Genomic DNA, 66,329 nt, shown 5'->3' with positions numbered 1-66,329 from the left:
AAAGTTGAGCCAGGGACAAATGGCAGTGTGGACATTACTGGTTGGGCTCTGACATCCATTCTGTCTCAGTAGGTTTCAGAGCATGAACAGGAACAGCTATGCTGCTATTTTTTGTCCCATAGCATGAACCCAAGTCAGCTGACCCAGGTCTATACTTGCAGCCCTGGCCTTCTTCAGTCAGCAGTGCAAGTGAGCTGGGCTGGTCCAGTATGCCATCCCTGCGTGACATTTCTAGCTGGTATGGTGCACCTGAAAGACACTGTACTGCTCCCAGCCTCTCCACAGAGCTTGCCTCTTCTCTGTTCTAGCTGTGCAGAGCCCCGCAGGACAACAGGGCTGGGGTGCGAGAGAGCTGGGAGCATATGTCTGCCTGCTTTCTGCTCCTTTCCCCACTGCCCCTCGCCCTCAGGGAAAGGCGCAAAACCCTCAGCCTGACTTCTTCCAGAGCTGCTGCTGTAATATGGAGAGGAGATGTAGATCCATAAAAGGGCCAGGCTGGGGCTTCTATTCCCTTCCTGGCTAGCAGAGGCAGCCAAGAAAACTATTGCCACCCTCCCTCCTCCTGTAACATGGTATGGAGAGGGGAAGAGTGTGAGTCATCTTCTGCAATCCAGCTACCATGAATCTAACACAGGTTCAGCAGTCAAAAGTTCAACTGACCTTAGATTGCGTGACCTGTTCACTCACCTCCCCTAATATGGGGCCCTTCATTAGCACTTTCCATGTCCCTGTACTGGTTCAATTAGTAAAGAATAGCAGCATCAACCACCTTGCAAGGGGCAAAAAACAAAGCAAGTTCTCTGCTTATTCCTGACAATGCTGTACTACCAACCACTGTTTCTAGGCTGTAGATTGTGATTCTCATGGCCTGGTTCTTTTCATCTCACAAATGAAACTACCCAGTGTGATGGAGTGGGGGATACCTGTGTGTATGTGAGTGGCTCACAGAGGGTGTGGGGCTCCTGCTGAGGGTAACCCTGACGACCAGGTAACACCTTTGTACTGGAGACAAAGGAGGAGGTGGAGCCTGAGGGGTTTGAATTGGAACTGGGAGTTGGAAGCAGGTAGTCTGGGCTGAGGGAGAGAGAGACAAAGGAGGGGGCAAAGCCCCAGCTCTGGGGGCCCCTCGGGGCCTCCTCTCCCCAACATGGATTGGACTGGCTGTCTCTGCCTGCTGCACTAACTCCTCTGTACGATGCTGTGTCCTGTCGGCTAATAAACCTGCTGTTTTCCTGCTGAGTGAGAGATTCTCCTGCCTGCGGACAGAGTGCAGAGCTTGGGGGACCCCAGAACCCCATCACACCCAGAAATGGGAATACTTTCACCCAGCGTCCACGCTGGCAAGATTTGCCAGTTCTGTAAAACTCAGTAGTTGCCTTCACTATCCCCCACTGCTAGAGGTCTTCATCTCCTGCAAAGCAGGTCATCTTGGCAGCCCTTGTGTATCTGTTTCTTTCCTCAGTTTTTCACAGACTTTATTCTTTTCTTGGTGCTTAGATCAACAGGTGCAATTGAGTATAGAGACATATTGAACTTGTTAGGCAGGCTGCTTAGCTAAATGAATGGGTGGCCTCCATGTCGTGGTCAAGGTCTTGGAAACCTATGAGCAGCACTCCTTGTAAGCCGTGTGCTTGTGCAGCCGCTCAGGAGCAATTTCAATGCCTCTCAGCTGATTAGCAGACTGCCCACAGCTAAGTTTTTTGTTTCTGTGGGTGGCGCACATTTGTACATGCCTTGGTGCACAAAGCATTTACCCTTCACATGGATGGAAAAGATTAGAGGGAACACTGCAGTAAGCATACCTCAAACACATGCCCACAAATCAGACAAGAGAGCATATGCAGAAAGTGCGTATGCTGCAAGCAAGACTTCCTAAGAATATTCACATAACTATTTTCTTTGAGATTGCATATTTAAGACATATGTAACAATTATTTTAATTCTGAGCTGCTATCATTGTCTGTGGAAATTAATCTATTGTAACTGAGTTACAATAAATCAACTTCCAAAAATAACACTGGTTTTTGCATCCATTACACTCCCAATGATGATGCAAGAGCATGAGAACCAACCTAAGGGCAGACTGTTAAAAACCAGAGCACAAAACCCTAATTGGTTCTGAGTTCTAAACTCACCTTTCACCAATCAACTGAACCAAGTGCAAACTCTTCCAGCACTTTTGCAGACTCAACATGGACTCCCAGACAGTACTCCAGTTCTTCTTGCCTCCCAGGTGAGCATATCCCTATGATAAATGGCCCACTACAACAGGAATCACAGCCACATTCAGCTTACCCCTAATACCGAAGGATTGGTCACTTACTCCAGGTCCATCACAGGTTAGGTGTCACACCAAAGACAATACTTGTAAGCAGTCCTAGAGTAAAATATATGTAGACTTATTATATAGGAAAAGAAATAAATGATTTACAAGATTAAAGCTAGTGGATATAGACACATAAATGAGTTACACTTTTTGATTTCAAAAGAGAGGCTTCAATAATCAGCAATCTCTATCTCTCTTTTAAGGCTAACCCAGACTAAGCAGCTGGGGATCTCTCAAAACACTGCTCCTCCCTCCCAAAGTCCAAGCAGCCTAGGGATGCCTAGTTCCTTTTGTCTCAAGTTTTCATGCCCCCCAGCCCTCAGCTTGTGGTCTGAGCTGCATACGCAATGGGACAGGGCCACCTATGTCATTCATCTTCGCGGAGAGCAGAGCAGAACAATGAGTCATTACTCTTTTGTTGATGAGTCTACAATCCAGATGTAGAGAGTTTCCAGTTGTAACATCTACTCAGAGCCTGTCTGGTGTGGATGGGTTTCCTCATTCAGGAGGGTCAGAAGAGGAGCAGCTCTTCATACTAATGCCTGTCCTCTGTGGTGATTCATGCAATAACAGGCTCACAACACACCTTCTCAATATTGCGTTACAATATTACAGGTAAGATGAATGTGTGCAGCAACTCAGGCATTCAATACAATCCAAACACTACATAATTTGTTATCATTCTAATACCTATTCTACATGGGCAGCCAGTGACCTGGCCACTCACGGAGGCTAGCCCCCAGCCTCTCTCCTTGTTCCCCCTCTTCTACTCTCCTCACCCCTGCAGAAGCCCAAAGCATGCTCACTGTGGCCCTTGGCCACAGCTCTGCTTAGCTGTGGGCCGGGAGGCAAGGTCCCAGCCCCGGTGTGCCACAGTTTCAGCACTCATAGCTCCTGGACAAGCAATGTGGCCAACTCCGAGTCCTTGCAGGAAGCACACTGGCTTTGTGGGAGGGACCAGAATAGGTTGTTTGGGGATACTCAGCCTTCCCCTTCTTGTGATACCCACTGCCCATGCTGTTCTATCAGTACTGTATTAATCCACAAATGAACCAGACAGATTCCGGTTGTGTGTCTGTCAGTATCCTGCTGAGACATGGACCTTGATGTGAGCTGGCGCCTGGTCTGCCAACATTATAGCATCTACATAAGGAGAGATTTTCAGCTTATATAAATAAGGTAAAAGGTTGTATAAGCATACATAGAGTAGGACTGCAGGAGTTTCTGTAATCTATGATCTCATTGTATATGTGCCTTCAAAACAGGCAAGAACAAGAGCCAACACTTGTTCAGGAGGGTCTCTCTCTCTCTCTCTCTCACACACACACACACACACACTCTTTACCTTGTGTTTCATGGTGGAATGATTCTACAATAGCAAACCATAACACATGAAAGTTTGAAACTGTATGGAAAGCGGAATTTTACTTGGTTATCATGGAAAGCTTTAAAACAACTCAGGCTTGCTTGAAAGCTATATGACTCTTTCAGTGTACCTGAGGCGCTTTCATAACAACAGTATGCTTAGCAGCATGGGTCCAGAGCTCTGAATATCCTGCGGCCACTTTTTATGGTTTAATCCAGGTGTTTCAAAGCTCTACAAAGTTATTACTGACCTGGTACAACCAAAACAATCAGGGATGACAACAAGGCTGGTAACTGTTCCTGGCTGGACAAGGTCTTCTCCTGATCGGAAGTCCTGTCTTCAGGGCTCAGTGTGCATTTATCTCTGAGGCAGGCTATCTGATCAGAAAGTTCCAGCTGATGGTGCCCAATGAAGACTTCAATCCTCTTGAGGCCTGTTCTCAATAGTACATCCCCATTACTGATAAAAATCAAGCCACTGAAAAAGATCATTAGTCATACATCACAATGCATATGAAGTGTGTTACCTACCAGCTCTATGTTTTTGGGGAATCACGGCATACAACTAATGGAAGACACCTCCCTCCCCATCCGGGGCCTCAGTTTGAAAAAATAGTCTGGGAATTCAGATGTGAAATTTAAAAGCACACACCTCTGGAGGCTGCTTGCACCAGCAATGACAAATTAGGCTTCAGTACAAAGGCTCAGGAGAAGGTTACACCATTCTTTCTCCACCTATTAATGTCATGCTGCCTGAGTTTGTTGCAGATCTTATTGTGAAATTCACTCATTGTTCTCACTTTTTCACTTTTTCTTAAGGCAAAGTTGCAATAAAGCATCAACATACTGCATAGTATTTTGGCTGCTGAGGAGCAGGACAGTATTCAAAAGACCTGGTTAAAAAAGGATCTGGCTTGCTCGCTGGGTCAGCCCTCCTCCTCAGAAAGGTTTTCCACGAACAGTCCTTATTTTACTATACTACAATTCCATCGGAGGATGGGGGTGTGATGTTACTGGGCTTTTAAACTGAATATGAAAACCATTTCTGCAACCACTGTGTTAAGCTTGCACCAAATCTTGTGCCAAGTGTGCCAAGTGTCTAATGAAAGCTGGTGATTCACTGAATCAGTTTATGATATTTGTATACCTGTACCATCTGTATGTGTAGTTACAGCTCTTGGCTCTACCCCTGTATTAGAAATGTTTTAGTGCTGGGCTTCACAATGGAAAGTGTGATCACCTCCCCAGTCAGGGGACATGGGCTGAACAAAGGAACAGAGACTCAGACTTCAAATCGACACCTTATGAAAATTGCCTGACACATGCTGTCTAACCGTGCAGCCAATGGCAGAATGCCCCAGCTCGTAACCTGATCAGGTGATTCTCCATTGAGTAGGTGCTGAGGAGGACAAAACTTCCCTCCATATGGCAAGACTATAAAGATGACACAGGTAGTGGTCATCTTTGTCTTTCAGTCCTCCTGAACTAAGCCTGCATGGACTGGGGATATGTCCCTCAGACGATATGTTTTTAAAAGGCTTTCAAGCTAGTAGCTTCTACCATTGGCTGTGGCCTACATCAATAGTTTTATTGATGTATGTAATTTAACCGCTTTAACAATTTTTCTCTCACACCCTATTCTTTCTTTCTTTCTTAGTAAACCTTTAGATTCTAAGGGGTGGGCACAGCCTGCTGTTTTGTGTAAGATCTAAGCATATGCCTTGTAATGTGACTGGTCCCTGTGGGGGCTTATAGAATCTGTGTGGATTTGATGAAACAGATTTTCATAACCACTCACCTGAATAGGAGCAGCACTGGCTTGGGCATTGTTACTGCTGGAGACTCTGTGGGATTTATTGGTGTAACTTTTGGCTGGCCAGATGGGCTAGCAGAGAAACTTTTGTGGCTGGCGTGGTTCACCTTACTGTGAAGGGGACTCAGTCTGTGCTGTAAGGCCATGTCTACATATGCCCCCCACTTTCAGAAGGGGCATTTAAATGACACAGATGGAAACTGGTTAATAAGGAGCTGATGTGAATATTCAGTGCCTCATTAGCATAATGGTGACCAGTTGCGCTTTGAAAGTGCTGCTTTTGAAATGCAAACTGGCCATGTAGATGTGGGCGCTTCAAAATAAACCGAGACTTTGAAATTCCCTTATTCCCACTCTGCATGAATTCATTCAAGACAAGAGCTTGGTGATTGTCTGGTTTCAGCCACATAGTTATTGCTGGGGCTTTTGATGCAGTATAGAGTTGGACTCTGTCAAAAGTCTTATTACTTTCAATTTACATGGTGAGGTAGGTAAACAAATATTGATCTATAATTATATGTTTACAAATACATGGAACATCTATCAAGTTATGGAAAAACAGAATAAAAATACAAAATACAAAAGCATTCAGCAGCCTTCGCATTTTAAGCTTAACAGACTGTGTCAAGATCTATTTGTATAATTTTCTGGGAAGGAAAAATAGTGGACGGGATATTGGCAGGATAAAGCTGCTCATGCAATGATCAAGACTATTATATTCTGAATTAAAATATTACAGAGAATGTATTTACCATGTGCGAGCAAATAAAAATAATTGTTAAGTTACTTGACCAGATCTCTTTCCATATCTTCCAACACCAGAACTAGAGCTGCTCAGAGCCTTTGTGAAAATGTACTCTTTTATCGAAGCCGAAACATTTTGGGGGGTGGTGATTTTGAACATGTTTTGTCTGGAAGAATTTTGGGGTTCAGCGCTCTTGGGTGAAAAATCTGAATTTTTTTTTATCCAAAACCAGCTGTTTCCACACCATTCTGTTTTCACTAAAATGTTCAAAAGGTTTCTGTTTCCTTCCAGTGCAGGACAAAACCAAATGTGAAATAGTAAAAGTTGTCATGAAATGGAATTGTCTTCCTCCAGCCAGCTTTAAATTATAAGAGAGGGGGAAAAGCTAATTAGTGGTCATTTTTATAAACTGGCACGTCAAAATGTAAGTAGAAGCAGAAGTATGTTTGGCAGAATCATCTTGCAAAACTCCAGAATTAAAATGGTCAGCACCAGAAGCTAATGTCCCATGGCTTAAAAACAAAGCACGTCTCAAAAGAAGAAATGCTTCATGGATGAATTTTATGCTAGCTATAGCAACATCCTGAAAACCTTGCTTGAGTCTTGGCAGGTTTTTCCTCCTCTTTCGGTAGTTAAAGTGAGATCAGAGTAAGTGCATGCCCTTGTCTCTGTAAATATTTATTCCTTATCTCTGACGTCTGAGATTGCTCCATTCATGGTGTTTTCAGCTGCAATTAGCCCTTTCCTGCACAGGGACCCTGCTGGAGTGTTTTACATGGCTAAGGTCAGCCTGATGCAGTGTTCTACAAAAGCAATTATTTCTTCACAGGAGCCTGTAATGAAGTTTAGTGCATTTGTGAACATAGTTAGGGGTGGATCTCTCAGAACTTGACCCCTCCTTGACCCTTCCTCTAGCTCTGTGAAAACGGAGGCAGTATGTTCTGGGTAGCTATGGGCTAGGCAGGGAGTCACCTCAAATTAACACATATTTCAGTCTCCTGTGTATATGTTTTCTTCTGACAGACTTTACAAGCATGGACACACAAAACTCAGTTTTCAGCCCTTGCCAGGTTTGCAGCAACAACAATCAAATGTTCTCCTGGAGCTTACATAATGAGCTTTCTATGACTGTGGTCACAGTCATTATCTTTGTTTGAAATCCCTCAATGTCGTTCCCCACCGACCCTTTATACTGCAGATTTTGGACTTGCTTCCTTTTCCGGTGGGGAAAAGTGTCTTGCATTTGCTGTCACTGTGCATTTAAGTTTCTGATTGATAAGTCATGTTTCTCCAGCATAGAAGATTCTGATTTGTGACCCATGTTAAAGCTGGGAGGGGCATTTGCGCTCTCTGTGGTATGTGTACACTGCAGCTGTAAGCAAGTCTTCCTGGCCAGGAGACAGACTTGTTCTAGCAAGGCTTGAGATCTCAAAACACACCAGACCCCCTAGGCTTTAGGCATGGACACAAAAGCAGTAGCAAATACAGTACGGTACTGCTCAAGGTAAATAACGAAAAAAATAAAAGGCAAGTTTAAAAAAAATTTGAGAAGGAAGCTGTTTCTGTGCTTGTTTCATTTACATTAACATAGTTAGGGAGCTATTTTCTTCTGCATAGTAAAGTTTCAAAACTGTATTTTTGTCAACATTCAGTTGTAAACTTTAAATATAACAGCAATAATGCTGCATTCAGAGTTACAAACCTGGAAGAGAACACCTTGTGCCTGAATTATGTGACTTCATCCTCACACACAACCGTTTCTGATTTGGGGACAATTTATAGCTTTAAGTCAGTGGCATTGCTATAGGCACCCACATCGCCCCACAATATGCCCACATTTTTATGACTGACCTAGAACAATGTTTTCTCAGCTGCCGTCCCCTAACACCCTCCTCCGCTTATGCTACATTGATGACCTTTTCATCATATGGACCAATGATAAGAAAACCCTTGAAGAATTCCACAGGGATTTCAACAGTTCCACCCCTCTATCAACCTCAGCCTGGACAGTCCATGCAAGAGATCCACTTCTTGGTCACCACAGTACAGATCAATGAAGATCACATAAACGCCACTCTATACCAGAAACCCACTGATTCTTACCTACATGCCTCCAGCTTCTGTCCAGGACTCATTACAAGATCCTTTGTTTCCTGCAAAGCCCTGAGACACAACCAAATCTGCTACAGTCCCACTGACAGAGACAAACACCTACAAGATCTTTATCAAAAAATTCTCGAAGCTTAATTACCCACCAGGGGAAAATAAGAAAACAGATTGGCAGAGCCAGATGAATACCCAGAAGTCACCTACTTCAAAATAGGCTCAACAAGAAAAATAACAGACCACCGGTCATCACCTACAGCCCCTGGTTTAAACCCTTCAAGTGTATCTTTGACAACATAGAACCTATACTGTAGCACATTCCCTCACTCTTACAGGCCTTGGGTGACACGCCTGTGCTCTCCTACAGAAAGATGCCCAATTTCAAGAAAATACTCACCCACAGCCATATACTACACCGCAGAAACACTAACCCAGGAACCTATCCCTGCAACAAACCCCATTGCCAGCTCTGTCCACATATGTAAACAAGCAACATCATCACAGGACCTAACTACATCAGGAATGCCATCCAGGGCTCATACACTTACACATCCACTAATGTGATATATTCCATCATGTGCCAGCAATGCTCCCTGCCACGTACACTGGCAAACTGGACAGTCTCTGTGCCAAAGAATGAATGGACACAAATCTAACATCAGGAACTGGAACACACACAAACCTGCAGGGGAACACTTTCACCTCCCTGGACATTCAATAATGGATTTAAAAGTAGCCGTTGTTCCACACATTTTGACATTAAGTTGTTGGTCCCTACAGTGCCAAAGGACTGTTTATTATCCTTTATTAGCTATGAGCAACCTCCATTTCACAGGTGTTCACAACTCAGGCCTGGTCTATACTAGGGATCAAAGTTGATGATACACAATTCTAGCCACACCATTTGCATAGCTACAATCATCATATCAGGATCGACTTTCTTGGCTTCTGTAGTTTGGGGCTTGTCGGGCTCAAGCCAATGTCCCTTACTCTACGTGTTAGCATGGAGTACCAGGGTTTTCACGTGTGTGGCAAAATCAATCCCCAGAAGATGGATTGTGGCATGCCGACACCCATGTAAGTATAGACATACTCTTAGGTCCTGTTGTACTAGTAGAACTGAGGCAAATAGAAGGTAATCAAGGTAATGTAGCCACTTCATTCACTGAGTATTCACAGCTGAGACTGATGACTGTATGAATTATTGTAAGACTATTCTTAACAGGTCTGTAAATAACTTTCTGTTAATGCTGAGATAATTCCTTTCAGTGCACAGTTGTAATCCAGACCATACCAAACCAAAAAAAATCAAAATCACACAAATTAAAAAGTCAGAGAAATTGTAATTCTGAAATCAGCAATTGTTCTGGGCCTACTTTCAAAGGAAAAGAAAAGAGCCAGAGATTTTTAAGATCACTTAAGTCAAAAGAACAGAATATTGGAGTAAAAAAGGGAGGTGAGAACATTGCATCAGTGGGTTAGTTACAGGAGTGTCTTTAGCTCCCAGCAGAAGAGCAGCCACCACTATACAGTAATTACCACTGACACTTCATTTTGTTGCTTTGTCCTAATTATTCATGAAGAGAGGGTATTTATCCTGCTACATTGGAGGGGAAACTACTGATGGCCAAGGAATCACTGCAGGACACAACCAAGAAGGGCCACATGCAGGAATTTTTGTGCTGAACACTGTAACTGTTAAGTCACCACTTTCTCTCAACTTGTCAATTTCTTTCCTTCTGTCTTAGTCTGGTGTTGATAGTAACAGGGCAGTTATAGACTGGAGACCTGGAACAAATTGTGTTGACATGGACTCAACACAAACCACATGTTACACTACTGATTCTGAACTCTGAATCCCTTAAAAGAAATCAAAGATGTAATCTACTTTCCTAAACAATTAAACAGGCCTTTTGTCAGGATTCAAGCAATCCCCTTCAGCCCTGGGGGAAGTGTCTCAGTTTTTTCAGCTCTATAATGTTGTTTGCTTTGTCTACATTTTTGGTGATTTGAAAAAACATGTTATTCTTTCTCTACTATACTTTCATTTGCTAGAAGCAAATGCCCTTTAAAGGTTTCTTGTTTAAGGACCTGCATTTTTAAAAACACTTCTTTCAAAGCTCTTTGACTTTAATTAGCATTTCAGTGTAAATTATCATCCCCAAAATCCCTCCCCATCAATTAGTAAAGTATTCAACGTGGGCATTTCTTTAAAAAAAAAGAAAGAAAAGAAAAGAAAGGAAGGAAGAATTGTGGGCTGCTTATTAAACATGTCATAATATAACTTGCTACCTCACATGAAATCCAAGAAAATTTTGTTTCCTGCTTTCGGATCAGTTGCTTTCACATTTTGGTTATAGCTGCATGAAGTCTACTGCACATAAATTTGAATTTTGGAGGGAGACCTCATCTAGACTTCTAATCGACATTTCTTTTATAAAAAAATCAAACTGTTACATCAAAAATACAGCTACTTCCCCTTTCACTTCCATGATGTCTGCATGCGAGCCTTTCCTTCATGGTGCTTCATTTAAAGTAGGACTTGAGAGGGTTTTGTTTATCTTGGGTTTTATTTTTGACCTTCCCCACACCATGACTACATACCACTCCCAGTCTAGGACCTCCCACGCTCTTCCGCTCCCCACCCCAGGGAGGGATGATACAGCAGATAGAGGGGAAAGGAGCAGAACCTCCACCCCTTGCCTGGAGCTGACGCATCACTATACAGGGCTGGAGGAAGAGTTCTGCTCCATCCCCACTTGGAGTGGCAGTGGGAAAAGAAGCAGAACTCCCAGCCCCTCCCCTGCCCCCCAGCTCTGCAAGTAGACACAGCAGCACTGTACAAGAGCAGGGGGCATGGAGTCATGCCAGAGAGGAGATGCGAGGGGAGCAGCTGGCTCCTCCTGCTTTATTCCAATACACCGTACCGGCTAAAAATAGTCTGGTGATACGGCATACGGCAGCACAATGCGTTACTTGTGCTACCATACAAAACTGAGGCTGATCTGGTCAAGCATGGACTCAAAGGGAATATGCCCAGAAATGGAAACCAGACACAATGAAAAACAGTTAATGCTGGTGTTTTTAGAACTCTGATTTTTCTTTACAAAGTGTTTAATATTTGGTGCGATTTTGACTTTTCTAATGAAACAACAATTAGGTAGCTCATAAATAATTTTTTGCCGCTTGTTTTGCAGGCCTAACTCTCACTGAGTCCTTTGATTTTTTTAGGGCTATTGGAATCCATGTTCTCAATATTGTGTAGTAGAATTTATCCAAGGCAATAAAGCTAAACAGTCCCAGAGCTGGAATTAAAATACAAGAATTCCTGGCCAGTCCTATGTACACAAACTACCTACAATATAGCCAGTACCACTAACCACACTAACAAAACAAAAAGCAGTCAAGTAGCACTTTAAAGACTAGCAAAATAGTTTATTAGGTGAGCTTTCGTGGGACAGACCCACTTCTTCAGACCATAGCCAGACTGGTCTGGCTATGGTCTGAAGAAGTGGGTCTGTCCCACGAAAGCTCACCTAATAAACTATTTTGCTAGTCTTTAAAGTGCTACTTGTCTGCTTTTTGTTTTGATAGTGTATAGACTAGCACGGCTTCCTCTCTGTTACTAACCACAGTAAGAATGACAGAAAAGTCAATTAAACAAAGCAGCAGAAATGTAGCACTTTACAGACTAACAGAATGATTTATTCAGTGATAAGCTTGTGTGGGACAGACCCACTTCATCAGATCCTAATGAAGTGGGTCTGTCTGACAAAAGTTCATCACCAAATACATCATTTTGTTAGTCTTTAAAGTAGTACATTTCTGCTGCTTTGTTTTTTTGGAGTACTGACTAACACGACTACCTTTCTGTTACTATTGAACAGGAAAGTCAACTTTGGTCTACATTCATAGAAGTGTTGCTGTTTAAAAAAAAAAAAAAAAAGTCCTGTAATTTGCATCTACGTTAGTAGTCCAGTGATTCTAACATTAAGCCGAGCTTGTACAAGTTAAAGGTTGCTCCTGTTCTGTTCTCAATTCTTGCATCTCAGGTCTGCTCTTTGAGGGAATGTGTACACTTGCTGGTAGATCGGCACTGCTGCAATCGATGCAGCAAGTGTCAATTTACGGTGTCTTTTGAAGACATGCTAAAATCAAAGGGCGAGCACAATTTTTTAATTCATAGCAATACTGCTTTTAGTGGAGGACAGTAAGTCAAGGATTAATAACTCTCTCAGTAAATACTGACGCTGTAAGGGCGCAATCTTACAGTGTGACTTCTGGGGCCTCTTTAAAGGAATGTTATAGGACTGAGTGGTTTTTCAGTATCAGAAAGGTTGCTGTGTTAGTCTCTATCATCAAAAACAACATGAAGTCCTGTGGCACCTTATAGACTAACAGGTATTTTGGAGCATAAGCTTTCGTGGGCAATCTGATGTGGGCTTTCGTCGTTCATCTGACGAAGCACGTCTTTGCCCATGAAACCCTATGCTCCAAAATATCTGTCAGTCTATAAGGTTCCACAGGACTCCTTGTTGGTTTTGAGTGGCTTTTGTTATCTATATTTATGACCACCCCACTTCCAGCTGCACCTATATATTTCTGAAAGGGGGAAATTAGACTAATTAACTGCAGAGTGCTGTATATCCCAATTTAAAATAAATGTAAGGCTTGCGGCTTAGTAAAATTAACCTGGTATGGATAGTACCTGTGGATATGAACTCCTTTGTACAATTCAAAGACAGAAGGATAGGTACAGCAAGATGTAAATCTCTATTTAATATCTATACATACATACACAGGGGATGGGGTGTTTATGTACACACACACTACATAAAACACTATTTGGTATGATTTTTTAGGTGTTTAATAAGTATTCAGGACCAACATTTTAAAAAATCAGTTTGTTTCATGTATTTCACCTTTTGAATGCTTGATCAGTTACTGCTCCTATTTATTTCAGTTGAACTTATAGGAACTTATCAGCTCTGTTATCTGTGGCCTTCACAGGCTCCAAATCAAAGGTGCTCAGAAAGGGCAGCCACAGCTAATGAAAATGTCTGAAGGCCATAGGCTTTTTAATAGCTGAATTTTAACAGCTGCACACCACTCAAGAGCAGTATAAATTGGGTAAAAGATTTTTTAAAAAGATCTCTGAAGTGCAGGACGTAGAGACAGAGGAGATATGTTTATCTTATGTTGAAGGCATTTCCCTCCTTAATAATTTGTCCTTGAATGAATGCAATTAACCTTCACATAATGTTCTAGGTTTCAGCTTTGCTACAGTACAGTTTGTTACTAACAAATACATCATTCTAACAAGTAAAAGTCACACAAGAGCCTTCTGACATAAGAACTAAACAGTCATTGGGTCCAATAAACCATTCTAAGAAAACCCCTTTGCTAATGTAGAGAGACTTGAAGTGTTTCAGAGTCCATGGAACACCCAAACCTTTTTTGATTTTCTTTACAAAAATTCTACACCCTTAAAAAAATTAGAAAATCTGGGAGTGTACCTTTAATGGGCAGAGGCCCTGTGCCGCCTCCTCTATCACACACTGTCAGTCTAGCTTATGCTACCCACACTCCCACCCAACTTTACCTTTCCATATATTTTCAAAAAATTTAGTGGGAAAAGTTAAAAGTAACGAAGTTTTAGGCATCATAAAAATCAAGATCTCTTTCCACTAAACTACTAAAAGGCATAACAGCTCTCATTACAAAACAGCTCCAGGCTGTAGGCGTCAGAATTCTGGGTAAAATACTAAACTCAACTCTTGAAAATTGGTCATCTACTGATAATTTTATCAAAAATTATGAGAGCAAAGAGAATACTAGAGCTGTAAAACAAGATGACAGAAATCCACATCTGACTGAAAAACGGAGTAGTGGGAATGGAGCTTCAGTCTATAGTTTGCAGTGTCTGGGTCACCTGCAAACCTCCCCTTGTTCATCTGGGCTATGTCTACAGTAGAGAGTTTTGTGGACAAAACCTGTGGAGCATCTACATTCCCAAGTCATTCTGTTGACAGTAAATTGACAGAAAACAGCACTTCTTTCAACAATGTTTTGCTGCTCCCCAACAAGGCAGAACGCCTCTCTTGACAGAAAGCTAGTCTGGATGTTCCAGGGAGCCTTCTGTCAACAGACAAGGCTTCTGGGACACCGGGCAGTCCTGTCTGCTGTACTTCTGGTTGGCCATTTTGCTCTTGCATACCACTTGGTGATTTGGCTACAATCTGCCAACAGAAGTTTTGTTGAAAGATATCTTCTGACAAAAACTTCTGTTGATAGATTACTGTCGTGTGGACATAACCCTAAGCAGGTGTGGCAAAGAAGTACATGATCCCATTGAAAACAAGGTTATTTGTATCAAACTAAACTTCCTGGGAAAGGTGTATGCAAAAATTCAAAGGGGAATGCACTAACGAAGACTGCACATGTAGTATTTTTGTGGTTTGTCACAAATGTCACTACTTAAGTCTTTATATCTTAATTTTATTGTCATTTTAGTTATTCCTTTCATGTGTGTTCCACTCCACAATATCTTTACCATGCCATTTTAAAACCCTTTAAATCTCTGTTGTTGTTGGGAACTGGTGTAGATAATGCATATTTGTATAATTTGTTCATAATGCTGTCAAGTATCGGAGGGGTAGCCGTGTTAGTCTGGATCTGTAACAGCAACAAAGGGTCCTGTGGCACCTTATAGACTAACAGAAAAGTTTTGAGCATGAGCTTTCGTGAGCACAGACTCACTTCATCAGATGCTGGTCTTGGAAATCTGCAGGGCCAGGTATAAATAAGCCAGAGCAAGGGTGGGGATAACAAGGTGACCCTTGCTGACTGAGCTAACCTTGTTATCCCCACCCTTGCTCTGGCTTATTTATACCTGGCCCTGCAGATTTCCAAGACCAGCATCTGATGAAGTGAGTCTGTGCTCACGAAAGCTCATGCTCAAAACTTTTCATAATGCTGGTGGTTAATTTACAAATTGATTTTTCTTTTACATCTATCTGCAATGTTGGAAAATCATGGGCATTAGCCAAGAACTGATAAATTCATAGCTGGAAACAAACCAGTTCACCTATGTTAATTTTGTTCAAAATAGGTATTAGTCTTATGAAATGCTTGTAAGTTGCTGCATGCATTAACATCATTTGTAGTGTCTGCCTTTCTTGCTGTAAGATAAATTATTTTATGATTGTAAATATGCCTGCTCTGAAGTTGTAAACTCACAGGGGAAGAGTGGTTCCCACCTCCCGTTGCCTGTCACTAGAGCAACCATATCTCCCTGTCCAAAACACGCGATAGGGAAATACAAGAGGCAGGGGCGGCTCCTCCCGGCACCACAAGCCCCAGGGAGCCAGGAGGGAGGCGGCAGCCACTGGCCCTCCCTAGGACTCTAGGAAAGCAGCAGCCCTCAGTGCTCCCTGGGAGCCCCGGGGAAGCAGCAGCTGCTGGACTTCCCCAGGGAAGTGGCAAGGATGTCGCAGCCGCCCACGCTCCCCTGCTTCCCCGAGGCTTCAATAATTGACTCCCGCCAGCAGCTGCATCAGAAAAGGTCAGCCTGGGGGAGGGCCCAAAAATAGGACAATTAGTCCCTTTTAAAAAATAAGTAGGAATGCTCTTTTGGTGTTCCAAACACAGGACCATCCCGTCTAATACGGGACGGATGGTCCCCCTGCCTATCAAGGAGAACTATTGACACCTAATGGACCATGTAAGGCAAAAAGCTTTATTGGTTGTCCCAAGAAGTTATGTTCAGCAGTTCTCTTCCCATTGGTTTGAACTCTGGGAGAAGGATATATAAAAATGTTCACAAGAAGAAATGGTTTGTTTTGCTATTTGAGCTGTCACAGGACCAGAGACACTAAACTACAGCAAAGAATCCCAAGAGTCAGCTGGGTCTGCCTTGAAATTATTTTGAATGGGCAGATTACTACATCTCTGTGAATTTTAGGAACCATAGATGGCCACTCATTGTGTGTATGTTGGCTGGCTTTAACTTGTAACTTTTGTCCTTAGTTAATAAAATTACAAGTGTTGTCTTTGGTGTCTGACCTTGGCTACCAGTTGATTTAGGTTAAGTGACTGGTCTCTTGGTAATAGGAGCAAATTGACTATTTTATAATATTTGGTGCCATGGACCATTTATCACTAATGCCCAACTTTTCTAGGTAGCAAGATAGTCACCTTAGGCTCTCCAGTCTATCTGTGATGCCGTGGCGTGACTGGTACAGTGATCCATGAACTCACATTTGTTCCGGGTTGGTAAAATCTAATTATACATCATGCCACCTGTTTGATGTACCTGTTCTGCCAACCAATCTAGACACAGTGACACAAACTTTTTAAATCTTTTTTTATGATTGTGGTCAGACAAATCTAACCCTTTTAAAAATGAGTGGATTAGTGTAGGAGTCAGATCAGATTTGTTGGGGGTGATCTGTCACAGCTTAGTCTACCCAGTCTGTTGAATCTCTGTGTCCCAGTTTGCAAGTATTTCCTTTCAGTCTCTACTAATCCCACATCAGCATCATCAACTCAGTATTGCTTCCTTCACACAGATTTACAGCACACATGAGCAAACAGATCTGCCCCATTAACACACACAAAAATCCTACGGAACACTGAACCTCCATTCTACTTTTCTTTACCACTTTCATAAGGCCTCCTGACAATGTTATCAGTTAAGTTCACATGGACAGATTAAACCATGACAATAGAAAGTAAAATGCTATAATCATCCCCCAAGATTATAAGATCCTATAGAAATGGAAGACTGAATATAGATGAAATGGAAAATATGTTCATTTGCAAAGGACTGACTTTAGTTTGATTTTCTAAAAATCTGCTCATTCAAAATATAGAAGACGTTCTTACATCAGACATCCAAAGAGAATGGATTAAAAATACAGGGGAAAAAATCCACCAGCAAATTTTAAAACATAACCAATAAAAGTGATGACACATCCCAGATTTTCAATATAAAGTTATATTTGCATAACTGTAACATTTATGACAAGTAGCTGTATCCGCAAAAACAATGAGAAGTCCTGTGGCACCTTATAGGCCAACAGATTTTTTTTGGAGCATAAGCTTTGCAGGCAAAGACCCACTTCTGATGAAGAGGGGGCGGAACACATTTACAAAAGAGCACCCCTGTACAGAATGTCCTGCATCTGAGCTGGCATGCTGCTGCTACTTGCTAATACTGCTGTGGCCTCTCTCTGCCCCTTAAGGATAGACTGCAACACCCGGGCACAGAGCTAGAACACTCCTCAGGCTTCCTCAAGAATACGGACAGCAATTATGACAGACTCTTATGTTAGACAGAGGTCCTTGCGCTCTTTTATTCTTCCCATGCACTTGGAATGCCAGCCAGTCTGTCCCCACCATTCCTATGCTACTATGGTACAATTGCTCATTGGCAGTGTTGCCTCTAATTTTTCCATCCAAGGGCAGAATAAATTTTGTGATGTGCACCCAGGTATGAAACACATGCTGCTGGCTGTGGGCGCTTCTCTAATCAGCTGGGCAGCACCTGAATCTCTCCTGGGTGACTGCCCAAGCATTCAGCCCTTGAGGTTTTCTGATGTTTGGTATTCTGATGTCTATAAATGTTACAACAAACAACAAGAAGTCTGCTGGCAGCTTGTGGACTAACAGATTTTTTTGATGCATAAGCTTTCAAGGGCAAAGGCGTCTTTGCCCATGAACGCTTATGCATCAAAAAATCTGTTAGTCTACAAGCTGCCAGCGGACTTCTTGTTGTTTGCTGTAACATTTATATGGTACATCCCATTCACAGTGTAGATGGAAACTGTAAATTGGAAGTAAATTAAGAGTTATGTTTGTTTTGTATTTTAGTACGTACATTTGGGTCTTTGGTTTATGAACAACTGTGCCAAAGACTCTCACTACGATGCATATTTCAAAAACAGCTCCATCAAGTCTCATCACCCCCCTTCATTCAGACAAATATTGAGAAAAGAGAAGCCACCAGACATCAGAATACCAAACTTCAGAAGTCCTCAAGGGCTGAATGCTTGGGCAGTCACGCAGGAGAGATTTAGGTGCTGCCCAGCTGATTAGAGAAGCACCCACAGCCGCCCACAGCCAGCAGCATGTATTTCTACTGGTGGTGCCCATCTGCACATGCCTGGATGCACATCACAAGATTTATTCTGCCCGTGGATGGAAAAAAATTAGAGACAACACTGCCAATGAGCAATTGTACCATCCCAAAGGAAACTGAGGAAAAGTAGCAGAAGCACTAAATAGTCAGCATCTGCAGGGTAGTCAGTAAATATTTGTTGTGAACAGTACTAAGACTAATTATACCATAATTTTATATAGAATGCAAAATAGAATTAGCGTGCAAGTAACATCAGCATTAGCATAGCTCATAAACCATTAAAGATCTTTTTATAAATATCAGTACTAAACCATAAAAGAAGAGTATAACAGAGAGAGCAAGAACAGAGAAGAAAACAATGTCTTGAACAATCCAGGGAGAGAGTTGTCCTGGCTTTCTTGCATTTAATTATAATGGCATACAGGATATCTTGAAGCAGATGGTATTTGTGTTTACTTTATTGTTTCCCAAATTGCCCATCATGAGCATCTGGGAAGTTGAACAAAAATTAAACATAGGAATGGTGGGGACAGACTGGCTGGCATTCCAACAAGTGCATGGGAAGAATAAAAGAGCGCAAGGACCTCTGTCTTACATAAGAGCCTGTCATAATTGCTGGCCATATTCTTGAGGAAGCCTGAGGAGTGTTCTAGCTCTGTGCCCGGGTTGTTGCAGTCCACCGCTAAGGTGCAGAGAAAGGCCACAGCAGTATTAGCAAGTAGCAGCAGCATGCCGGCTCAGATGCAGGAAATTCTGTACAGGGTGCTTCTTTGTAAATGTGGTCCACCCCCTCTCCCCACAGTGGCCCCTGCTCTGCCTAACCCTGGACTCTCCAGTCAACCCTGTCCCTTCCCCTGGTCATAGTACAGTAATAAAGGCTTTGTAGAAATTACCTTCCAGAATCTTGCTGTAATATTGTAAGTGAAAAACAATATTACAAAATATTCCAGTCTTCATCCCTGCACCCACCACCCAACCCTCTGCCCTGACCCCTGCAGACTCAGTAGCAGGAGACTCGGTGGAAGATGAAGGTACAGAACTGGAAGCAGCAGAATCACCACTAGCAAAAGCAGCAGTTAAAAGCAAAAAAAAAAACAAAAAAGCAGCGAGGGGGCAGCTGCTTAGCACATGGTTTGAAGCGGGTCTCTTACCCTGGGCAGGGCACTGAGGGGGGCAGCCCCTGCACCTGAGCTCTAGTCCAGTGGCCGTGCTGTGCAGACTGCCCTCCTTGCCAGGGTTGCTCACAGCCGGGGGAGGCCTGTGGTCGAGCAGCAGAGCAGCAGCTACATTGTGCGGCAGCATGGGGTGGGGGGAGAGGGTGGGTGCATCACACCACTCACGCATGGTCCAGCGGCTGGCATAGAAGAGGTAAGAGAGGGCCTGCTGACGCAGCCAGCGCCAGCCCATCCACAGGATGGGTGAGGAAGCCACCTCAGGCCCTGCTGCTGCACAGGCCATCCTGTGGATGGGAGGGGGAGGCTTACCTGGGACGGGGGCATCAGTGGCAACCACAAGGGATCACCTCTGCTCGGCCTCCCCAGCACTCACCATGCGGAGCTCCGCTGGGCCTTCCTGACCCACTGAGCCTCACTTCTCTGCATGGTGAGCACAGCCCCTCACACGCCCCCCCTGCATATGGGCCTGACGTGGGCATATGCTGCAACATCTGAAAGGCTGCAGCAGCAGAGACACTTCCACCAAGCGAGAATTGGAGAGAAATTCTGCCTCCTAGTCAGAACATGACATCCCATAGCCCTACAGTCTAGCTTTTGAGCAGTTTGCACAAATAAACAAAAGTAATTCAAACTCATAAGCACTTCACCCAGTCACAGGCATTCACAGAAGCCATGCTGTGAATTAGGTCATATTTAATAATCATGCTTGTTTTCGTTTATCCGCATAGAGCATTTTGAGTATGAACATTACCCCTGTTTCCATACATTTCTTATGACAGAATATGACTAACAGAATGCATCTAGGAGGAGAGAAGATTTCTTATTGATATGAAGCATGAGTATTTATTTAGCTCTGCACAAAGAAGGATCCCAATTCTACATCTCTGAGTACCCAGAAATCTGTTTGTAGTCAGCAGGAGTGCTGGGTATGCCAGGAACGTATGATCAGGCACAGCAACTAAATGAATTCACAGGTAGTACTGAGAATTCACTCTCAGATGCTGGTGGGTCTTGATCACATCACCAGATCTCAAAACAAAAAGCAGTCAAGTAGCACTTTAAAGACTAGCAAAATGGTTTATTAGGTGAGCTTTGGTGGGACAGACCCACTTCTTCAGACCATAGCCAGACCAGAACAGACTCAATATTTAAGGCACAGAGAACCAAAAACAGTAAGCAAGGAGGACAAATGAGAAAAAGATAATCAAGGTGAGCAAATCAGAGAGTGGAGGGGTGGGGGGGAAGATCAAGAATTAGATTGAGTCAAGTATGCAGACGAGCCCCTATAGTGACTCAGAAAGTTCACATCATGATTTAAACCATGTGTTAATGTTCCGAATTTGAATATAAATGTCAGTTTGTCCACTTCCCTTTCTACAAAGGAGCGATAATTTCTTTTCAGTAACACACATACCTTGAGGTTATTGACAGAATGGCCCATTCCATTAAAATGTTGACTAACTGGTTTGTGGATCTGGAGTGTTTTGATGTCTGTTTTGTGCCCGTTGACCCTTTGTCTAAGGGAGTTAGAAGTCTGTCCAATATACAAAGCATCTGGGCATTGTTGGCACACCAGATCTGTTTGCCATATGCAAGGTCAGGAGGGAATTTCCCCCCCAGGCTAGATTGGCAGGGACACTGGGTTTTTGTTTTTAATTTCTTCTGCAGCAGGGAGTGCAGGACACTTGCTGGGATCATCTGAATCTCTCTCAGAATCAACTCCCTGCCACTGGAAGGACCATGAGGACTGGTGTACTATGGTCCCTCTTGCTCTCTGTGCAGGGCCATCCTCATCCATATGCAGAATATGCAGCTGTGTAGGGCACCCAGAAATTTGGGGCTCCCACTGGGTCTTAATGTCCACTTCTCTTTCTTCCCCTGTTCTGTGGCTCTGCTTCCTCTGAAGAGGATCTAGTCAACTAACAAGTGAAAAAGCCTGCCAGACCTATTAGCAGAACACTGAACCTGTGAAAGAGCTATTCAATGCTAATGAAGCCATTTAACAGCAATTGGCGACCCCAGTTTCTGAATTTACTGTATTAGTCTACAAGACCTTAGTTTAAAAATTGCTTTAAAACTATTTCATTAGCTTGTGATGATTATAAGTCACAACTCTTAAAAAAAAACAAAAAAAACCCTCTGCTCCAGGCTGCCACCGAGCATCAATTTAATAGTACTACATAGGGTCCCATTAATCCTAAGGACAGCCCAGATCCGTGACACACATAACATACAGGAGATGAAACTAAATGACCTGGTGGTCCCTTCTGCTAGGACTGTAATCGATCATAACAATCCCATGAGATCGGTGTCATTGTTTCCATTTTATAGATAGGAGATCTGAAGTGTTATTTGTACTGGAGTTACAGTCTTCTGCATTTAGAAAGTTATCCTCATTATTACTTCATTTAACTTTAAAAGCTAACTGTTGTTTGCTGGTCTTAAAGAAGATATACTGAAATAAAGCCCATATGTAAAACTCACACTGCCTCCACACAAGCAGAGGGCAGCCTATGCTCGACTCCATGTAAGTGGAAGGCAGATGACAGAGAAAAACCATGATGCAGATGCAGGTTGAACCTCTCTATTCCAGCACTCTGGACTGGTATGATTTTAGTTAGCCTCATGTCCCCTTATCATGGGTGTGGCCAAGTTTCACGTGGTCCCATAAAGTTTGTTAATGTCCACCAGTCCTGGCTCTCAGTGTTCTGTGATATTGCATAGCTGAGTCTGTTCTGGTCTGGCTATGGTCTGAATAAGTGGGTCTGTCCCACGAAATCTCACCTAATAAACTATTTTGCTAGTCTTTAAAGTGCTACTTGACTGCTTTTTGTTTTGATAGTGTATAGACTAGCACAACTCCTTCTCTGTTACTATTACCCCTAAATGTCTTCTAAGAGCCCAATAAGCAGTGGAAGTGTTGGTAATGCTGCTAAACAACATGGTCTGGCAAATTCTCTGGTTTGGCACCAGTCAGGTCCCAAGGTGCTGGACTAGAGTGTTGCAATCTGTAGTAGAATCTCAAACTCTTGCCCTGAAACTGTTCAACAATTGAAGTCAAATGAGAATTTGAATTTGAATTTGTATTACCCACTGAATACTGTATGTTTATAAACCACTTGAAGTGCTATTTTGTTTTATTGGCTAAATTGTCTCTGTATTGCACCAATTGCTAATAGTAGCATATATCTGCTTTACTCCAAAGCCATTAAATATATTATAAATCCATACTGTAACCAAAGGAGACTAATCAAAGGCTTTCCCCAACGATGGGCATAAACATGCAATAACTGGAAATAATTAATAAGAAAATTATGTGAAAACTGAACTGCCTGTTCTACATGTGGGCTTGAATTACGCAGCCATCAACAGTTGCTGCTGCTCAGCAGAAGACTACATATGCAAAACAGCAGCTTTGAGTGAACAAAACAAATAGAAATAAGCGTGCTGGAAACATTTAGAGAAAATGGAAAAATGAGCTGTTGGAAAATGTGAAACCCTTTCATTTAGCAAAGTATTATTACCTCAAATATAATAGCTGCTCTTTTGTCCACGATGCTTTGAATTTCAGTTAGCTTTAGCTCTGTATTCATGAAGTTCATGTACATTTAACGCAGTCCCATGCTTTACAAGAGCATGCTAATGCAATTGTTATAGGCTTCAGAACTTAATAGGACCAATAAACAACAGGCATTGAATCATAGTTACTCATATTGCATGTCCTTATTTTAGTCCTCCTAGCTTTTGTGCTGTCTGAAGAGTACATTTTGTTTTAAAACAAGCAGAGCTCATTTCTCTTGTGTTTATAGTCTCAGTCACATGTGAGGAAACAAGGAGGTTAATTAAATTCACCAATAACAGGGTGTAAAGAAGCTTCCTGAATGAAGCAACAAAGAGGTGCTCCTCTTTTTCACAGCAGAGGAGTCACCTTGGGGGCTGGCCTTTTGTTAGATCTGTGAGGCCAGACTAATGATAAAAGTTCCTATCCTACAGCCACTACAAGAGGCAGAGATACACTTTTGCCACACTTGACGTACAAATTAACAAGTTTCAGAAAAGTACATGTAACAAGTTTCTTAAAATAAGTAGTTTATAAACTACAGTCACACCAAATTTATTTAAGCAGAAGAAAAAAAAGCTGAAGTTCTCATTTGCCTCAGATGCTGAGCACCAAAACAGATTTAACCCAGTTGCACATATCCGTTTCTTTTGGGAGGATGTTCTACTATACCTGCTTTAAATCTGAGATGAGAGTCATACAGGTGCAAAACGATAAATATAATCAAATCAGTCCAACCCCCGGGCACAAACTGTATGCTCTCCAGCTACATCTATGCCTTGAACATCTCAAATGTTATTTTCAAAAGAGTTCAGGTACAAATTCACAAAGTTATTTAGGTTCCCAAGCCTACAGAGATTAGTGTTAGTTAGAAGCCTAAATCCCTTTTTTTTTTTTTTGATCTAAGTCTCATTACTTGCCAAACTCTGTCAACACTGAAAATAATGGGATAAAGGACTACCCCACACTCATTGCTTTTGGAGGGGGAAAAAACTCTCCTCTAATCACAAAGATCTCTACACTACAGTGATCTTTTGAAAGAGCACATCCACACACAAAAATGGGGATCAAAAGAGGAATCTATTCTTTCGAAAAAGAATGCCCACACAGCCCCCACTCTTTTGAAGGAACGGGCCAGGGATCAAAAAATCCAGCACCAGGAGGACTGTTCTTTGCAACAAAGGGCCCCCAGAACATCTATACATGCTTTTTTCTGAAAGAATATTTCAGAAATAGGTGCTTTTCCTCATTTGTGAGAGGACGAGGGCTCTGGAAGAAGTGCCACGTTCTTTTGAAATGAATTCAAAAGAGAGCATTTTGTGTGTTGTTCTTTCAGAAGAGGGCCTGATTTTCCAAAAGGACTTGCTAGTGTAGACACAGTCTAAGAGTGCCCAGTACGTCCCATATGCCATTTGTCTTACAAAGGAAAAAATAAGTTAATGCCTGGTGTTGCATTTAAGAGGTTAATTTCAGAATTGCCAGTGTTAGTAAGATTTATTATTAGACAAATACATGATCAGTAAAGAAAAGGGATAAAAACCTTAGACTTCGTTGGGGTCAAATTTCAACCCCAGGTGTAAGAAACAAGAAATTGTTTCCCACATTTATAGGTTATAATGACACCAAGGAACATGTTGCCATACCGGTGTATAAGAAAGCTATATTATGTATCTTCCTGAGAAAGCTGAAGTTTTATAGACCTGAGAGTAATAGAAATAAAACTAAAACAGGCCGAACTGCTCTAATCTGGAACTCTCTCATCCAGCTAACTGTGTAATGCGGCATGATTTTACTTATCCAGACCACTACTTGTCATGGGTGTGGCCAAGTTTTCCATGGTCCCATCAAGTTTGCTTACAGCCACCAGCCCTGGATCAAGGTTGGATGGGTCAGATTGGCTGCCCCAGCTCTAGCACTTTGGAGGAGCCTGTGAGGACCAGGGTGGCCTGGGGGAATACCAGAGGGACCTGGCACTAGCAGCAATGGCCATACTCGCCCCTGCACTCACCAGTGGCAGCAGGAGACATGTCAAGAGGCACAACCCAGCCCCAGCTGCTCCACTCCACCAGCTGCCAACCAGATCACTCCACTTCACTGCAGCAGCAGGAAATGGAGAGCCTAAGCCCCAGCCTGCTTCTCTCCCCTGAGCAACACTCCTGGGAGTCAGGCTTGGCAGAATGTAGCTGGCTGGGGCTGGGTCATTCCACTTCCTGTCATCACAGTGAGTGCAGGGGAGCCTGACCCCCAGCAGCAATCCCTCCCCCGTAATCCTTTAGGGCATGTCGTTTGGGGGAGGGGACTGAGGGCAGGGGTGCAATGGGGGCAGGATGGGGTGGGGAGAGGGGCAGGGCCTGACATGGAGGGATGGGAGTTATCCTAGGCCCTGCATCCTTGGGATGGCACTGGGAGAAGATATTCCTTCAGCCCCTGGTTAGGGTTAGTGGTTAGGGTTGCCAGCTTTCCTGACTGGGTGGGTTGTACACCATTGCTGCAAATGGTGTCCAATCCATCTGGTGGAGAAAACTGGCAACCCTAAACTGCAGGTAGTGACCCAGGAAGTGGAATACCCTGGCTCAGTTTCTCTCGCTGCCTGATGAGAAGGGCTTTGAGAAGGGATTTCCCACCTAAAGTGAGTGACTGCCCTAAACACTGGCATCTAGCTTCTCTTTCTGGCCCATCTAATAGACAACTAGCATGGAATGGCTTCAGCAAGAGAAAGTGAGACAGACCCACATCACAGGATCTTATAGTCCACTCAGCTGAGATGGGGAGACACATAGGTGCTGACTTACCCCTCTGCCTTTGACCCTGCCCCCATCCACGCTTTTCCCCAAGCCCCTATTCCTGCCCTGCCTTTTCCCACTCTGCTCTGCCCTCACCTTGCCCCTGTTCCATCCCTCCCCCCCAAACCTCTGCCCTCACCTTGCCCTGCCATCCCTCCTTCTGCCACTGCACGCGTCCCATCCCCACATCCCCATCTCACTCCCGAGCTTCCTGAATGCTGATTTGTGGCAGTCCAGAAGTGCTGGGGGGGATGGGGGAGTAGTTGGTAAGCAGGGGCACCAGTGGGCAAGAGGCACTATGGGGTGGGCTACAGAAAGGGGGAGCTTGGCTGCCAGTGAGTGTTCAGCACTAGTTTTTCCCCCAGTTTCTCCAACTCCTACACAGTTGACAACTAGAGGGGGAAGCAGCAGAATGTCTGTATTCCCTGGATGCACATGCCCAGAGGCAGAAACTTATGCAGTTAAGGAACTGTTGCAGTAAGCACGGAGTGAATTTAGGTGACACAGGATTAGGTTGCGTCCTAGCAGGGGTTTTGTACAAAGCCTAAAAGTGAGATTTCAGTGCTTAAATCTGGGCTTTAGGCACCTAAGTACTTTTTTTGGATCTGGGCCTAGGAGAGTGGTTGTCTTGCACATTGCATAGTCATTTGCATCAGTGCAAAACGACAGTGACATACCACCACTCTGATCTGGTGGCACTTTACAATTATTTTTGCCCTCAGTTTGCATTGTTGTACATAACTATACAAATTGGAGGACAATAGAGAATCAGGTCTTTGGTCTGGGATCCATATCTGATTACATGAGCCACCAACAACAGTCTTTTTACTGCTTCTCATCATTCCCCAAGATGCTAAATGTTGCTTCATCACTGGTGAAATGATCCCGAGTTTGTTGGTTTTATTGGTACTTCCCCTTCTAATGCTATTTCTGCTAAGCAGGTGCATTTTATTTAAAACCAAAGAGCTAGAATCGCACAGTAGGCAAGACAGAACGTTCCCATTTCCCCATCCTCTTTATGGTATCAGGGAATGCCAGAGGCGTTCTAAAGGAGTAGCTAACATTGTGAAAAACAATAGGACATAAAAGGAAATATTAAAGCTTTGGAGGTGCTCCTTCCCTTCCTAACTTTCCAGAGTGGTGGATTAGCCTCCTGCATACTTTGGCACCCAAAACTTTATCAAATATTTTCTTTGCACAGCCCAGGAATTTAAATGTGCATTTTTCACTTAGGACTGCAGGAATGCTTGCACTGCAAAATTGGAATGAGGAAATAGAGTAGAAAAATGCAAGTAAATGATCAATTTTAGGCCACAGAAAGCAATTGCTTTTGGGCTAAGAGGAGTAAAATTCATGACAATAAAAATCCAAGTCAAATATAATCTTAGAAAATGTAACAATTTTCACATAATTTAATCCCACATCTTTTATTATTTATTGAGTGTTGCCAAATTGTATGGCCTTGTACCATTCATAAAGGGAGACTTTCTCCTGAGGTACTTACACTGTAAAAATCCAGATCCTGCAATTGGGTTTCCTTGGACAGACATCTGTACCTCTGTGGAGCCTCCTTCAATGTGGGGATCCCACTGGGGGGGAATCAGGGCCTAAAATATACAAACAAAAAGTTTAGATTTAGTTGAAACTGATTTGCAGTGCTATTAGCAATATGGCTCTTCCTTGCATATTGTCTTGTTTGCATGCTATTTTCATCCTGTATTCATCCATTCATCCAGCTCTATATTCATCCGTGACGCCAGCGTAGCTCTGAGGTGTTTTTGAAGCCTCTGGGGAGTGGGCTGGTTCTGTCGCAGCAAACAAAAGACACTGTGGCTGTTTATATCTATGACATACTTAATTAAATCACTGGAGTTGCCTGGGCATGATGCCATAACAAGCATATATGGCCTAAAAGGTGGCTTTCAGGGTTGGTTGTTTATTTAAGATACATAATGAAGGCTCTCCCTCATACAGCTCTATTGAAACCAGTGGCCTGTTGAACACTGAATTTCGCTGAATCTGGCACTTTATCTTGCAGCAGAGAATAGCTTCTGGATGCTAATTATCTGGCAGGTCAAATGTTAGCCCAAAATGACAATCACAAATGCAAAGTTATTGTTTGGCTGTGGTTTTTTTTTTCTTTTCTTTTTAATGTTAGTTGTATACATTTGATTCAAAAAACATATCATGAGTTTTTTTTGTGGAACACACAAGCACGGGAATAGTGGGAGGAGCAGGGCAATGAGCTTGTGCATGTGCTGCCCATGCTTTGGAGAGAGGATTTCCACAATTATCTCTTGTGTTCTAACCTATGTTGTGAGAGGTGATCATGGTCACTGATAACTTACATTTCCTCTGTACATCTTACTCAGTATGATGACCTCTGTTCAAATGTACTTTGAGAGGAAAACAATTCAGGAATTTCTGGGCACAGTAGAAATTAGCATGCTAAAAAAAGGCATTTATGCAAAGCCCTTTGGCAGTCTTCTGGGGCTGGGCAAAAAGATATCCTAGAGTATGTCTTTCTCCTCAAGCAGCTTCAGTGGTACCTTCTGCTGTGAAGGCACAATCTTTCGAATATGCAGCCAGAAACCGATATTTTTACAAACGACCAGAAGCGTCACTATGTTGTGATGAATTTGGTTCCCAAAATGCTAATGAAAAAAATTGCCCCAAGAACAAAGAGCCCTGCTGCATCAGCTCACCAGGGAGCCAACCGCAAATGTTGGCCTTTGAGAGCACACTGTATAAGCAGCTTCCCATGCCTAGCGCTATACCAGTGATCAAACACACAACTGAATGCTTAGCTCTCTCATCATCAAACCATTGGCCTTATTAAGATAGTCAGATTACTTACATATCTCTGTAAGATAACTCAGTAATGGCTAAAGTTGTTTACTCACTAATGGGTATGATGAGTTTTGTGAGATTTGCAGGTCACCCAGTTCAAACTGACCCAATACAAGTGTGGGTGGGTCAAGGCTGGACTCATTTATGGGCACCTCAAGGAGCAAGAGCTCTACTAATATGTAAGTAAAGCATAAGTCTATTATCCCTGAATCTTTGCAAAAGCGAGTACTATGAATGCTACCTGGACCTCGCCATTGAGTATGTTTAACTGTTCCAACATGGTACATGTTTCCAATTTTTGGTCTACCATGGTACACATTTGGTATAACAGTAATATGAATTTGACTCAGTATTGAGGTGCAGGTGCCCAAATGAATGATATGGGCAGAAAGAGCCTGTAGAGACAGTTTATGGGACCAAGGCTAATAAAAGTAACGAAAAGGCTCTTGGGGTGATCTCCATTCGCTGGTGCCACAAATGGTGCTAGGACTCCCAAGTAAGCTTAGACAAGAAATTGTACCATGGAAGTCTCTCTACACAGTTACTGATGCAGTGGGCTAGACAATCAAAAAGCACACACTCACTTTCTCATCCAACACCACTGAATACAAATGTGGAAAGAGAAAAAGGCCTTTGGTCTAGGCTAGTCAATGAACTCGTTAACAAAAACTCATGCTTTCTACCAAGTACTATGGATCGAGAACCCTCTATTGCTCTAAAGGAAGAATTTTTCCCTTTCATGCTCCAGAGCATAAAAATCCTACCCAAAGCTGAGGCAGAGATGGTTTTTATCATTGCTGTTCTTCAAGGGTAATTATAAAGCTCTGTATAGCTCATTGATTTATTCTCCCACTGCTGTTAGCACCATCTTTTCTTAATGGCTGCTATCAGTAAGTAAATCAGTCAAATTAGATAGGTTTTTGACTACTGAAGATGATGATAATTATCTTGATGTGGTGTGAAATAGCTGGAATTGTCACTGAATTAAAAAAACAAGGCACACTATTATACAAAGCCTGGCACAGCCACTGACAGTGTTATACCTCTCCCCATTCATGTATGACACCTCTCTGGACAGTGTTCTGTCAACAAGACACCTGTGTAGCTGCTCTGGGGCCCTTTTGTCGACAGAGAGGGCTTCCAGTTCACTGGGCAGCCCCGTTTGGAGAGCGTCTGGTCATCCCTTCTGTCACGATTGCGGCTGCGCAGTCTGGCTGCTCTCTGGCCACAGAGCGGATTGCTCATTTGAGCTGCTTTTATGTGTAGATATTATCTGTCAACAGAAGTTTTGCCAGGAAATCCCTCCTGACAGCCACTTTTGTCAACAAAGGCTTCTCGTGTAGACATAGCCAATGAATGACTGTCAGTAACATGGAGTAAAATATGCTGTTTTCTTGCAGCCTTGCTGTTTCCCCACCAGCAGATTCCGGCACCTGATATTGGTTTCCCTTATAAGGTACATATTGTTAGGAAAACTGCTGATTTTCCTTAGACCTGCTGTTTCCAGGTTTGTAGTCATGTTTTATTTACTGCCCCCACAACCATACATATCAAAGATGTAGATTAAAAAAAAAAAAAAACTTCCTTCCAGACAGATCCCATCTGGGGGACATTTGCATTTCAGGTTCAGATATAAAATTCAGATACTGGCATTTAAGGGATTAGTAATAGGATCCAGAATGGTGACAGTGTCAAATTCAGTCCATGACAGGGTCTTACAAGGCACTGCCAAATAGCAAATATTCTGTGGGCTGTGTGAAATGACTTACATAATAGGTCCTTATTTAGCTCTCAGTGGATAGATACCAGTAAAAAAGCCAAAGAGTGGACAGATATGTAGCCTCAACTGTGGTTCAAAAGTGATCAGTTCAGCCCAAGGTTGAGGTGTAGTACTGAGGGTAATGACATTTGTTCCAGGGCCTGTACTGTACCATATATGAAGGCTTTGCTGGGACCTTTCCATGAGCACATCATTGATGTTAAAATGCTCAGATTTTCATACAACCATCCATACTCTTCTTCTAATCTATCCTCCAAGGTGAAGCTAGACTACCTTCATGCCTAGTTTATCTGTTTGCCTTCATAGGACCATGCTAAAGTACTTAGTAACAATGTCAATACACTCTCCTGCACCCAGTCGAGAAAAATAAATAGGGCTGGCAAAAATAATCAAATTTCTTCCAAAAAGGGACTTTTTTGTGAACATTTCCACTTTTTAAGCAGCTTAAGATATGGAAGAGTAATGTCAGTTGGCTTGCAAGACTGAATAGGGAAATATATGACCACCATGATCATGAAAATGCCTTTTCAAATGTATGCTGTAGTGTATCAGTGCTGTGTGTTGATAGTGGTGCCACTAAAAGATCTAAGGTCATGTTTTGTGAACTGCAGAAAGTTGCCTTCTCCCTGCTAGTGTACCCCTCATAAAGCTCGTTAGGCAGTAAAGCATAGGAAAGGTAGTGCTTTACCCGGGAACAACTAAGTTGGCATTTGTTAGCCCCGTCCCACATTTGGACTTGTGTCCATAGTTGCTATGCCTTACAAGGACTGTATCTTTTAATGGAGCACAGGAAGCCAACTTTTTAAGTGAAGTAATTAACTTTAAGAAATCACACCTGAGATGTCCTATTGCATGAGGCCCTTTGGCCTACGCAGGTCTCAGAACTTCAGCGCTGCCTCAGGCGCATCCTTGGAATATCATGGAAGGACAGAGTGACCAACACCGCCGTCCTCGAGCAAGCTGGAATCCCAACCATGCACACCCTCCTCAGGCACCATCGGCTCCGCTGGCTTGGCCACGTCCACAGGATGAATGATGGAAGGATTCCAAAAGACATCCTGTATGGTGAGCTAGCCTCTGGCAAAAGACCTCCCGGACGCCCCCAGTTGCGCTACAAAGATGTCTGCAAGAGAGACCTCAGAGAGGTAGACATCGAGCTGGGCAACTGGGAAGAACTAGCAGATGACTGCAGCAGATGGAGGCAGGGGTTACACAAGGGCCTTCAGAAGGGTGAGATGAGGATCAGACAGCTAGCAGAGGAGAAGCGAGCGCACAGAAAGCACAATAAGGACTTGCCAGACACCCACCACATCTGCAAGAGATGCAGCAAGGACTGTCACTCTCGTGTGGGTCTTCATAGTCACAGTAGCTGCTGTAAATGAAGTCCTCAATTGAAACTATAAAGGGTGCAATCCATAGTCTATGCAGACTGAAGGATGCCTACTACTACTACTGAGGCCCTATGACCTACACAGGTCTCAGAACTTCGGTGTATAGCTGTTATGTAAGTACATTAAAGATTACAGCCACTTTTTGTAAGAAATGTCCACTGTATTAATCATAGGACCAAATCCTTACTCTATTACATGCATGACCCAGAACCTAGCTACCACCTATGAAGTGGAGACCATCACCTCTCTAAATGTCAAATGTGGCACTCTGAAGCCTGAGAGATCATAGAGGCACACTGATTGCAGCTGGAGAGAACCCAGGAAGAAATAGAATGGAAAGCCAAAGACTTGTAATTTTCAGCTCTGAAAGTTGCTTATCAGGCAGCGAAAGACTGGCAGCCCATGATAATGAAGACTCTTCCTTCTTCACCGAGTGATAAAACGGCAGAGGTGATGGCACAACTAACATGATGCCCTCAAGTTAATATTTGTTTTAATTTTCTAATGAACGTTGGGTTTTGTTCCTCTCTTCCTCCCAGGGTTGCTCCGTGTACATAATTGGAGCCCTGAAGGTTCAGTTAACCCCATATTCAATCCACTGAGATGAGTAACACAATTTGTGAAGAACCACTTGTGATGAAACGGGAAAAGGACCTTACTCACATGAGCCCTAGCATCTACTGCCTCATTTATTGGGCCTGACAATTTGCAACCCTACATCATACAGGACCAGAGAATAGCACAATGATCATCTGGGACATCTTTATGTCATGTTGTGAATCTTATTACAGTATTGCAACCAGTGCTATATCAAACCCAGTCTTAGATGCCTGTACTGCCAGTGTTTTATCTGCCTCTCTTTCGGGTGTTCTCCCATAACCATTTGTTATTACTTTTAGGAAATTTTCCTAGTATCAAACAACAATTTGAGTCTAAACAAGTGAAACTTTAAGACCAAAGGAATAAAAAGGTTGTAAACAAGTTTCACCTGGAATGAATGTATGATAGAAAGTTTTAAATAATTTTCCGATTAGCAGCCATTGCTCACCATGGTACAAAGTGGAGAGTATTTTTATATTAAATTTTTACTTTTGCAGTTTATAAACAGAAGGTGCCATATGTCAAAAAAGACAAAGCTTTCAATGCCAATCTGCCAAAAATTTTAAAACGTACATATGTAAACTATTTTCAGATGCAGGTCATCTGACATGTTATATCTTTTAAACTGGTATTGTCTGTTCAGTGTAGACTGCCAAACAATGTAGTGCCAAGCATATCGTCAGCACTCAAAAAACGGAATCTATTTTTGATCAAAAAGTATATGGTAAAGATGTGTCTATGTTTAAGTATATCTCTATGTTTTCCTGTTTTAAAAACACTATGTTGCAACAGCTGCCCTTTATTCAGTATTTTATATTCAACTAAAAATTGCTAAACTTCCTCAGTAGCAACAGTAATTCTAGAGATTAAGAATTCAACACCACCCAAGCTCTAACTGCATTCATGTATTGGGTGCCTACTTCCCCCTTAGCATACCAAGAAAAGAGACGCAATATATAATCTAATATTTTTAATTTTATGTACAGGAATATAATGCATTAGAACTTTGTACACGAAATACATATAGTATTTAAACATTAAAATCAACTAGATAAGAATTTACATTAGCAATGAAACAGACATGTGCAGTCTAGTTAATACTTAGTTTAGATCCATATTTTAATGGAGCATGATTTTAATAGTTTACAATCATATAAACAAACATTTAAAATGAAACTTTATAAAATAATTTACAGAAATTCTACCATCTAGATAGAGCAAAAGTGACTGTGTGTGTGCTGTGGGTGTGAATAATAAGGTGGTTGAATGATTTGTCTCAGCCTTTTAAGTAATAAAATAATTTAGAAGCAGTTCATGCAATATGGAAGCAAAAGAATGGAAGTTCTTTCAAGGTTTCCTGATACCTTGGATATCTACTGAGCATCAAATGTGGACCATGGGACACATGATAATGCAACTGCCAGATGCTATCGGAAAGCACCAAGTCCAGTCCCTCCAGATAATTACGTATGTAAACATAAATATACAAGTTGATTATTTTTTTTTCTACACAATACAAATACAGGTCACAACTTCTCAGCTGTGAAAGTAGTCAATCGGTTTACTGCAAGAAGGATAGTGTTCAGATTGGAGTTCCATATATTTGTATACGCATCACTAACAGAACTTCCTTGTTTTCACCAGTTTGCTCTGATATTTCACTGAGTGCCCTCCATGCCCTATGACATAAACATCCAGTAGGTAGGACTTGCCAGGCTGCAGACCTTTAATTGTCTCTGTGGTAACTGCTTTTTGTAGATTCTGGCTATGAAAATATTTACAGAGGACTTTTTCTGATTTCTTCCTTGTGTCTGGACCCAAACACTGGTTCTGTTCTCTTTTCTTTTGCTCTTCACTATAATTGTCATCCACTTCCTTTTTGTAGATGCAAAATTTGTTTCTTTCTTGTGTGCCTAGCCAGGCCACTGTGACTGAAGAACATGTGCGAAGTTTATCAAAGGCTTTGATTCTCGTGTCTTCAGGAAGAGAAGGAAATGACTGCTTATTAGATCTTGTAGTAGCTAAGATCTTCAACATGGAAGCACCTTTCTTATTGCCTTTCAGCCTAATTAGATATTTAGCTTTTGGTTTTCCTCTAAGTTGGAACTGACGGACCTCCTCAACATTTTGAGACAAGAGAAGTTTTCCATCTCTTCTAATTTGGACCTGAACGACATCCAGGCATGAATGAACAAAGAAAGTGACTTTTTGGTGTGATGAAACAGGAGCAAACCGTAAAAATTTGGCCCCCTTTCTTTTGATAAACACATCTGTAACTTTCCCATCTTTCAGTTCAACTGTCTTTTGTTTGGCCTCCTCTTTAGTTCTGGCAAAGGTGCCAATGTAGGCAGTGCTCATATTTGTGTTAACATTTACTGCAAACATGTCAAAGTAGTATTGTGTATCAGGTTTCAAATCAGACACTGTGAAAATATTCTTGTTCCCAATGCAAATCTTCTGCAGGTCAACTCTTGTCTTTGAAAACATTTGGCGACTAAATTTCGATGATGACTTTAAGAAGTTACGTTCTTTGCCAGAATTGTTGTCTGAAGGGAAGCCAAAATGGGCAAAATCAAAGAGGCTGAAATCCAGGCCTGGTTTTGGAGCCATCATGAAGGCATCATCAGAACTCAGCTTGGCTTCAACAGCACAGAGGCTTTTGAAATTGTGTTCTTTATTGATGACTATGCAATACTGAATTGGCTGTTTCAATAAAGATGCTGTAGGGCTTGGTTTCCATGCCAAAGTGACTGTTGTGCGTCCAAGAGAGGTGACATCAACTCTTGGATCATAAGGTAATTCGGGATAAGGCTGGTCTGACGCAGGAGTTGTCGTGGCATATACTTTAAAATGTGTATCCTTCTCAGTTGACAGCAATTCTAATTGGTACAAACCAGATGAGGAACTAGGAGACACAAAATATTCAACATCATTGCCTTTGTAAGAGAACAATTCTGTGCCCTCTTCATTAATAATCTGTTGTTTCTGCTGCTCAAGTGGTTCTGGTTCACCTAGAACATAAACATAGATATGTTTGTTAGTAATGTGTCAATAAATGATGGTATAGGAAAACAATCTTTTATTTGTAAGTAAAATATCAGAGCCCAATAAAAGAGTTTCTGAAGCCAAGGATACACCAATTATAATAATCAGGCATAATCAAGCCACTTCTGGAAAGTATTACTTGGTTCATCCTATCCACTGAAACTGATTTCAAGATACTATCGTAAGACCAACAAGTTGTACAGCATGTGATCATTACTGAAGACTGATTCACTTTGTATTTAAAGACAGGCATTTAACACTTCTACAAAAGGTTCTGGAAACCAAAGATCAAATCCTTCATAGGACAGCTACTGCATGGAGAGAGTCACATATGTGGGTTTCACCACATTATTATCCCACAACAGGTTTTTTTTTTTTGTTTTCCTTAAAGGATCACACCTAGAGGTGAGAGAGAAGTGAGAGAAAGATGCTGATAAACTAGAGAGAGTACAGAGAAGAGCCACAACAGTTAAAGTTTAGAAAAAGTGGTTCCTAGTAACAGACATAAGGAGCTCAACCTAATCAGCTTAACGAGAAGGTTAAGAGGTGATTTAGTACAGTCAATAAGTACCTACACAGGGAACACATATTAGACAATGGGCTCTTCAGTCCCACAGATAAAGATGTAACATAACCCAAAGGCTGGAAGCTGAAGGCAGACAATTTCAGCCTGGAAATAAATCATTTTTAATTGCAAGAGTAAGTAATTATTGGAACAATTTATCAAGGATTCTGGTGGATTCTCCATCACTAATTCCACCACTTGATGTTTAAATCATGCTTGACTGTTTCTCCAAAAGGTATACTCCAGGAATAATTTTGGAGAACTTTTATGGCCAGTGTTACACAGGTGGTCAGGCTCAGTGTTCAGAATGATCCTGTTTGGCCTTAGAATCTATGCTTATGCAGTCCTTAGCCTCACTGTTGAGAGGGCTGGCAAAGAGTAACACAATGCTAGCTGCTCTGGTTGTTTCTAGTATCGAGTCACTGTTCATCTGAAAATGGTTCAAGACCACTAGCTCTTTTCACATAGATCATCAAACAGACATGAAATGGTAAGAATTTTGACTAACGATGGGTTTGTCCCTCCAAGTACCGCATAGCTCACACAGCAAGGAGAATTCCTTGTTGGCTTTAAGCAGTTTGCTAACAAATGAAAATCCATAGTGTCAATAAGCAAAAGTTTTACTGTCTCATATCTCTATATATCATTAGAGTGTTTTTTGAATATGTTTGCTCCCTCCCTCTGCTCCCCACTAGTCATTCCTCCACTTCGATTTATAATCTTCTTCTGTCCTGTTTTCTCTAAGATCTTTCTCTTGATGCTTCCTTTAGCTGAGGCTTGTGACCCCAGTGTGTCTAACTCAGCTGGAGGATCCTTACTTTTTCTTTTATCTAACTCTCAGTGAACGTATTCCGCTTTGATTCTTCATTTCACAGACTATTACCTGTCTTCTAAACTAATGTGAAATACAGTTTCATATTCAAACAGCAAGAGCTCAGAAATCCTCTTAAAAGTTATATACACCACAAAACTGCGTGTCACCTCACTACTGATTGGGACAGATGTGAATCAGGTAGAGATCAAAGTCTCCTCTTATCCATTCTCTGAGCCACCAAGTCCCAGAATAAGAGTGTTCACGGATTTATTACCTGAACCTTCTCCACTGGCCTCTTCTGGAAGTTCCTGCAGACTCAGCTTCCATTCCAAAGGAGCATCACATGGTGTTACAGTAACTGCTAATGGAGTGTTGTCTTCTTCAACCACAAAGAAATACCTGTGCAAGATGAACAAACGTATAACATTAGTTACAATTACAACAAATAATGGTTGACATTAAGTCTCCTAGACTGGTGTTCTTAGGGGAGTGGAGACAAATTAATAACAGTGTAAATGAGGACAAATATGACATTATCTACTACTTAAGACGAAAGCTATTTGAGGCAGGGATCATTTCTTTGTCATGTGCTTGTACTGTGTCTAACACAATGGCACCCTCCACACATGGCTGTAATATCATTGTACAACATGAAAATATACTCGAAGTTTCATTTCTGCTATCATTTAAGTAAAAACAAAACTCCAAATGACAAAAAAAATGAGCCTATGTATTCACATTTGTATGGTATCATCTTTCTCTCTCTCTCACGCACACCCCGCCCCCCCTCTCTATCTCCTCCTTTCTGGCATATTAAAGTGCTTTGTTAACTGCGAGGTATATCATGTACCGCAAGTCCATGTAAACAGGTCTTGTTCCCTCCCCCACAAAAAAGTGCGTGAAAATATTTTGTGCTTTCAAATGAACAATCAAAGTTTGTTTTTATTTCATACAGTTTTCTATAAATATTATGAAGTGGAAGAAAGGGAAGCTGGAAAACATGAATCTATTTCTGTTTTGTATTTTATAAGCTCTAGACTCTGATAGTTTTACACTAGCACAATTTTTATGTGGAGGTGAAATACTGCCCTCACTTAAGTCACTGACAAAACTCCTATAGATTTTGATTCTCTTTGTCCTTTCAGAACAACTTACATTTATTGTCTCTGCACCTACTTCAAAATGGGGTGTCAAAATACCAAAAGCAAAAAATCTTCACTTAACCCTTTAATTTGTGGTTGGTTAATTATTATGTATATTCCTGGGATTATTTGGGATTTCTGGTTGGTTTCGTTTTAATTTTTGGTAGGATATGTCTAGCTCTCTTCAGTTTATCACATTGCCTTTTTAATCCATTCAGTACTGTAAAGGAAAATCAATATTCAGTATGCTTCATTACTTCCATTTACCTCACAGTTAATTCACTGGGGGTGTGGGAGGAGGGTTTGGCAAGATGATTGGGGTTTGGTCTGCGTGTATTTGGGTCTCAGTAAAAGTATATGAAAATAGGGCAGTGGAAGAGCCCTCACAGAACTGGTTTCCTTTTCATTGCCTTCCACCCAATCCCAGACTTGGTTTTTGGCTTCACTTCAGGAAAATGTTGTGGTTTGTGGGGTTCTGCATTCACACAGAAAGTGAAAATAAATTTAATGGGATTGAGGTTCAGCCTGTGACCTCCTGAGACAGAAAAATGCACCATTGATCTGCAATGCACAAATAATATTTATTTTTCATAATTGGATCTAAAAATTGATTTGAACAGATCCAAAGCAAACATAAATATTAAGTTTCCTGTACAGACCTAAAAATTATACTACTCAGTGTACCTTTTAGGTGTGTCTCTGAAGAGAAAGCTGCTAATTTCAGCTCCATCTGGGATTACTGATGAATCATGGAAAAATGCTTTGTCCCGGATCTGCATCTGAAAAAGTTCCTCATCTCTGGTAGGCAATTTCTGTGTCCTGGAGTTGAGCGGGAGCAGCAGCAAGAACACAAACCAATGGAGCAAGAGCATCCTAGGGCAACAAAAGAGATTCATATATACTGAATTCCGATTGACAAGCATAGTAACAATGTCTACTTGTTGTTGCACAGTGTTATTGTTTCATTTTAATTGTATCTTTATTATTATGACTATATATCAAATCAGAAAAAATGAGATTTTGTGAAAGCAATGTTTTTCTCATGATTTGGGTAAAGTTCTTATGCACTGTAAACTAAGTTGCACCGTACACCAATTTACCACAACTAAGGACTTGGCCCTTTATATTTACTGTGTTCTTAAGCAAATTAAACATAAGATAAATAATACCAGCATATTTAGATGTTTTCCAAACAAAAAAAAATTGAGAAAAGGTACAAACTGAAGGATCTCTTCTATCCCTGATATGCACATACAGCACTAATGTTTGTAGTTACACGTGTGCTTGATATTTCAGGGGAGCTTTTAGTACATGCAGATTATTATACAAGCATTAGTAATATATACAGTAAGGAACAATTTTACCAGATGGACTGACCAAAGTATCTAAACAGGACTTTTCCCCATCTCCACCTTCTAAGATAATTGAAGTTAAATCCACCCACTGATTTCAGAATGAGTCTACTGCATGGAGTTTCTCTTTCCTTCTGATCATTAATGGTAGGCAAAGCCTTCCACTTATTTTTGTAGATCTGTAACTGGACATTTTGCCACAGTGAAAATATAACTTGCTGGATCTGAGAGTGAGCACTAACACATGGCAGATACAGGTTATGTTGACTTCACTTTCCTTAGGAGATTTTGGTTGGTCTCCAACCAATCCTTTTGAAGAGTAAATATTTCCAGTCACATTACCCTTTATAAAAATAGTGAATTAGGAAAATATGAGCTATTATTCCATATTCAAAGCACTTTATATTAGCATGCCATTCCACAGTACTTAGTCCTTGGGTCTGTTAGGAACACCAAAAGGCAAAGAATCCTTTACAAATTAGGAACAATAATTCATAACCCCAGACTTTCATTATTATGTCTACTATTAGGTCAGTAATGACTATTCCTAAACATACTGTGGAATAGAATTAAATTCTTTGTTCAATACAGTACATGATCTCATATACAATGGACATGAAACAGAAAAAAATAACAGCGCAGTTACAAAATAGTAGTGAGCAGTCATATTATATTCTGATAAAAGTTACAAAATGAGTTGAGAGATTTCTAGGACATTACCTCAACCATTTGCATTTCAGTGAATTTGAGGACTATTTAAATTTTAGTTTAAATTGTCATTTCTATCGTCATGTTTATATTTATATATTATAGTTTATACTGTCATTTTGATTTTACTTTCATCGCTATTTCTAACATTACATATATGGGTTTATGATATTCTTCTATTCTGCAGGGTAGGGTTTTACCCCTACTTGACTGTTCTTTGACAACTGGTGTGAAACATCAAACCTATGGCTCCCTGAGAAGCAGCGTGTGCAACTTCAGTTATAATAAAACTCACTCTTCCCCTTCAACTTCTTTATGAAAATATAAGCACTCAAACCCAAAGGTAGCACAAACAGGCCCTCTCCTTCCCCCTCCAGGGGACAGACTACAGCAAGCTAAGCACAGCTGCCAGCAGGCACCTGCCAGCCAGTGCCCCTCCTTCCTTCTCACCCCCACTTTGGACCTTCAGCAGAGACTACCAAAGACCCCCAAGGGTTTCCCCTCACTCTCTTACACACTCTGGAGTTCCAGCAGGGCCTCCATCTTCTCTCTTCTGGCAGCCAGTCTACTAAAGGCTCCATTTCCCACTGAAGAGTGAGAGCAGGCAATCAACAGAGGAGGCAACTGGCAGCCTTCCTCTTTTCCTTCCACACAGACCATTGGGTCCCAACAACTCTTCTCTGTACTTGGAGGGCATGGAGCACAAGCAAAGCCTCTTCCTCTTTTCCATCTTCACCTTCTCCAAGTCTGCCCGGAGAACAGCTACAGAGAGGTTCTTTCTGGGATGCAGCCAAATCCCCTTTCATACATAGCAACTCTCATAGAGTCCAATGCTATTCTTGTTCCCATTAAATTGCTACTTCTGCCTGTAATAACATTACCATTTAATTGCTCCCTACATCCACACTGACCTTTTAAACTTTCTGTACCTTCCTGTTCCTTGCATCTTCCTTTCATCTTCCCTTTGCTTTATCTTGACTCCAGCCTAACTCTCCTGCCCACCATCCTCTCCTTCTCCTACATTCCAGTTTGACTTCTGACCCTTATTGCTGCACTTCCCCGCAAATGGAAAACAAGGTGAGAACAGAAGGAATAAGGAGAAATTTAAAAAAGCCCAGACGTGATCCGAAATTGGAAACCAAATTTTTATAAGAACTCAGACACATCCAGATGCCTCCATAGCAAACCAAAACATTCCCATCATCAGCTGATTATTTTTAGTCTTGTCATCCCTTACACTAAGTCCTCTACTCCTCTTTGTGTTAGGTTTTCCCTGAGCATGTTTTCCCCTAAACTTAGGATCAGACACCCCCGCTCTCCACAGGAAAACCTACTGAAAAAAGACAAAGGAAAGAAAATGGATGAGGTTGCAGAGTTGCATATTCTCCTTCCAGAAGAATGGTTTACCTTGGTACGGTCTCAAGGCCCCTTTTAGAGCACCCAGGAAACATTTGGGATCCACCAAAGTAAGTTTATAAAGCTGTACATTATGCTCAACCATACTCTTTGTATGGAAAGCCATCAGCATACTGGATATGGTTACTTTTCAGCACCACAATTTGAATAGGTTGCCCCCTTATACTTATTCTGTGACTGCCGTAACACACCCTCATGATTGCGAGGCTTAGTCAGCACAATTCTCTTGTAAGGTCTGAAATACTACATTTGTTTCAACTGCAGTATATTAAGATGCATGTTTTGTTATTATTCACTGGTTTTTATCTATATCGTTGTTATGGTACAGTGTACTGAGCACTTTGTTAGGAAAAAGGAATGGATGTTTTCTTTAAGAGAACATCATCACTTTTAATAGTAAAGGCCAGTATTTTGTCACAGGTATCTTTAGTAAAAGTCACAGATCATGGGCAAAAACCAAAAATTCACAGAAGTCCGTGATCTGTCCCTGATTTCTGTTAAAAACAACTGTGACAAAATGTGGATGAGGAGGGTCCATCAGCCATTGCTGCTGGGAGTCCAGCGTTTCCCCCGCAATCACAGTGGCTGAGGGCATGGTGTCTCCCACTTCCCAACCCTCCCCCCTCACTTGCAGCAGCTTGGAGTCATGTGATCTGCCCACAGAAGCTGGGAGCTAATGAGTCTCACCTTTGCTGGCTGGGAGCCGAGGGATTGCCCGCTACTGTCTGCAGGACTGGGAGCTCTGAGGTCCCCCTTCTGGCAGTGGCTTAGAGCTGTGGGAGTCCCTGCTGCACATGGCAGCTGGGAGCTGCAGGGAGCCCTCCCACCACAGCAGCTGGGAGCTGAAGCAAATACAATCATGGGTTCACCAACTCCATGAATTCCATGACAAAATTCTAGCACTGTTTGTGGTCAAATCGTGATTGTCTCTCCAAAATTAGTTGTCTTTCTTTCTAACTGCCCCTGATGTCCTTGAACTTCGAATGAAGCGTTTATACTTATCAGCAAAGCTAAAAGACATTTGACATGTTGGAAGCAAAGATCATGAATCAAAATATATTTATGGACCCAACTCACCAAAGTCAGCAAAAGCTCCTTAGTATCATGCAGGATGAATTCTACATATAATAAAATACTTAGATAACTAATATTTCAAGTAGTATCCTCAGCTAATGGGCAGAACAATTCTGACTTAATCAGAACATTTACATCAGAGGATTTGGTAAGAAAAAGTTTCTGAAGACAGTGTCCTCTAAATGAACCTCCCTGGTATCCCAGTGCTTTATTAAAATAAACTACTTTACTTTCCAGGGGATTAATTTCTACAGAAAACACTTTCTGAAATCGGACACGGAAAAACTGAACCATCCAAAGTCACTATTCGGATTTGAAAATTTAAGTTTCAAGTTTTGCACAATCTTTTCAAACTAAACCTAATTAACAGAATTTTCTACAACATACCACTTACATGGTGGCTACAATTACACTACAGCAATCTGTCGACAGAAATTGCTGTGGGAAGAGATGGGCAGCCACACACAAAAGCCAATCGGAAAAGTGATCTGCTCCATCGACAGAGCATCCTGACTTCCCGACCACTCTCTTGACCAAACAGGCACCGGGAAGCACAGCAGACAGGGCTGCCCATTGTCCTGGAAACCCTGTCTGTTGAGAGAAGGCCCCCGCCAGAGTGTTCACACAGCTATTTTGTGCACAAAACCTGTTGACAAAAGGTGTTCTTCCTCATCTGGGAGAGGCAGAGGTCGTAGGTAGAAGTGCTGACTTTTGTCAACATGCTGTCAACAAAACACATTTTGTGTGTGTACGTGTCACCCATTTGTTTGTCAAAACTGGGGTTTTGTCAGCAAAGCTCACTCATGTAACCATAGCCGGTGGCAAAAGCATGCACTGTGACAACAAATCCTTCCTGTTTTATCTTCGTATAAATACATTTTTGGTCAGCACTGGTATATATGGGTGAAACGCCATATATTTTGATGACACTTCTCGTACAATTCATTTAGCGTTTCTGAGTGCATAATTATTGCCTAACCACATCACCCCTCCCTGTCCTCACTTTTTGGAAACATTCAGCCAAGAATGTTTTAATTTGTCCTCTGTAACCAGATCTGGACTTGGTTTACATTTAAAACACTTTTTCAAGGAGTGGCCTCAACTTTGCTACTTAGGCTGGCACAACTACATGAAATATGTCGTGTGACTTCTTGTACTTCTGGCTGTGCTACTTCTTAAATATCTTTTATTTCCTTTTCTGCAGGTTTATCTTAGTTACCATTTGTTTGTTTGTTTGCTTTCTAAAGCAGGAGTCAATATTCTATTGATATAATCCTGATGGCTGGAAAGATTTGCCTGCAGTTTATCACTGAATTTAAGCAAAAGCCAGATTAAACAGTCCTAAGTGAAATAACGAACAGAGTTTTCCTTCTATAGGATTGCAAAAGTGCCCTCTAATGGCCCATCTTTACCTCTCTCTTTTCTCCCCTCCCTCAAACTCTCCAGATGAGAGGTTAATTCTGATGCGAATGTAATGCTTAGTTGCTTCTGCCAATCTGATTTCTATTTAATTCTGTATATTTAGACCTGGGAGACAGATTATGAGATATAGCTTGTGCTGCTGATCCATACCAGGGCAAATACTAATATGGTATTCCCACTACCTTCAAAAAGAAAGGGAACCCCTTATCACTCTTAAACACTAGAACACATTGCCTTGGGACACGGTGGATTCTCCATCACTGGAGATTTTTCAGTGCATGATAAACCAACACCTGTCAGATATAGTGTAGAGGGTGCTTGGTCCTGCCATGAATGCAGGGGATGGGATTTGCTGACCTCTTGAGATTTCTACCAGTTCTAGTATTCTATGATTCTCTGTATAACTTAACTACAATCTTCCTAATTTAAAAAAGCAAAGAGAAAGTTATTCCAGTGCAAGCACAGGTAGCTCACTGTAGGACAAGAAAAATAATCCACAGTTTGAATGACAGAGACAGGCAAACATACATAACAAGGACAAACACACACATACTAGATGTAGAATAAGAAGACTAGTACCACTGAAAAATCTTTTAAAAGAGTTTGACTAGTCACTCATTGTAACAGAAATACAAATACCTAGCTAAACGTATATACCTTTGAATGATTATCTGACTATATCAATGGAAGGTTTTCTATTGCACACTATTAATTTGTGAATTCAAAATAGCAAACAAAATGGCACGGAGGCCCCAGTGACTGGCACCTTTAATAGGAAGATGAATATTGTTCATTCAAACTTATCATAATGAATATCCTATTATATATTGGCTACATCTACCACTAGCCAAAAGCTTCGAAATGGCCATGCAAATGGCCATTTCGAAGTTTACTAATGAAGCGCTGAAATACATATTCAGCGCCTCATTAGCATGCGGGCAGCCACGGCACTTCGAAATTGATGCGGCTCATCCAGACGGGGTTCCTTTTCGAAATGACCCGGGCTACTTCGAAGTCCCCTTATTCCCATCTGCTCATAGGAATAAAGGGACTTCGAAGTAGCCAGGGTTCTTTCAAAAAGGAGCCCCATTTGGACGAGCTGCGCGGCGGCGAGCCACATCAATTTCGAAGTGACATGGCCGCCCGCATGCTAATGAGGTGCTGAATATGTATTTCAGTGCTTCATTAGTAAACTTCGAAATGGCCATTTGCATGGCCATTTCGAAGTTTTCGGCTAGTGTAGACATGGCAATTGTGTATAACATACATGAAAATTATATACGGTAAACCTGATCATCTAGTCTGTGATTATCTACAATTTATGTCTGGCTCCTGAATCCAAAATGCATACACAATCTTATTTATCCAAAACTCCAATTATATAAACATTTTGAATGTCCTTAAAAACATTTATATAATTGCCGTTTACCTACATTTTTGGGTCTCAAAGTAAATACAAACATCTGGATAATTTGTATTTTTAAAGTACAGTGGGAAGGGAAAAATGTTCTAAGAATTCAGTCTCTATATATGGATGTAGATTAGATTTAGGTTGAGCCTATGTTTTGAGTTTATGTTTGGAGTCAAACTAGGTTAGAGTTTATGTCCACTAGCAACAAAATCATATAAGATGGTCTCACAAAACACTGGGCCAAAACTGTAGTACTCTTGCAGGATCAGACTAATCCTGATTTTGGTCAAGCCTGGAAACAAAAACAGTAGTTTCCAATGTATGAAGACTTTTCCCAAACGTCAGGGGATATCCTCAATCTTTTAGCTCCCAGTTTCAGCTCATCCAGCTATTGGGCCTGCGGGGCTGTGTCTACACATCAGCATAAATTCAAAATAAGCCATTCCCAAATAGCAATTCAGAAATAGCTTATTTCGAAATAATACAGCTACACACAAGAACGCATTTCGAAATAGCATCCAGCTATTTTGAAATAGCATGTCTGGACACATAGAGCCTATTTTGAAATAGTGCCATTGGATGTCATGATGGCTTATTTCAAAATAGCGGTATTCCATATCTTAACAGTGCTTAACAGGTGTTATTCCTCATGCAGTGAGGTTTACAAAATTCAGAATAACATGCCTGATATTTCAAATTTATTTTGAAATAGTGTGAGTGTAGCGTACATGCTCACAAAGTTATTTCAAAAACTTTACTGTGTGGCAATAGCTTGCAAGAGCTTCTATGAAAGCCAGGAGTTGTCCCTAAATCAGTTATATCATCATATTGTCTTTCTCTACAAACACACACACTGATTTAGATTACAGCTAGTGGAAAATAAGGAACACAATTTGTATTATAATTTGTGTTTAAAAAAAAGAAGTCCTTTTCCATCAAAAATTTTGAGTTTCCAACTTTTTTCAGACAAATCTAAACTACATGCTTATTTGCAAATAAAACATCATTCACGGAGAGAAATAAACAAAAAGCTTATTAAAACTCACTTATCTAGCAGGGGTGGCAAGAGACGTGGGATGAATTATTCTATCCTTAGCATTTTAGATTTTCACAAGTCTCTTTGCTTTGCTGTTTGTAGTCAGAGCAAAGGTGAAAATAGATATTTTTAAAAGATTTCCTTGCATATCTACTGCATATATATAGGTAGATTAAATAATAGAGATTTGTCAAACTGATCATAAATTGTAATACACAAATTATTCACAAAACTATCATCAAATGGTTTATCTGGAAAATATTTCTTTTATTCCCGAGCTCTCTGCAGGTCACTGAGTCCTGTAAAAGATTTACAACAACAAAAAAGGAGTTGGCTTTACTTGAAGCAAATGCATCTGGAATAAATAAAACCTAATGTTTAATTACAGGGAGTGGAAAGTGCATGACTGTAATTTAGTGAGGATAATTTCAAGGCACAGTCTGCCACAGAGGTTTCTGTGTTACATTTCTTTACTTTTTATTGTATGAATGGTTAACTTTTTTATCTGTGTCCTATTTTTAAAATTGAGGGCATTCATTTTTATTTTCTGTCAACCATGCCACATCTGATAATAAATCCATACAGCCTGATTTAATCATAAAGAGAATGTTGCCTTGGAAAATAAAAGGGCATTCTGTATCTGTTTTGACTTGCAGAAATACTAGCATTAAGGATCTATGAGCTTTTCCGTTATAAACCCCTATTTTTCAGGGATTTACATATCAGCTGCAAAAAATCTCAGAAAACAATACAGAGTCTCAGATACAGAGTATTTTTTTAAATTTGTTTAACAATTTTGGTTGAAATTTATTTGGCTGTTAGAGATAAGGTAGAAAAAATGAACCATTTGTATTTTCAAATTACTTGAAGAGGACTACTCATTACTTCTGCATGTACCTTGATTTTTAAAAGCTGAACTTTACATATTTAGGTCTCATCTTCCTTAGGTGATCAGAGTTTTGTGAAAGGTGTTCAGCAAGCCACCCTCACCCACTCAGCTTCCTATTAACCTCAGTTCACATGGTCTATTGAAGAAAGTCTTTGGCACCTTTCAGAATTTGCCCCTTTGTCCAGTAGTATAGCTTAGTGCCTGTTTGTGTTTAAAGGACAAAGGAAAACAGCTATGCAAGCATGCACAGATTTCTCCAAAGATTTTTGTATACACACAGTGAGTGTGCTTGTGCAATGTAGTGTCCAGATTAATATTTGATCATCCACTGGTGTGACAAACTATAGCTGGGGGGGGAGCACTTATGCACTATTGTCTCCATAATCCATGGATTAAAGCTCCCTAACTCCAGACTGACAAAATGGACTATAAAAGCTCCTTTGAAGCTTTTAGGGTCCATCCTGTCAATCATCTGGGGCTTAAGAGCCCTTCTCTTGCAATTCAAATGCAAACCTTGTCTTTCTTTTGTTTTAAGGGTTGTTTTAATAAAAGGAATCACAATAGTGCACAATAGAAAAATCTGCAGCAATTTAAAAATACAACAAAAGTCAGATGTATATTTTCAATTGTTCAAGCTCCACTACAGACCTATATTTCAACAAATAGGGCATGTTACCTGCAAAGTTCTGTAATTTTTGTTACGGTAATATTCAGGAAATGTTTCAGTGTAGGCATGCTGAAAAGGAAAATGCTCATGGAAATCTAGGAGTAAAATATCAAATGTTATGAGGAATATTTATTTTTCTAAACTAGGATTTATATTTTCACTTTTTGCATGATTACAAAGGCTTCTAACTACCATGGCATTGCGAGGCTGAAGCATACTACTGGCCCAGCTAGTCTGATGCTACAGAGAAGGTGAAGCTGCATATATCAGCCTTTACAAAATAAAATCAAAAGTGAAAGGCTAGACCTCAAGGAAGGTTCATTTTGAGGAAAGACATACTAAAATATATAGACATATATGAGACAGTTTTGATTCTCCTCTGGGTTACTCTGCTGTGATTCACTTGACACACTTCTGGTTTACACTGGTGAAAATGAAGGGAGATTTTGGCCTCCTCTTTTGCAGTAATCCCTTTGCAAAACTGCATAGTTCTGCCATATGAACTGGCATTTTTATATATTTGTCTATGGAGAGAATCTAATACTTTGGAGGAATTAGAGCTCTTTGTGAGAGCTGTGTTTCATGACACCAGAACACCAATGAAGGGCACCTGATCAGTGCTAGGTCCCAATGCAGTCTAGTGTGTCCCTCTGCAGACTAGATAAATTGGTTCAGCTATTCCATGATGTTTGCTCACCCCGTGAAACTTTACAAAAGCCCTCAACAGCTTTGTAAAGTAAAACACACACCACCAAAGCTCATTATCTCTCCTCACAGAAGTCTGATCTCCCACATTGGGTACTGATCTCAAAATGGTTCTTAGAGGTCTGATCCAAAGCTCATTGAAGTTAATGGGAGTCTTTCCATTGACTTAAATACACTTTGGAGCAAACCTTAAATTACTTGGATATTATGGAAATAAATAAGTAGATAATAAAATAGTACTATTATGTTCCTACCTCTCATCTTTCATTGTAAGATCTCAAGGTGTTTTATACAGGAGAGTAATTACAATCCCCATTTCACAGGTAAGCAAACTGGGTCACATAGTATAGAAACTTGGCCAAGGACATAGTGCCGGAATCACTCAGGAACAGAATCAGAAGCTATGTCTACACTATGAAATAAATTTGAATTTAAGGCAGTTAGCTCTATTGTACCAAGTGGCTTTCTTCACTGTAAATACCATTAGCTTATTTAGGGAGCACTAATATGGATAGCATAATATTGTCAGAACTAGGTGGGTGTAGCATCAAGTTTGAATTTAACAGTTCGATTGAAGGCTAGTGTGGAAGAGCCATGTCTTTCAATGGAATTCATTAGTCTCCAGAGGCTGACTGGCACTGTTGTACCTGGCTCTCGGCTCCCCACCACTTGCGGGACCTGGGAAACTGACCAGCGCAGCAGCCATGGTCAGTTCTCAGCTTCTGCAAGTGGTGGGGAACCAAGAAACTGCAGGGACTGCAGCACCTGTCTCCCAGCTGCCCACCACTTGTGGGAGCCAGGAAACTGACCAGCGCAGCACCTGGCTCCCTGCTGCACCTGGTGCCTGGCTCCCTGTTCCCCCAAGCCAGGCACAGCAATGCTGGTCACTTTTCTGGCTTTCCCAAGCTGTGGGGACCCAGGAACCGGAAAGCCCCAGGCAAGTGCTGCCAACAATAGAGGTGCAGCAAGGCCCGGGGGAGGACACAGAATGTGGGGCTGAAGGAATTGTGGGATAGGTTCCCACAATGCACTGCTGCAAGAGTCAATGTTTAGCCACTCTAGTGTGGCAGCACTAACTTGACTTTGCGTGGACTTTGTGGGAAGTGAGGCTACTCAAAACTGAATTTATGAAACCTAATGTTATAAAATTGAATTAAATAAAATCAAATTTATCTGGTAGTGTAGATGTAGCCAGAGTCTTCTGGCACCCAACCCTTTCCTCTAATCATTAGATATTACTGTTTCCTAACCCAAGTTAGTTAGAGCTTAAGCATTATTTTAGCACAGTTTTTATTGCTCTTGAAGGAAACTTTTCAGCAACAGTAGTAAAGGGATTATGGACACAAGTTTAAAACTTACAGATAGCACAAATATTATTGTATTTAGTACCAAGCACAGACCTGGGCTGCTCTGAACTAACTTGGGACCAGCTGCCCTTCCAGAACCCCTGGACTGCCAATGGAGACTATGATGAGTACAGTTTGATGTTATCATGAAAAGCTGAACAGAGGTTTGGAGGCATTAACAGGGCCTACACTTCCTGTTGCATGCCATTAATTCAAGGGTGGGCAATAATTTTCGCAGGAGGGACACTCCATTAATTTTGGTACGTGGATGAGGCCTTGGGCAGAAGGGTCCAGGCTGGGGGCTACAGAGAGTGACAGAGTATATGTTAGACAGAGATGCACTTTGTGACAGAATGAGTATGTGCTGCAGTGTATATGTGACAGTAAATGTGTGTGCATGTGTGGCACAGATTGGGTATTTGTGACAGTGACACAGTGTGTGTACTGGCTGCTGCTGGGTATGTTTCTGAGAGAAGCCACCTCAGGGACAACTGTCCTGCTCTGTTGTCTCCCCACATCCCCTGCGCTGTGTTCCTGAGTGAGTCACTTACCATCCATGCTTCAGACTGGAACAGCTCTGCTGTGTCTCCCCCTTTTCCCAATCCCTGCTCTGCAGAGATGAGGTACATGGCAGAGAAACACCCTGATTTCAGCACTACCCTCTTCCCTCCGCACAGGTAGCAGGAGAATCCTAGGAGCAGTTCAACTGAAGATGGAACAAGGTGGGGAGAGGGGAACTGAACACATGCTGCTGGCTGTACGTATGCACCCTCTGCTACTCAGCTGGGCAGGCTGGAGACAAATGCATGGTAGGCCAGATCTGCTCCCTGGGGCTGATTTTGCCCATCCCTGAATTAATCGCTCGATTTGGATTTGTGACTGAAGTCAAGAGGGCTCTTCAGAAACTGCTCTAGGTAAACAGATAACAACCTGCATATACTAGCAGCTATAGTTATTTGAACCCTTTTTAGTAGTCTGAGAACTTGTTTGCTAACAGTTGAGACTGTTGTTTACAGAACTGAAAGAAAATAAAAGGACTCAGTACCACAGGGAGTTATGGGAGAAGGAGCATTGCAAGTGACTCCAGGTCAGCTCTGATTTACAGGAGCAGGGCACAGAAGCAGGAGAGGGCAGGGCCAACTTGGCTATGCATAACCTTTGCACCACATCCTGTTGCTAAAGGGGCTGAGTCTAAAGTTGTGAGTAACAACAAAGGTGTTTTTCTTGTGCTCAGTGATTGTGCCTGCATTGAAATTCCTCACATTTTTATATTGCTTTTTGGTGGGGTTGGAGGTTAGGAGATATTGTTCCATTATTTCAAGCACACAAAGGCTATTTCTCCCTCCTTTCTTAACTGTTGTCCTTGAGAAGTTACTCAGATTCCTCCATTGTAATTCTACAAGAGCTTTCATTTGTGGTTATTGTTTCTCAGTGGTTGACAAGTGGTTCCCGTCTCAGAGATAACAACTGCTAGCGGAAGCATCCAGAACACCCAGGAAGTGCTCTCTAAATAGCCATCTCTCAGCTGTAACAGCAAAGCAGTAGAGCAGGAGCCTTTGTAATGGCCCATACCATGCTGCATGAAGCCTAAAGGCTATTCCCTGCTTCCATGGCAATTGACCCAGTGACTGAAATGCAAGTGTCCTGTATGGGTGGGTTGTTTATGGCTCTCACATGAACTTTTGTCCTTCGGAACAGTGAACTAGGCATGGAGCACAATGCAGAAATTTTAACAGTTAACCCCCTCCAAATTCATCTGTAAACTAGGGATACTGGCTTTTTGTTAATTCCGTGAGGCTCAGTAGTTTATTATGTGGTTGTGAATAAGGGGAAATTATTTAATTGTGAGAAAAATAATTAAATTGGTTATTTTGCCTATTTTACTGTTTCCTGCACTTCACTTCCCTTATTTGTGGACATCTGAATTGTATGGAACAGATACTCAGCAATGAAAATTTATACTAGCTGACTGACAGTCAGGCTCTCTCTCTTTAATGGGCACATTAATACACATTACACAGTTGGACCATAGTTTTGTTTTTATAATTCAGCCATTTACCAGAATTCAAAATTGCAAAATTTAATCTGGTTTTATTATTCAAAATGTGGCTCATCTATAACATTATGTTCCTTCAATTAACTTCACAGCCATGAATATCTCTGAGTCATTCCTGAACTAATATGGGACCAAATGCTATGCTGGATAGTTTACTTATTTGCTTATTGTTGCTGTTAATAACAAATTCCCTGTGTCTACTTTTCCCTAGCTAGAAAATGGGATGTTCTTAGGAAGAATGTGTTAGAGCATTATGAAATGGGAAAGTGCTATGTGAGAGCTAAGAGTATTAACAACTATTTACAGAGCTGTACCAGTGCTTCAGCACTGAAGAGATGGGATGACCTCTTCCTTACACTCAAGCATCATTCACACTTACAGAACCAAAGATTTTCAGGACACTATCAAGGCCTAGGAACCCTACACTAATTCCCAGCTCTCTTGAAAGCATCGCACTCATGGCCATGCAACTTTTCGGCCTTAGGTGCACCTGTCCATTTGATTCGTGCAAACAAAACAAGCATCCGTAAGAGAGGGAAGGTCTTGCATCGCTTTACTTGCACTCAGAGCCCCTACTCATTGACTTCAGCATTACTTACACAGGTAGTCCCTGCAGCTGGATAGTCTCACTGGTGGCTAGCCCGGCTGACGTGAATAAAATTTAGAGTTGGGCCTATTTTTTTGTTTCACCATTGATGGCTTCTTGTTCTACGTGTCTCTATTTATTTCAGATGGGGATGCTTGTTGTGTTGAGGCTGGCGGGAGGGGAGACAGTCCCCCAGCTGTGCTGATAATTTTGTTTTTCCCTGGCAATAATTATTATTTGTATTATCCAAACACCTAAGAAACTAATTGTCATGTTTTCTGCTATAACTGCATTGCTACAGGACAAAAGAGCTTGCAATAGCTCTGAACATTAATGTCCTCTTTGGCACATCAATGAGCTGAATCTACAGTATTTTAGATCATTCTGTTAATGATGTATCATCATCATTAAAAATAATACTAAAAACTAAAGTATTTTAGTTGTGGAAAATGATCACCATACTTTACCTCCAGAATGCTCAACTTCTAATGTTTCTGAGGTCCTTTTGCGTCTCCAGAAGGAAAATGTTGAAACATCAAAGTCTTGGCCGTGTTGGTTGTGGGCTGCAAATCCTAAAATTTAGGGAACAGGTGCTTTCTGCCAAGTCAATTTGTACAAGGGAGAGAAAAACAACTATGTGACGTTCACCCGTTGATCGTCTAAAAGGGGAAACCAGCCCCTAAAAGCGTGTGTTAATATTATTCCCATTGTTACACCCAAAACACAGAAAATTCTAAGTCAGCGTACTGCCAGAAAAGCCAGTGTGTTATCAGGAAAAACAGGAATGTTCAATTCCTGAAAGAGCCATAAGACAATAATTTGCTCACTGCACTCCCAGAGAAGGTCTGTAGGTCTTAAATGGCTAGATGGAGGCAGCTTGATTCCATGCTTCCAGGACCAAGAATACAGGCAACAGAGAAGATACTAGCCTCTGGGTGGTGAAACTGTGCCCAAAGAGCACATTTAGTCAGAGCTCTAATATGAGGATGAGCCCTCAGTGGTGCATCTGGGATGTAAGTGGAAGAATATAGCCCACAGTGCTACACCAAGCACTGTGCTATTCACATTAACCCTGTATGGCACTAATTTCCTTGATTAGCTTAGTTTTCCTGTAGCTTTTGAACCTATCCTGTTTCCTCTGAGAGGCTCCTCCAATATCAGCATAACTTTGACACAGTAGGTACCTGGAGGGGAATTTCCTATGTAACCATCCGTGGCCCCTTCTAAAGTTTGAACCATCAATGCCAAGCTCAAACCTCCCTATGACCATTTCACTGGCTGCACACACTGTTTTGGTGGAACACCACGCTTTCCTCCGTGTTTTTGCTACATAGAAATATAAGTATAATATAAGATGCTGTAACTTTCCTTCCAAAATTTTTTTTTAGTACTAGAGGATGAACCTCTATTGTCCAGTACCCTCAGAACCTGACTGGGGCCAAATGGGAGAATTTGCTGAACCACAGGAGGTCAATGTTGTCTAGTACATTACCAACACTTCCACTGCTTACTGGGCTCAGAAGACATTAAAGGGTAAATTGCTGTTAAACAGCAGCACGGAACACTGAGAGCCAGGACTGGTGGCTGCAAACAATCTTTATGGGACCACAGGAAGCTTGGCCACACCCATGATAAGTGGTCATCTGGCTAACTAAAATCATGCTGGATTACGGATGTTGCCACACGAGAGAATTCCAGAACAGAGAGGTTCAACCTGTAGAATCATATTTATGATGTAAGAGTGCCATGTGATGGGGGCTTGAATACAACGTGATGCTTTTTGATTTACTGAGGTGTCTGTTTTCTATATGGCTAGAGCTGTTTGTTTACTGTGAGAGCAAGCTGCAAAAGCACTGCTGAGTGTAAAAAGACTGATGATCTATCTAAACAAGAGTGCTAAAAGGTATTCAAAACTGTCATGGTCAAATACAGAGATGTGATAAGGAGTTCCAAAATCAGATTACCAAGAGGATAGCTATCAGCTTCACTCTGCTTCTGGTCTAGTGTTTATTTGTCCAGGCTTGCAGGTGAAAGGTTACTTCTGCATGTAGTTACTCTGAACAAAAGCAGAGGGAACACATTCAAGCAGATAGGTCAAACTGTTCTGGGTCAATGGACACACAAACAATTTGGAAACCTTCCAAGCTTCTATATGTTCACCATTCCACCTCATCCGTGAGTGTTAACACTGCTTTAAAAAAATGAAAACAGTTTCTGGAAGAAAGGCTTTAATTAGTTCAAAGTTCAGGATGTTCATGCTTCTGGCAAAGACAAGGGATTTCTAGGACATATGTAGAGACTAAGCAGAGGGAGACCTGCCTCAGTTCTTTCTTGTTGTGCATTATTATTTCTGGATTAAAAGATGATTGGAATGTGTAACAAGAGAAATCCATTTTCCAGAAACAGAAGATATGTTAAGAGCTGTGATGAGGGCCAAAGGACTGCCTCAGAAGGAGGTTATGAGGCTTAGCTAATGTTTGTGAAGCAATTTGGGATCCTTGGATGAAAGTTACCAATCAACATAAAATATTCTTTTATCATTAATGCAGGTGCTGTAAATGAAGAGGGGACCTAGTTACTGCTCTCCAGACATGAAAATTCAGAATATCACTTTCAGCAGAAGAGTAGGCTGCTGCTGATGGGATTTCAAGTCAAAGAATGATTATTTGTCAGAATGTAAAATACACCCTGCCAAATAGGGAAAGATTTAGTATGCAGCCTGTTCCTTCAGTGCTTTTTTCAAATTTAGGACTAAAAATTTAACTAGAAAGAACCTCAGTTATTACATGAGCATAGAATCATAGATTTATACTGACCATGTTAGAATTGGACCCAAAATATCTACAAGACTCTCAAGTCAATGACAGGTGGGTATGTTCATTAAGCCCAAGCTCTGACTCCATTTGTACCCAAACCCCTCCTTCAAACTCAGGTCAGTAGGCACTCAGGCCCTGTTCCTAGCATCTTGTTAGGGAGGGGATTAGAACCTGGAGCCTACTGTGACTTGTGTCCACGTATTGTCACCTCATAGTGTAGATGCAACTTGACCTGCTAAACTGAGCCAGAAGGTCTGGTCTCACGCCGTACAGACACAGAGAACCAGCCCATCCACAGGATGGTTTGTTTGGAGTTGCTGACCCAGACCTCATGCTTTAGGTGGCTCCAAAGATCCAGGGTGGCCTAGAGGATTATTAGGGGGTCCTGGCACAGGGTAGCAAGTGGGGTCACCCCCCCTCCACACACACTGTAAGGATGGGAGTTGCAACAATCCAGCAGTCTGCTCTGCTCCACCCCACCACCCACCTCCTGGCCACTGTGCTCAGCGTTACCACCGCAGTGGGAAACAAGACTACTACAGCCCACCCCACTGCCACCTGCCCTGGTGAATCAGAATGAAGCAGGCTTGGGGGAATGTGGCACAGCAGGCTGCCAGGTCACTCCAGCTCCCACCACCACAGTTAGTGTGGGGAAGCAAGAGGGCCAACCCCTCCTGCTGTCCCACACCAGCCCACTTCCCGAGGATCCCCAGGCTCAAGTCATTTGCAGAAGGGAACTTTGGTTAAGAGAAAAAAGCAGGGACAGGGGTGGGGTGGGAGTTGCCCTAGGTCCCACGCCTAGGGCACTGGGAAGTGCGGGGGGTATCACTCCAGCCCCTGTGCTTCCTAGGGACAGCCCTGGACACATGCCAGCCATACGATGGGACCCAAAGACAACAACTGTAAACTTAGGTCTACAGTTCAGTGTGGATGCCCAACCATGGGCCTGGAAACACAGTCCACAAACCCAGGACCCACAGGCCAAAGGCACAGTGTTCATCATGCACTTACCCGTGGAGCTTTAACAATGTCGTACACCATTCTGAATTGCTGGGTAAGAACGAAATTTAAAGAACGAAAGAGAATAAGTTTACATGGAAGCATATTTCCTTTCCATTTTATGTACATGCTATGATAAAGGGAGCTAGGAACTTTGAGAGCTTCCTAACAAAATGGGCAGTTGCCTGAATTTGTTTGGAAATGTTACAGCACTGCTTTGTTATTTTTAACTGAGTTTGAAAATGTTCCCTTTCCTTAAACTGATATGCTTCTTTTACAGAGTCTGCTCACAGCGACTGCATCACAAAGACTATACGTCAATTACCACAATTTGTTGACAGAAGCTTTTGCCGAAAAATATCTTCCAGCAAAACTTCTGTCAATGGATCACAGCCAAATCGACAAGCAGATCACAAAAGCCATCCACTCTGTCAACAGAGCATGGCCAGGCTGTCTGGGCACTGTCTCAAAAAAGGGCCAGCCGGAAGCCCAGCAGACAGGGCTGCGTGGTGTCCTGGAAGCCCTCTCTGTTGACAAAGGGCCCCCCGGAACGTCCAGGCTGGTTTTCTGTTGATAGACCTCTGTCGACAGAGGCATTTCGCCTCATGGGGAGCAGGATAAGACTATCAACAAAAGTACTGCATTCTGTTGATTTACTGTCGACGGGATGCCTTGAGAATCTGGATGCTCTCCAGGTTTGTCGAGAAAACCCATTAGTGTAGGTGTAACCAAATAGTCCATTTGCTCTAGGAAAATGTGATATTTTGGATTACAATACCTGGTTATTCCAGATGTTAAATATATTAGTGCCAAATCTTGTTTGCTTTTAGTCACAGAAGGTAAAAGGTAAAACTCTTTATACAGTTTTTTTTTAAAAAACTTTTGTACAAACTCTCCTTAACTTTATTATAAATGTTCAAATTGACAGACAAAATCTGCCTTATGAAATTTGAACTTCAGTATACCCTATGACTGTAGATTTTTATTCATTATTTCCTATTGGTGAAAGACTAAGGGAGCTCTTCCCCCGAAAATACAAGTTCCTGTTAATTCTATAACCCATACTCATGCACATAATTTCTACTCAGGAGCATAATCCCATGAGAATTGAGCCTAGTTTTGCTAGAGAATCCCCCATGTCAGGAATAATAGTTTTCTCTAATCCTATGTTTCGTTGGAGGAACAGAATTAGTGTACAATAATGTTTCCTTCTGTATCGTAACTCCCACTCCCAATTCGAACATATTTGGTTTTCTTAAACAATTACCATCACCCAGTCTGTAAACAGTTTCTCTCAGTATTTTGACATCTAGAAACCTGATGCAAATTAAACTGAGAATGGCTGACTATAAACAAATTAGTAGGATGTTCTCTATAAACAAAGAAGCAAAGTTCTCATGCCATCATAGAAATTTTGGAAAATGATGTAGTCTATTTCATTTTTATTAATCTGTGCAAAATCTCTGGGATTCTTTTGTACCCCATTAGTAAGTGTGATTCAGTTAACTGTTAAAGTGTGTAGAAAAACAGTTTCTCTAGCACTATTATTTTGACAGTTTACAATGGAAAGAGATTAAAAGTATCATTAAACTGTCACTAACAAAATAGTAACGTTCTTTAAAGTTATTTTTTCAAAAAAGAGGTAATAATATACTTAATTAAGAAGACAATGATTCATGGTAGAAGTGTCAGTTTCATTAGCGTGTCACATTGTAAGTGTGTGAGGGTCATACTTAGAAGGGTGTTCATATCCGGGACCTGAGGTAGGGGGAATGTGGTGGAAGAAATAAATTATTGCTGTTTGTTTTTCAGATTTCCAGGTGTTGGGGACTAGCACCTCTGCTTCTGATCTCTGCCACAATGCAGACAAAAATCTCCTCAATTACTGGATTCTATTATCCAAAAAACCAGGGCGGTATAATTTGTTATAAGAGTACAGCTTTGATTACCAGAAGCTCAGTTATCACAGTCTCATGTATCCTTCAACAGATCATTAATTACACTCAAAATGATCTCCGTTATCTGAAGTTATTCAGCGTGCCCATGAGATGAAGAAAATTAAGTTGTGGTGGGTATGTGTTAAGTAGAGTCTACAGTCACATTTAGTGTTAGATCATACAAATCATGTTTTCAAACTGTTAGCTACTGCTAGATTTGTATTGCATATTAACACGAATACATTTTGTTTTATCATACTACTTAAGGGAGGTCCAGATTCTTAGCGGGTGTAAACTGGTATATATTAACTTTAATAGAGCTGTACTGATTTATGCCATTCTGAGAATCCATCCAATAAGACACTTGTTATTTTCTCTCAAAAAAGTAGTATCAGATTTCATACCCATTTCCTAACACATGCATTTTGAAACTCAGAAAGTTTCTCTTAAAAATATGATGTCCCTGGAAAGACCTTTGTGCTTTTGCCATACATCATGCATGCCCTGCACAATCAAAGCCCTCTATGTAGCACATAGGAATTTCTTTGGGGTATAGTTCACCACAATGCATGCTAAAACATTTATTCTTCTGGAGTCCAGTGGGCGTATGAACAAATCTAAGGTTAAGTAATTAATCCTAAAATAACCAAATCATTTTTGTATTTACTCTTGTTCTTCACAGATTTCAGAGAAACTGCATGACTCCGAAAGATTCCTTTCTTTTCATCTTTTTAAAATATTCTTACTGAGCTTTGACTTATTACTCCCACCCATTTCTCAAATTAAGGGGCAAATACACGCCACCATTTAAATTTTCAGAAAAGGCAACATCTTCTCAGCTTTTTCAGCTCCTTCTAGCATTGTTAGTTTATTTTAATGTCTCTGAAGAAAACTCACGTTTATTTCACCTTGCAAAGCATCTGCATATAGAAGATATTTTTGTTTTGTAAGAGCTAAGCATGGTTATCAATGAGTTCGTTTCCAGTTACAAAGAAAAGTGCATTTGAGAAATATACCATTTATAAACATTAAATACACAGAACGTAATTTTCTTCTCTCACTTACATAGATATAAAAATAAAGTAACTACTGACTTGACTGAAGTTACTCCTGATTTACACAGATGCAAGAGAAATGAGAATAAAGGCTACATTTTCTATTTTCATTTAAAAGAAGGTATACCAAAATACATTAAAATGTACAATTTAAAAGTATTTTGACCTTATCAGCTTAACAACATCTGTAAGCATTATGTCGTGTAGATCCCACAGACCTTATTCCAACTACATATATACTTCTTGGTAATTAAAAAGTATTCTCGGGCTTTTCTGCTCTTTACAAACACATTTGTTCATAAAATGCACAAGTGCTATCCTTTATTTCCATCCCTCTCTACTCTGTTAAGTGTGTGAGAGAAAAAATCCTAAATACTTTTTATTTCAAATATAAAAGTTTGAAAAGATATACTGATCTACATTAAGTCTTCTATGTATTGAACAAAGTTTGATGTGAATGTGCTGTTTCTGTTAGACTACATATAACAGTAAAAAAGTTAACAAAAATGTGTGGGAGCTCTACATCTATACTGTATTCACTGGCATAAATTACTAAATTGACCTCCAGAAAAGAAATTTGAAGAATAAGTGGAAAAGATAAATACACACATATCAAACAAAAGCAGATTATGAAAAGTGAGATATTGAGGGAAGACTAAAAATACACGTATGTAGCCCCTTGAAAATAGTGAGGTAATGGTTTTATGTTTCTCGTATTAATGTAAAGTTTAACGATTTCAAAATGAATGCAAAGCCAAAGAAGGCTTGCTATTCCCCTAAAAATCTTTACTGTAACAGAAGCCAGTACCCAGATGTTCTGTGGTTAAATCTGTCATTTCATTGCATAAAAATACCACATACAATGGAACATATTATTGGTTCCCTTTACCCAAACCTCGTCAGATTTTTGGCTCGTTTTCTAGCAGTCTTTTAAACTGACACATGAGGCATACAGATTGGTATGATGCCATCTTGCAGTACAGCCATTTGCAGAAATGAAGCGGGATTTGGTTTAGTAAACTTTATTAAGGACCTTTCAAAACAAAGTCTAGAAGAGAAAGCATAGCGCTGGGAGTATAATACATTTAACTGAGTCTTTTTTGCTTGTTTAGTTTAAGGACATAGTGGGTGATGAATTGAGCTGAAACACGCTATCTCTGCCTTTACAGTTTTGGAGCTTGAACTTGAAAGACTTTAAGCATCCTCTACCCCCGCTGCCCTAAAAGAGAGTTGCTGCTCAGTGCAGAGACAGCTGGTGCCTGTGGGAGGTGAGGCTGCAGTGAGACTCACCCTCAGGAAAGATTCAAAGGCTGATTAGCAGAGTGCCCACGGCTTAGCTTTTGGTTTCTCCTGCTGGTGCACATTTCCACATCCTAGTGCACACAAAAATTTATTCCATACATGGATGGAAAAGGGTAGAGGGAACACTGCATGCAAGGTGGGGGTATGTGGGGGCACCCCATTTAGTAATAACAATTTTGGCAGGGGCATAGAATGGTGGTGCCCCTCCCAAGTGCTACTATGAATCACCTATGGCTCAGCACCTTGCAGAATTAGATCTTTTAGTAAATTAATACCCAGATTTGACTCTGTCTAATCCTGAATCTCCAATTCAACTGATGTGAGACTCCGAAGCACTAGATAGGGCAGATGGTCCCTCAGTCTTATTCTGGGTCCTTCAATTGTCAGCCAAACATGACTAAATGATGGATAATACATTTAAACTGAATCAGCAACATAGCACAGGCATGGAGTGATTTTAAACAGCTCGCTTGGCTGCTTGCGACTTCAATGTTCTTGTGGATACCTAAATGTTGATTCAAACTGCATTATATCTGACAGTGTCTTCCAGAGCATACCGCCAAAACTAAGTAGTCACACATGACTAGATTATGGAAATCTTTCTGCAGTTGGTAAGTTACCCTGCTAATTTCAATAGAACTACTCTTATGAGTAACTGTTCGGCAACACAGATCCTATACAGCTCTGGATTGTGTAAACTTTTCTCATTGTGTTTATTATCTTTGTGGTGAGCACTCAAAAGAAAAAAGGAGGTTGCAGCAATCTGCAGCATGGGGTACATAGCTATGGTATAAAAATATGTCATACAAATGCAGTTGGCACTGACATGTCACATATGCCATAAAATGTCACTGTTAATTTTCTGTGATTGGTACAGGTTAGATAGCACATAACAGTCAGCACACAAACGTATGGCATTTCTTTCATTTTGTTAACATGCATATGACAAAAAGGTGCATTCCTCACCTTAAAATTACAACAGTTAATATTTTGGTGTGAGCTCAGCCATTTAGTTTTCATCTTGGCAATATGGCATTCCAGAAGATGAGACTAAAACACCCAAACAAACTAAACAACAAAAGCAAGAAACCCCCAACACATTTCTGGCACCTTTTAGAGTTTACTCAAATCGAGAAGTACCTGTCATCTTTTGACGTGCCAGAATATAGGGCTCAGAAGAATTGTTACCGTTCCCCTTTAAATAGCATAAAAGTAACTGCAAGATTGTATATATATTCTGTAGCACCAATTCCTGTTTAAGAACAAGGTCAACACTGTAGGAACAAGAGAGGAGGCAAAAATCAGTTGCTCCTCAAATATTAACAAATGTTTAACTTTGTTCCAAATGCATGAAAAGGGTAGTACTGTGAACTTAATCTCAGCAAATCTGCTTCTGCAGGTAGTATCCTATTATCTGAGAAAGGCACAGGAAGGACAAGTTATTCCTGGCATGTATCAATTGAAACTTGCCATTCTTATTATACGTAAGGAACACCAATTGAGAGTAGATACAATAGGAACATGGAACTTAAAGTGGATCAGGAAATCTCTAACAACATGTGCTTATAGCACTCATCACAATATAGCTAACCGCTATTTTATGCAAGGTAACCTATGACTAAATCAACGTTACCTAACAGAAACAGCTACCATACATAATAGCTCAGTATTAGTCTGCTGTGAATATCTTATAGAGGATTCATTGTGATGGGACACCAGTGTTACATGGATACAACTACTGATTTAAGTTTCATCAGACTTAAAAATCACAGAATGATACTGGTGTAATACTGGAGCAGTGCAGTGATAGTCAGGGCCTGGGCACAGATGCCAGGACCGAGAACAAGATTTGACATTTGAGTCACAAAATTCTGTCTGATATCAAATGACAAACAAAGAATATATTCACTATTGGGAACCTGTCTTCTTCTAGAGTTTGTCCAGCACTCAGTATGCTAATTGACAGTGGAAAAAAGCAATTATGATGATATAGTCCTGTGAGTCTGGCAAAGATTCACTTTTACCCACTCCTTAGTTGGGGAAGAAGGCACTGAGATGTTTAAAATAGAACCAGTAGGTCCTGGGAACCAATATTTTAAAAAGCTACCTTACCCTTAGAGTGACCCGCGGTGGTGATTCCTAATGCAGTCTTCTGTCATTTTGTCTTCCTGCATCTGAGGAAGTGGGCTCCAGCCCACTAAAGCTTATGCCCAAATAAATTTGTCACTCTAAGGCTGCCGCAGGATTCCTGGTTGGTTTTGGTGAAACTAACACAGCTACCCCTCTGAAACTTGAATTCAGTCGTTATGAACTGGCCAGGATATCACATTGACACGTAACAATAAGCTAACCAGCCTTTGGGGAAAGCATGATGCTTTACCACTTGAATGTTAAAACGGACCAGAACAAATCAACTTGTGGAATTGGGGTTTTTTTAAGGTTAGGGCACCCTTCAATTAAACACTTTTTAAAAAAGATAATACTGTATAGCCTTTGTCTCAGTTCTTTTGAAATAAATGCATAACCCAAACCACATGTCATCTGTGGTAATTCCATCTTCCTACAACCTTTAGCTTCTTTTAAAATTATACTTAGTTACTAATTCAAATGGTGTGAGTGCCTGACTCGCTTGCTCAGTTGAAGTACTGGTTCACTCTGCTTAAAAAGTGCACACAAAAATAAAAACATCACAAGCTGTCTGAAAACCACCTTTGTTTAGAGTGCTTGATGAGGATTCATAGTTCAAGATGTGGGACGGGGAAGAAGGGATGGGTAGTCTCTGCGGCCAGCTTTCTCTCTCTTGAATAGGAGTGTTTCCCAGAAGGATTGGATATAACTTTATCTAAACCATCTTTGCTCATCATCTCAAAATGGAAATATATTGGAAGAATTTCAAAAAAACTTCCTAAAACACACTGACGTATAATTTAGTTGTGCCTGTTAGGGCTGTTTACATCCCACTGCAAATCTTAGCCCAACATCTCAAATAATCACCCAGACATCAGCCTCAAGATGCGGTCTGTCTGGGATTTATTCTGACCAGCCTGGGGTGAATTGTGAGAAAGTGTCAGACCCACGAACATCCCACCCAAAAACCTAGAGCTGTTAGGATTGCTTGTTTACAGCCTGGCAGGAGGAGGGCTGGGGGGCGTTAATGTACATTTAAAAGCATCAGATGGGAAGCCCAGTTAGTCTGTATCTCCAAAAACAATAAGTCCTAACAGGCATCTAAGATGGTAAGCTTTCATGGGCAAAGACCTGCTTAAAAGCCTGACTCTCCTTGGTCTATATCCCCGTCTGTCTATTTCCTTCTCACCTTTCCGTCCCTCGTGTTCTCAGGAATGCTCATCAAAATAAAAACCTAACCCTAACTCCCCCTCGGGGAGGCCAGAGGAGAATATAGGGACCCGCAGCGGTCCCCCCAGCCCCAGGCAGCGTGTTAGGCGGAGGACAGGGAGCGCCGCTGGGAGTTCAGAGGAGGAAGAAAAAGACACGCACCAAGTCCCGGGCACTGCGAGCCGAGCCGCCCCCTCCGGGGGACTCGCAGCCCCGCAGCTGCGGGAGCCGCTGGAGCCCGCGGCGGGTGGGTGAAGGGAGGGGCACGACCCAGGCCGGGGGAGCGCAGGGCAGCCCGCCCGAGCCACGTACCTGCAGCCGGGCTCGAGAGGCCTCCAGCGGCTGAGCTCGGGCTGATCCCCCAGCTGCTCGCCCGGCCCCGCCTCCCCAGGACCGCGGCTCTCACCCCGACTCGCGGCTGCGCTGAGCCTCGGCCCCCGCCACCGGCGGCCGGAGCGGAGCGGCCAGACGCGGCGGGGGCTTCGCACCAGCCCGGCCGGGAGGCACAGGGCCGCTGCCCGGGATGCCCGCGGGCCGGGCGGGAGGCGCCCCGCAGCGGGAAGGTGTGTGCGGGGCGGTGCGGAGCGGGACCGAACGGGACGAGCCTCCCGCCCGCTTTCCAGAGGCTCTGCCCAGCCGCGAGTCACTCAGCGCCGCTGCCCGGCACCGCCAGTCCCGGCGACTCGCGGGGCGATCCCCGCTCCCCGGCGCGGAGCTGGACGCGGGGGGTGTGGAGCTCCCCTGGGCGCCTCTCCCTGCAGCGCGCGGTCCGGCTGCGCCCGCAGCCCCGCCGCGGCAGGACCCCCTCACCCCGCCCCGCGGGAGCGGCGGCCGGAGCCCCGCGCCCCTCTCACCTTCTCCAGGGGCGCTGCCGCCGCCGCCGCCGCCGGGCCGCAGGTGCCGCCCGCGGGGCCGGTCCCCCCCTCCCGCAGCGGCCGGAGTTTGCCGAAGTGCGCGCGTGGCCCGGGCGGCGCCCGGCGGGAGCCGCATCAGCCGGCGGGGCCGGGGCGGACGCTCGGGGCTGGCGAGCCAGGCGCGTGTTCGCCGCGAGTGGCGGTGCCGCCGCCGCGCAGAGCCGCTCCCGCCCCGTCCCGCCCGCTGCCACTCACCAACCAGCGCCCGGGCAGCGCCGGCGAAGCCTATCACAGCCCCGGCCCGCGGGGAGCGCAGCCCGCCCGCAGGGGGCGCGGGGGCTCAGCCAGGGAGGAGCGACACCGGGTGGCCCCCGCCGCGCAGCCAGGGGCTGCATCACCCCCCCCCCAACACACACACACACACGCGCGCGCCGCCCCCGCTGCTGGGGGAGCAGCTATCGCTCGTCCTACGTCGTCCCCCGGCTAGAAACTGCGCCTCTGTGCCTGGGGGCAGGAGAGCTTTGGGGAGCGGAGTGGTGCCCGTCCCCAGCAAACAGACCCGGAGGAGGCGCGGGGGGGGTGTCCTGCCCCACGAAAGCTCATCACCTAATGAATCAGGGCGTAAGGCTTTAAAGGGCTGCGGGGTTGCTTTGTGAAGCTACAGCCGAGGAGGGCGTCCTCTCTATATCCATTCTCCAGAGCAGCCCCCGCTTTCACTCATTGCTAAATTTAGCCTTGCTGGGGTTCTCCCCCAATTAGTTGGGGATTATGAAGGAGCAACACTCATAGGATTCCCCCTCTACAAATGGGGAACTGAGGCACACCGTAAGTCATTTGCCCAAGAGTAGCTAGTGAGGCTCTAGCAAAGGGATGCTTCATTGATGGCACTATATAAATAAACAAAGGAGGCTCTTAGCTGTGAAGAAGATAAGGCATTTCAACTCTCTCAGAGTTCGTCAGGGTTAGGGACATGCTTTTACTTCAGTCTGCTACAGCCAGAGCTACCAACTCAGAAAGTTAGGAGTTGATGGCCCTTCAGGTGTTAGTTCTTGTGCCCCATCCCATTATTATGGAGGGGTCAGTTCTGGGGGTTTAGGCCAGGCCTCTCTCTAGAAGATCTGTATGAATATGAAAGGGTAGTTGGTGTTTTGCCACTCCTGAG

The 66,329-nt window shown here is 42.1% G+C and overlaps 1 protein-coding gene across 3 annotated transcripts; it reads right to left on the bottom strand.

Moving 5' to 3' along the window:
* Positions 1-33,587: 33,587 nt before the first annotated feature.
* On the bottom strand, positions 33,588-65,343 carry NDNF (neuron derived neurotrophic factor). 3 transcript variants are annotated; one of them, XM_074991954.1, is made up of 4 exons: positions 65,168-65,343; positions 38,885-39,073; positions 37,333-37,457; positions 33,588-35,645 (listed from the first exon to the last, which is right to left on the bottom strand). In XM_074991954.1, exons 2-4 carry the CDS (start codon positions 39,070-39,072, stop codon positions 34,252-34,254), a joined length of 1,707 nt encoding a protein of 568 aa, XP_074848055.1. In that variant the 5' UTR covers position 39,073; positions 65,168-65,343; the 3' UTR covers positions 33,588-34,251. The 3 variants fall into 3 exon arrangements, with proteins under 3 accessions (XP_074848055.1, XP_074848056.1, XP_074848054.1); XM_074991955.1 differs by lacking the exon at positions 65,168-65,343 and adding an exon at positions 63,090-63,107; XM_074991953.1 differs by lacking the exon at positions 65,168-65,343 and having other exon boundaries at positions 38,885-39,382.
* Between the last annotated feature and the right edge of the window lie 986 nt (positions 65,344-66,329).

This window comes from Carettochelys insculpta, chromosome 4, assembly GCF_033958435.1.
Source record: "Carettochelys insculpta isolate YL-2023 chromosome 4, ASM3395843v1, whole genome shotgun sequence".
NCBI classification, from domain to species: Eukaryota; Metazoa; Chordata; order Testudines; family Carettochelyidae; genus Carettochelys; species Carettochelys insculpta.
Note: the sequence above shows the minus strand (reverse complement) of the source record. Positions and strands in the feature narration are given on the sequence as shown.

Excerpts from the sequence above, each read along its gene's own strand:
- NDNF (XM_074991953.1), bottom strand. The coding sequence starts at position 39,123 with ATGCTTGTCAATCGGAATTCAGTATATATGAATCTCTTTTGTTGCCCT. Across the intron at positions 37,458-38,884 it reads TTCAGAGACACACCTAAAAG|GTATTTCTTTGTGGTTGAAG; the intron begins GTACACTGAGTA and ends CATCTTGCACAG. Across the intron at positions 35,646-37,332 it reads GGCCAGTGGAGAAGGTTCAG|GTGAACCAGAACCACTTGAG; the intron begins GTAATAAATCCG and ends TTTATGTTCTAG.